This window comes from Bubalus bubalis, chromosome 3 (genome assembly GCF_019923935.1).
Source record: "Bubalus bubalis isolate 160015118507 breed Murrah chromosome 3, NDDB_SH_1, whole genome shotgun sequence".
Lineage (NCBI taxonomy): Eukaryota > Metazoa > Chordata > Mammalia > Artiodactyla > Bovidae > Bubalus > Bubalus bubalis.
This window is the reverse complement of record NC_059159.1, coordinates 69,385,400-69,457,488: the sequence shown is the minus strand read 5'-3', so window position 1 is coordinate 69,457,488 and position 72,089 is coordinate 69,385,400. Positions and strand designations below refer to the sequence as shown.

General features: G+C 39.0%; 1 protein-coding gene across 2 annotated transcripts; it reads left to right on the top strand.

Annotated features, from left to right (window-relative positions):
- Positions 1 to 19,521: 19,521 nt before the first annotated feature.
- HPGD (15-hydroxyprostaglandin dehydrogenase) lies at positions 19,522 to 54,854 on the top strand. Of its 2 annotated transcripts, XM_006056274.4 has the most exons (7): positions 19,535 to 19,817; positions 20,100 to 20,223; positions 22,758 to 22,864; positions 32,788 to 32,884; positions 47,240 to 47,316; positions 50,464 to 50,627; positions 52,597 to 54,854. In XM_006056274.4, exons 1-7 carry the CDS (start codon positions 19,725 to 19,727, stop codon positions 52,733 to 52,735), a joined length of 801 nt encoding a protein of 266 aa, XP_006056336.1. In that variant the 5' UTR covers positions 19,535 to 19,724; the 3' UTR covers positions 52,736 to 54,854. The 2 variants fall into 2 exon arrangements, with proteins under 2 accessions (XP_006056338.1, XP_006056336.1); XM_006056276.4 differs by lacking the exon at positions 50,464 to 50,627 and having other exon boundaries at positions 19,522 to 19,817.
- The last annotated feature ends 17,235 nt before the right edge of the window (positions 54,855 to 72,089 follow it).

Sequence of the window (72,089 nt, the reverse complement as noted above, 5' to 3'; positions counted from 1 at the left end):
AGGGCTCTGTGGTACTATTTTGTGTTCTGGAAGCCATGGTTTTTTGAGGGTCCAGAGGTCACCCTGTGGAGGGGGAAGCTGTGACAGTCTCTAGTGCTTTCAGGAGAAGGATGAATTGATTCTCTTTTCCCCAGGGGATGTCACATAACACCCGGCATACACAGGAGGAGAGCGTTCCTGGGTACTGCAAAGGAGCGTGCACCCTGACGTCCAGAATTTGGTTTGCTAGAATCACTTGTTGTTGACAGGGGCCAGGCTGAAACCATAATTGGTGCAGAGACACTGCGTATGATTAATAGGTCTGGAGCTGACTGCCCTGAACTAGAGAGAAGGTGCCTTTTCTGAAAGTGTATCCACAGATGTCCCAGTGACTAAGTCTATAAGAGATGAATGTGTACACCCCATACTAGGACTCTTTCTGGAACTGAGATCACTGTCAGAGCAAATAAGGGTTTGTTTACTCTCATAGCGTCCAGACTGTTCACCTTAAGGCTATTGCTGCACAGTCAAGAAAATGAAGATAGAGGAGAGAGAAATCCTATAGTCTTTTATCATGCAGCCAGAGTTTTGTTGACTCAGATAGAGATGATTTTTACTGCTTGCCAATGTGGCCAGCTACTAAGGAGGGTTGCTCTTCCCAAGGCATGGAGAGGCAGAAGGTCAAGTAATTATAAGCTTGCCAAAGCCTCTGGTTTCTGGAAAAACTATAGATAGAAACTTATACTGAATCACTTTTTAAAAGTTCTATTGACATCTGACATGCTATAGACTGCACATAATTAAAGTGCACAGTTGGATTTGTATGCTACTGCTAAGTCACTTCAGTCGTGTCCGACTCTGTGCGACCCCATAGACAGCAGCCCACCAGGCTCCCCCATCCCTGGGATTCTCCAGGCAAGAACACTGGAGTGGGTTGCCATTTTCTTCTCCAATGCATGAAAGTGAAAAGTGAAAGTGAAGTCGCTCAGTTGTGCCCGATTCTTAGCGACCCCAAGGACTGCAGCCCACCAGGCTCCTCCGCCCATGGGATTTTCCAGGCAAGAGTACTGGAGTGGGGTGCCATTGCCTTCTCTGGGATTTGTATGAGATACATATAAATCCATGAAACCATTGTAACCATTCTAAAGAGCACATCCGTTGCCCCGATGTTCACCCTGTGCCCTTTTATAATCTCATCCTGCCCTCAACCAGCCCTCTGCGAATCCACTGACTTACTTTCTTTGACAATAAACTCATTTAAACTTTCTAGAATTTTCCATGACTGGAATCATAATGTTTGCTTTAAAAAAATTTTGGTTTTCTTCATGCTTCATAATTATTTTCAGGTTCAAAAACAGTATTTATGTGAATAGTTTCTTATTTCTGTTGTTGAGTAGTATTCTCCTGTTTGGATATACTACTAACTTGTTCATCTACTTAGCTGTTGATGGACATTGGGGCTCCTTCCAGTTTGGGGCTATTACAGAGAAAGCTGCAGATTTTAAATGTATAATTTGATGTTTTGATACATGCTTAAATCTTTGACACCAAAAGTCTCTTTTCAGCCTTTTTAAATCCATCCTTTGTGACTTGTAAGATTATTGGTGCAGGGACACTCAGAGTGGATATTCACTTGCAGTGGATATTGATATGTCCATACAAACGGTGAGGACCCTGTTATGAAGCCCTAGTCCTTCCCTGATGGTCATCTCACAGCCAGTCTTGCATCATCAGTCTCCACCACCTTACAGGGTTATTTTACTTATAAGTCCAGACATCCTGTCACTTAATGCATAACCTCTTCAGAGTGTATTTTTAAAATGTAATTTCATAACCTGAGTAGCTATCACACAAAATAAAAATATTTAAACTATAACCAAAAATGGATAATGTGAAGGAGTTTACAATTCACCAAAAATTAAATTTGACCAATAAACATACAAAAAATACCCAACTACACTAGCAATCAAAATATACACATTCAAATACAACCAACAACCAGCTGTATACATTTTTTTGTTCAAATTTAGCAAAGATTTAAAAGTGTGACAGCATTAGCTAGTAGGAAAATGGTCACTTTTATACTAATTGGTGGGAGTATACATGGGTATCACATTTTTGGAAATTTAGTCTGGTATATCCTAACTCAGAACTTTTACTTTTTGGAATTTAAATTAAGGAAATAATTAGAAAGGGTTTTTTAAAGTAAAAATGCAAATAATTGAAATATCCAATAATAAGATATTTCCTTTCATGGAGTAATGTGTGTCATTAAAATAATGCTGTTAAATAAAGAAGATGGGTACATATATACAATGAAATATTACTCAGCCATTTAAAAGAATGAGATAATGCCATTTGCAGCAACACGGATGGACCTAGAGACTGTCATACTGGGTGAAGTAAGTCACAGAGAAGGAGAAATAGTGTATGACATCCCTTGTATGCAAAATCTAAAAAGAAATGATACAAATGAACTTATTTACAAAACAGAAACAGACTCACAGATTTAGAAAATTAACTTACGGTTGCCAGGGGTAAGGATGGGGGAAGGGTGATTAGGGAGTTTGGGATCGACAGGTACACACTGCTGTATTTAAAATGGATAACTAACAAGTCCTACTGTATAGCAAAGGGAAATCTGCTGAGTGTTATGTGGCAATCGGGATGGGAAGGGAGTTTGGGGGAGAAAGGATACATGTATCTGTATGGCTGAGTCCCTTTGCTGTCCACCTGAAACTATCACAAGTTGGTTAATTGGCTATACTCCAATATAAAATTAGAAGTTTAAACAAATTAGATAATGCTGTTAATAGGATAGCAAATGTATTTCAATTTATGTGCAAAGTCTAAAATATGACTTTCCTTTATGGATCACATTATTATGTAAATATAAGTAACACTGATTTATTTGTGTGTTTAAATGTCGAAATTTTGTTAGCAAAGTCATACATGTGTTGGAAATAGTGTGTCTATTGCAGTATAATTCAAGCAATCAATATTCAGCTAATAAATGCTTTGTAGACCACATGAGTTCAGTACAACAGAAAGACATTTGAAATATATAATGTTCACAAAAATATAATAAAAAAAGAATTACAAATATATATGTACGGAAACATTTATAAAATTATTATTGTTAATAATAACAACAACAATAAAGATGATATAGTATTTGCAGCATGGAGTAACAAGAAAGCATTGTCTGGCATTATTCTGCAACTTACACATTATATCTTTCATCTTAACTTTTAAATATAATGCTTATTCTATACTTATGTAGGATAATGTTCTTGTTTATTGACCCAAAATGTTATGGAGCTATGGGGCAATATGTTGACAATTTATTCTCAGATGGTAGTGGGAAAAAAGTTCCTTTTATTATATTTTGGATATTTTTCCAAGTTTGAGATTATTCCAAAATAAAGACTAATTTAAAAATCTTACCAAGTGAATTCATTCATAAGTCACATGTGTAGCATTACGACTCACTAACACACCAGGCAGACAATACTTCTGTACATAATTTTATTTATCATTGATTGATGTGTATTATTTAACTCCACATCTTGATGGGACACTTTCACTTTCAAAGGATAAATAAACTCAGTGTTTCATAGGGTCATATACTGTTTTACCAGATGTAGATACAGCCACATATTCATTATAAACAGATTTATCCTGTCTTTTAGGCAGATTTGGAATTTGTTAGTTTATTACAAAGCAAAAATGGGTATTTTATTTACTGAAAACACTTTGCCATTTACCTTATGCATTTTATTTGGAATGTAAGTCACTAAAATGAAAAAGAGTGAGAGAGAGATTAATAATGAAATTATATGCTACATTACTACCAGCAAATAAAACTGCCATTTCTAATGTAGCTATGCAATTTTTGAAAATAAAGGAAATTTGAAAATTTTGCAAAATTTTGATATTTGGCAAAACTAATACAATTATGTAAAGTTTAAAAATAAAAAAAAAAGCAAGTTATTAAACCAAACTTTTTCCTCATATGCCTTTCCCAAATCTAGAATTGTTTTGCCTACTGAACTGTTGGGTGGAAATTATATTGGGTTAGTTTGACATGGGGAATTCTTATGGAACCCAGGCTGGCTCCTAGTGTTAACCATCCCAACTCCCTGAGAGCTTAAAAAACATTGATTCATGTTAGAGCATAAAAGTATGCTGGAGATGGATGTCAAAGTCATCCCACTACAACTTCTGGAATGTTCCTATGCTAACTTCTCCCCCCAACTTGCTTCCCTGCCCTCATTTTGACTTGTCCTTTGAAAACATAGCCATTTGTGTGTTTCTGGTCATCTGACACCAGGCACAGTCCCCTCCAAGAATCTTCTCATCAGATCTTCAATCATAAAAGGAACTAGTTAGACGTTGAAGAATTTCATTTGTTTGGATTAACAAGTACATTTTAAAACTAGAACTTTCAGTCTTCTAAAGTTCTTGTGATCTTCAGACCACATTTCTTTTGTTCTATTTATTGTAAATAATGCTCTCAAAGATGGCTGCAAATAAAGAGCATCACCACAGTGTTATGGATATTCAACTATTCATGATCATTTGTTACATCAGCCACTCTAAGTTCCTCTCCATATATTCGTGTATGTGCATGCAGTGTGTTCTCATTCGCTTCAGTTGTGTCCAGCTCTTTACAACTCTATTGACAGTAGCCCGCCAGGCTCCTCTGTCCATAGGATTTCCCAGGCAAGAATACTGGAGTGGGTTGCCATTTCCTCCTCCAGGGGATCTTCTCAATCCAGGAATCAAACCCGCTTCTCTTGTGTTTCCTATAGTGCGCACAGATTCTTTACCACTGGCTGAACCAGGAGCCCATATTTGTGTGTGTGTGTGTGTGTGTGTATATATATATATATATATATATATATATATATACCTCTTGAGAAACCTATATGCAGGTCAAGAAGCAACAGTTAGAACTGGACATGGAACAACAGACTGGTTGCAAGTAGGAAAAGGAGTACGTCAAGGCTGTATATTGTCACCCTGCTTATTTAACTTCTATGCAGAGTACATCATGAGAAATGCTGGGCTGGAAGAAGCACAAGCTGGAATCAAGAATGCCAGGAGAAATATCAATAACCTCAGATATGCAGATGACACCACCCTTATGGCAGAAAGTGAAGAGGAACTAAAAAGCTTCTTGATGAGAGTGAAAGAGGAGAGTGAAAAAGTTGGCCTAAAGCTCAACATTCAGAAAACAAAGATCATGGCATCTGGTCCCATCACTTCATGGGAAATAGATGGGGAAACAGTGGAAACAGTGTCAGACTTTATTTTTCTGGGCTCCAAAATCACTGCAGATGGTGATTGCAGCCATGAAATTAAAAGACACTTACTCCTTGGAAGAAAAGTTATGACCAACCTAGATAGCATATTGAAAAGCAGAGACATTACTTTGCCAACAAAGGTCCGTCTAGTCAAGGCTATGGTTTTTCCTGTGGTCATGTATGGATGTGAGAGTTGCACGGTGAAGAAAGCTGAGTGCCGAAGAATTGATGTTTTGAACTGTGGTGTTGGAGAAGACTCTTGAGAGTCCCTTGGACTGCAAGGAGATCCAACCAGTCCATTCTGAATGAGATCAGCCCTGAGATTTCTTTGGAGGGAATGATGCTAAAGCTGAAACTCCAATACTTTGGCCACCTCATGTGAAAAGTTGACTCATTGGGAAAGACTCTGATGCTGGGAGGGATTGAGGGCAGGAGGAGAAGGGGATGACAGAGGATGAGATGGCTGGATGGCATCACTGACTCGATGGATGTGAGTCTGAGTGAACTCCGGGAGTTGGTGATGGACAGGGAGGCCTGGTGTGCTGTGATTCATGGGGTCGCAAAGAGTCGGACACGACTGAGTGACTGTACACACTGATATGTGCATATTTTTATTTTTATACATTTCACATACATTTATCTATAAATAAACATACACACATATGTGTTACTTTTTTCACATATTTTAAAGAACATTTTGTAACCTATCCACAGTTTAGAAATCTCAGTTCATGAGAGGCTTTGAGTGTTAGTCACTCAGTCTGGTCTGATTCTTTGCCACCCTATGGACTGTAACTTGCAAGGTCCTCTGTCCACGGAATTCTCTAGGCAAGAATACTGGAGTTGGTATTCCCTTCTCCAGGAGATCCTTCCAACACAGGGATCAAACCGAGGTCTCCTACATTGCAGAAAGATTCTTTATTGTCTGAGCTACCAGGGAAGCCTGACCTTCATAAAACTCTTCTTCAGACCTTGGACTTGCTTTTTTCCACCAACCTTCACAAAGCTCCTCTTTCTTGTTTCCTCTCAACTCTTGGGGCACTTCCTCAGATGCCTCCTTTTATGGCTGGATCTCATGAAATCCTTCCACTTCTCCCACCCACATCACTGGAACTCAGTCCTGATTTATTGTTTTTGTACCACTTATTCCTGCTGCAAAGTTGCTTCAGTCATGTCCGACTCTGTGCGACCCCAAAGACGGCAGCCCACTAGGTTCCTCTGTCCCTGGGATTCTCCAGGCAAGAATACTGGAGTGGGTTGCCATTTCCTTCTCCAATGCATAAAAGTGAAAAGTGAAAGTGAAGTCGCTGAGTTGTGCCCGACTCTTAGCGACCCCATGGGCTGGAGCCTACCAGGCTCCTCCGTCCACAGGATTTTCCAGGCAAGAGTACTGGAGTGTTTGCCATTGCCTTCTCCGACCACTTATTCCTACCTGCAGTAATTATTTTTCTGTCTTCTTCAACTAGAAGATGAGCTTCATGAAGGCAGGACAACTACTGACCCCCTAGGGCTTAGTCCTGACACAAGCACACAGTAAATATCCAATAAATATCTGTTGAATACAGTGCTGATGCCCCAAACATTAACTGGTACAGGACAGACACTGGACAATCAGAACAGGGGTGAGAAGTGAACAACTTGGGGTGCCCTCCTGGCCTGAACAGACTGAACATTGGCCTTCCTTAAATGAATGAGAGTTTCAGCTGACGTCATCTGTCTTCTTTCCAGAAATGGAGTACTGCTTTCCTCATTGGCTTCTTAGGAATGCCTCTCAAATTTGTACTTATAAGAGTGGCCACTTGTAGTTATAAAGCAGAATGTTTTTACTGCAAACCTCACAGATATTTCCAGTAATATTTCTTTATATTGACATCTAGTCATGGGATCTTTCTCATACTTTCTCAGAATTTTCCATAATCTGGCTTTTGAAAGACTAATTCTTTTTTAAAAAGTTTATTTATTTGGCTGCCCTGGGTCTCAGTTGCATCATGTGGGATCTAGTTCCCTGACCAACGATGGAACATGGACTCCCTACATTCGGAGTTCTGAGTCTGCCACTGGACCACCAGGGAAGTCTCAAGACTGATTCTAATTCTAGCATTTCTTTCTTTGTCCAATGTGAACACAAGATGCCCAACTTATTACAAAATCTCAGTATAAAAATCAGTTTTTCCTTTTAGATTAGAATGCAACATTGTTGCACTTTTCCTTTTTTTGCTTCATCTCTCTTGAGATTGAGAATGAGTAAAATCAAATATATTTCACATGCCTCGCTCTTTCAGTTGAAAAGAGACACAATCCACTACCCCATCATCCTGTCTTCCTGTCTTCCTTCTGGGCGAGTGTTGCCCACCTGCTTTACTCACGGCTCCCAGGGAGTAAGTTATTTAAAGTCATGACTCATTTATTCATTTTTTCAAATCCTCACCACTAGGCAGCAGAGTCTGACTATAAATGGGAACAGTAGCTTTAGGTGAAATTGAATTGAATATTCTTTTTCCTTCTTTCTTGGCCCAATAATTTCTTATTTACCTTCTTGGAATTTAAATTATGCACATGCTGTCTACTCCCCTGTCCCTGTTCTTAGAGATCTAATACAAGGAAGCTTTTAGCCTGCTGTATTCCAGTCTTGACTGTCATCTCACTGGTTCCCAGTAATAAGGGAGATCTAGTTTACCTCCTTCTGGTTCATTTAAATGTCATTTTATTCATTACTCCAAATCACTCACATTTTCTTATTCCTTTCATTTAAGAGTTACCAGGACCATCCATGTTGCTGCAAATGGCATTACTTCATTCTTTTTAACGGCTGAGTAATATTCCAATGTATATATGTACCACATCTTCTTTATCCATTCATCTGTTGATGGACATTTAGGTTACTTCCATGTCTTGGCTATTGTAAACAGTGCTGCAGTGAGAAGTGGGGTGTGTTTATCCTTTGGAACATGTGTTTCTTCAGATATATACCCCAGGAGTGGGATTTCTAGATCATATGGTAGCTTTATTTTTAGTTTTTTAAGAAACCTCCATACGGTTCTCCATAGCAGTTGAACCAATTTACATTTGTACCAACAGCGTAGGAGGGTTCCCGTCTCTCCACACCCTCTCTAGCATTTGTTATTTGTGAATTTTTTTTTTTTTTTTGATGATAGCCAGTCTGGATGTAAGTGGGGTTTGAGGGAGAACGGATCCATATATACGTATGGCTGGACCTCCCAGGCGGCACTAGTGGTAAAGAACCCGCCTGCCAATGCAATAGACATAAGAGATGCGGGTTCAATCCCTGGGTTGGGAAGATTCCCTAGAGGAGGGTATAGCAACCCACTCCAGTACTCTTGTCTGGAGCGTTCCATGGACAGAAGAACCTGGTGGTCACAGTCCACAGGGTTGCAAAGAGTCCAACACTACTGAAGCGACTCAGGATGCACACAGAGCACATATGTATGGCTGAGTCCCCTCGTTGTTCACCTGAAATTACCACAACATTGTTAATCAGCTATACCCCAAAACAAAATAAAAAGTTTAAAGTTTGGAGAAAAATTTTTAAAATAAATTTATCATTCTGTGGAAAAAAAAAAAAAAAGAAGTTACTGGGAAACCCAGCCAAAGTATTTGGATTTTAATTTTATCTAATTACATCCCCCTTCTTTTGAAGTTTTTTCCTTCCATCCATCTTTTCTCCCTCCTTTCCTCCCTTCCTTCTTCTTTCAGCTTCTGCCTCTGTCCTCTCTCTCTCACTTTCTAAGCCAGACTATTGACCTTAATTCCACAAGATACCCAGGTTATTTGCATAGTTACAGTTAAAACCCATAGTGCCTGTGAGCAGGAATTTTTTCCATTATTAGCTTCCATTGTTATTTAGACAACATAATATAAGGTCTCACCTTATCGGTTCCAAAGTTTGACAGCAATTAAGAAAACTAAATTCCAAAGCAGCAGGAAAGCAAGCTAGCATATTTTCCCAAAGGTTAAAGTCTTGAAAAGACAACCTCAGTATCAGTTTTCAATTAAAGAGCCTGATTGTTTGAGTTATTTAGGTGTGTCCAGATATATTTTAAAACAAAATTAAACAAACTTCAACATTTTAAGGGGTGTCTGGAAAAATACACTTGCCTAACTTCTCCAATTATTTATGGCCTTTTGTGAATCAAAGAGCAAATGAGAATGTAGAAGGCTTCTTTGGTCAGATAGAGCTCCAGAAATTCCACTGTGTTCCCAGATCAATAAGAGAATGTTCCTGAAATGTAACCAATAAATTATACATCACATAACTAGCCTTTATTTTTAGGTCATCTTGAGGAAGTCAGTTCATAAATATTAATGGCTCCGGATCAAAGACAATAACTTTATTATGTTTTTTTTTTTTTCCAAAATTAAAGTTAACCTAGTTGTCCCTATTTGAAATAGATGTGTCTGATCATAGGCCTCTGGTATAGAGATGGCTCGTCCTGATTCCATATCCTAATATATATTATGTGTTAGTGGTATTAGATCCAAGATAACCGAGACATACACTTCGAATTTCATAGTACTTGTAAATGCTATATCTAGTTCAACCTATTTTTTTCATTCAAATGACTCTTTGCTGTTGTCATGTGTCACTGATCTTCACCAATATTTCAAGAACAGAGAGCATGTGATAGGTAGGATGGGTATATGTGAACCCCTGAAACTTGTCTGCCCACTCCCCACGATGGCTTATCCCATCTTCCACCCTAGCCAGGACTCAAGGGACTCTGAGGGACCTGTCCCAAACCCGCACATGCAAAGCCTCCAAACCAAGGAAGAAGTCCACTTGGTACCCAGTTCCCTGTCCTGCTTCCATTCTTCGTTCCCTATTTTCAAGGAATTCTAAGCCTGAATTGGAGTACAGGGCAAAGGCGAGGAAAGAGGCAGAGAAAGAGAGAAGGAAGAAGATAGGGGGATTAGGGAGGAGCTCTCCCTTCTCCCCAAGCCCTAATCTTCAGCACCAGAAAACTGAGGATTCACTTTGAAAATACCCACAAAGCCTACAGAGGGGCAAATTCTCCAGGCTTCCAAGTCATATATCCTAGAAGTTTCTGAATTTGGTTTTCTGTTGCATATTCTAACTCTCAGAACCAAAAATAGCTTCACTGAGGAACATTTTTCAACCTTCATTTATAAAGGCCATTGAATAGATTGCCTTAATGCCCTGCCCCCAAATTTACAAAACATGGAAAATCATGCATTTTAAAAGTCCCTCGCAAGTCTAGGCACTAGATATCTCTGAAAGTTGTCCTCTACCATTACTAGAAGGCTGACCATCGAAGAATTGATGCTTTTGAACTGTGGTGTCAAGGAAAACTCTTGAGAGTCCCTTGGACTGCAGGGAGATCAAGCTAGTCAATCCTAAAGGAAGTCAGTCATGAATATTCATTGGAAGGACTGGTGCTGAAGCTAAAGCTCCAATACTGTGGCCACCTGATGCAAAGAACTGACTCATTGGAAAAGAACCTGATGCTGGGAAGTACTGAAGGCAGGAGGGGAAGGGGACAACAGAGGACAAGATGGTTGTGTAGCATCACAGACTCAATGGACTTGAGTTTGAGCAAGCTCTGGGAGATGGTGAAGGACAGGGAAGCCTGACATGTTGCAGTCTATGGGGTCACAAAGAGTAGGACACGACTGAACGACTCAACAATAACACAAAAACCATTACTAGCTGCTAAAGAGCAGGGCCTTTTTCGACAACCAAAAAAAAAAAAAATCTCAGATCACCAATGGCACATGAGCAACATATACACTTCTGAACTCTTAAATCTTTCCTCCAAAGAAGACTTTGCTTGTGTATTTGAGCATAGTGAGGCACAGGCCAGTTTTGCTAGAACCTTTCATAGTCTCCCTGTCTGGTAAGTCCTCCTACTGGAGAACCTAAAGAATGGGAAAGTGTTTTCTCCACGGTGCATGGGAGGGTCTAAAAATTGCATAGAAAACCTTCAGTGCAGGAAACTTGCATCTCATTTTCCCCATCATACTATGGCACTAGAAAAGGCTAATCTGATTACCCTTCAGTGACTAGAATGGTTAAATTTCCAAATAAAAACATACAAACCACTAGGTATAAAATAAGCTACAGGGTATGTTGTACCATGCAGGGAGTATACAGCCAATATTTTATAATTAATAAATGGAGAACAATCCTGAAAGTTGTGAATCACTATGTTGAACACTGTGGTTTACATATTATACAGCAAATATGCTTCAGTAAAAACAAATAAGAAATTTTAAGGAAAGGGCTAGTCTTAAAGAATTTTCTAGGACACTACCTAAAAATTTAAAAAGAATAAATAACATTCCAAAGATAAAGCAGCTCAGCCAAGTACCAAGAAAATTTCCTTCCCCAAGATTAAAAACCAGATGTATAAGCCCTAACATCCAGCATTATACATACACAACATATTTTTTTTCATTTATCAAGAGTGCTACAAACTCAGAAACAGGAAACAATTCAATGGAAATGTGACTAGGTGGCTGTCCCAGGGGGTTTCACTGACACGCATCCTCCTGATTCTATCTTGCCAGGTGGATTCTTGTGGCCAGTGTCATGAAGGAATCTTTTCTTCTCTTGCTGTCCCCACCAGAACTGTTCCTCCCAAACCCCTAGACTCTGTCAGTGTAAAACAAGATAAATACAGTTGATCTTATTCCCTTGCCCTCAACTTCAACTCATTCTCCAAATGGAATCAAGATAAACTTTTTAAAAAATGCTTAATGAAATTTTTATCTGGACTATATTCCACTACATAAAATCATAAAGCAATGAAAAAGTATTTCAAATTGTTATATTTGTTCAAAATATATATATTCTCTTTAGTAGATAGCGTGGTAAATAAGGAAATAGCAATTATCCCAAATCTCACCACTAAAAAACTGTCACCATTAAAGCACTGATAGATTTTCTAACAGTTCTGTTTTCACAAGCAATACACATAATTTTTAATCAAGATTGGGTGTTGTTGTATTTTGAGTTTAGTATTCCATTCCATTAGGATTCCAGCTTACTGCTATATCAGAAGATTTTCTAATTTTTTAGCATTTGTTGTCTAATAATCTTTATTCATCATACCATTAACTGAAAAGTGGAGATGAATTTAGCTTTCAACAGCTGAGGAATTGCTAGTATATCACTGTACATCCCCTCCATCAAACATTTAACCAACATTAAAAATAATTTTCCTAAAGATAACTTTTAAACACTTAAATCTGAGAGCAATCTCTGGTTTTTAAGGCCATTCAGTGACTTATTAATGTCTGAGAGTGAAATCTGATGTTCATTTTATTACTTACAAGGTTCCTGGGATCTGGTTCTTGGCTTTTTCTCCAGCCTTACCTTCTGCCATTACTTCAACCCCCACCATCATCACCAAGTGAGGAATTTCTTTTTCTGCTCCCTATGCCTTTGATAGCATATTCAAAAGCAGAGACATTATTTTGCCAACAAAGGTCCTTCTAGTCAAGGCTATGGTTTTTCTTGTGGTCATGTACAGATGTGAGAGTTGGACTGTGAAGAAGGCTGAGCACCGAAGAATTGATGCTTTTGAACTGTGGTGTTGGAGAAGACTCTTGAGAGTCCCTTGGACTGCAAGGAGATCCAACCAGTCCATTCTGAAGGAGATCAGCCCTGGGATTTCTTTAGAAGAAATGATGCTAAAGCTGAAACTCCAGTACTTTGGTCACCTCATGCGAAGAGTTGACTCATTGGAGAAGACTCTGATGCTGGGAGGGATTGGGAGCAGGAGGAGAAGGGGACAACAGAGGATGAGATGGCTGGATGGATCACTGACTCGATGGATGTGAGTCTGAGTGAACTCCGGGAGCTGGTGATGGACAGGGAGGCCTGGCGTGCTGCGATTCATGGGGTCGCAGAGGTGGACACGACTGAGCGACTGAACTGAGCTGAACTGATAGCCCATCACAGATCACCACCAACTGGGCATTTAGCAGCTGTCACCTTGACCACTTAACTCTCCTTCTCCCATTTCCTTTGCCTTCCAGGTCTTAACGCCCACAGGAAAATGTGATGCTTTGTCAATTACAAGTCGCAAGACTAACTCAGCCTCAAATGCCATGTAGATTACAAGGTTCCCAAGTTTGGTAGAGTCAATAAATGGAATTCCATTTTCAAACTGGAAAACCTGTTATGGGGTGAACTCTGTCCTCCCACCAACCATAAATTCATCTGTTGGAACCCTAAACCCTAGGACCACAAAACGTGATTGTATTTAGAGATAGGGCTTTTAAAGGAGGGATTAAGTTAAAGTAAAGGCCATAATGATGGGGCCCTAATCTAATTATTATCCGTATAAGAACCAGAGATTGGGACATACAGGGTAACACCAGGTAACGCACAGAGAAAGACGATGTCAGGACACAGGGAGAAGGTGGCCGTCTGCAGGCCCAGGAGAGAGGCCTCAGAAGAAACCACTCCTGCTAACACCTTGATTGATCTTGGACTTCCAGCTTCCAGAGCTGTGAGAAATAAATATCTGTTGTTGAAGCCACAGAGTCTATGGTGATTTATTATGGCAACCCGAGCAGATTCGTACACTATGAAAAGCTAGAAATATTTAACTTGTATTCTGGAGCTGAAAATCTATCCATATCATCATTATTTTTCCATTTTCAACTGTCTTTACCTCTAAATCTAGAAATAAATATGAACATTAAGGAAGAACCTAATAACAAGGATTCATTCATTGGTCAGGCCAATGAATATTGGTCAGGTATACAGGGCAGGCCTTGTAATGGGTGCTTCATGAATGCCAATTTATTCTCCACATAACAGCCCAGGACACTTAGGACCACACAGGTTGAGTAACCAGCCCAAGATCATACCATCAGCACAAAGATAGAGATGACATTTGAAAGTGCATCTCTGTGAGAGCTGAGTTTGGTAGACGGAGCAAAGGCTTGAACCCAGAAATGTTGCTAAATCTCCAAGTCTGATCTTAAGTCAGATTATTTGTCTTCCATGAGCTCAGTTTCTTCATCTGTAAAATGAGGATAGTGTGATATTTACTTTGCAAGATTGGAAAAAGGATTAAATGAGATAATATGCAGAAGAAAAAGAATGCAGTAGATATTCAAAAGTGGTCAACCCCTCTATTGTAGCTTGTCTCAGAGACAAAGCCAAGAAAAGAACCCTTGGTGCCAATATCAGCAGAAATTGGTTTGTTTCAGTAAGGCCCTTCAGTTTCAATAAAGAAAAAGCCTATTTCTCTATTGATTTATATGTGATCATTTATAAATTAAATAGGCTTTTAAGTGACTGATCTGCCTCTGTCTAAGCTGGGGCCTGTGACGAGGTGCTTTTGGGATGTCTGTGCTCACCTCTAGAACAGGACAAAGGAAAATCAAGTGGAGACTGGCCCATCTCGACAAGTCAGAGCTGAGCAAACAAAGTCTCATGCCTGTGTGAAAATATAAAGTGAACAAGGAACTCTGATTTGAACTAAAGTCTATTAGTGTGTCTTAAAGAAATCACTATTCAATCATAGTGACAAGTACTGCTCAGCTACAATACTTTCAAAAAAATAAAAAGTTTAATTGAAAAAAAAAAAAAAAGAAGAAGAAGCACCACTCAGGAGTCAGCCACACTTAGAGTCAAAGTCACCTCCTTCAATTTTCGAGATAAGTGACCTTGGCCAAATTCCCTAACCTCCCCAAACTGGTTTTCCTCATCTGTAAAACAGCCACAATAATAACTGCCTCATGGTTTGGTTGTAAATAATAAATGCAATTATATACATACAGTGCTTCATGATAATAGCATTTACATAACACTTGCTATGTGTCAGTCACTGGCTTAAGCACTTGACTTATATTTATTCAATTTGGTATAGTCTTCATAACAAGTTTTTGAAATAGGTACTATCATCAGCTTCATTTTACTGAGGAGGAAGCTGAGATTCAGAGAAGTTAAGTCACTTGCCCAGGGTCACACAGGAGTAGTTGGTGGAGCTGGATTCCAGAGGCTGTACATTTAGCCTTTATGGAATGCCTGCCTCTGAGTAAATACCTAATACTTCAGTTCAGTTCAGTCACTCAGTCATGTCCAACTCTTTGTGACCCCATGGACTGCAGCACGCCAGGCCTCCCTGTCCATCACCAACTCCCGGAGTTTACTCAAATTTATGTCCATTGAGTCGGTGATGCCATCCAACCATCTCAGCCTCTGTTGTCCCCTTCTCCTTCCGCCTTCAGTCTTTCCCAGCATCAGGGTCTTTTCCAATGAGTCAGTTCTTTGCACCAGGTGGCCAAAGTATTGGAGTTTCAGCTTCAGCATCAGTCCTTCCAATGAATATTCAGGACTGATTTCCTTTAGGATGGACTTCTTGGATCTCCTTGCAGTCCAAGGGACTCTGAAGAGTCTTCTCCAACACCACAGTTCAAAAGCATCAATTCTTCGGCGCTCAGTTTTCTTTATAGTCCAACTCTCACATCCATACATGACCACTGGAGAAAACCATAGCTTTGACTAGATGGACCTTTGTTGGCAAAGTAATGTCTCTGTTTTTTAATATGCTCTCTATGTTGATCATAACCTTATACAATTGCATTAAAGAAAAAATAATCACTTTTGACTCTTAATTTTTGTTTTTTATTTTAAGAGGACTTTGTACAACAAACTAAAGCATAACCTATCAATAGGAATGCTTTCAAAAATCATATGAATATGGTTTGTTTCAGATTTAGCCTAGTTTTAACTAAGAATTATGTTTTTAATTACATAAATTACATTGATGATAGAATCATAGTAAGTTAATGTAAGTGAAATTAAATAATGTTAGGAGCACAGAAGATGAGAAATGTTTATCAAAAAGTTATAGAGGAACGGAGGACTTGTTTACTGAATAAAGAGTACCTTTTTTGATTTTCAAATATACTGTACATAATATCCTATGGATAGTTTTAAGTGAAAATGTACCTTTCATATAAAATATAATAAGATCTCAAAACATTCTTCTCCAAAGATATAACACCCATGAATTTTTTTTCCAATCTTATGTTTAAGTTGTGTAAAAAAGTAATCACAGTATATAGGAATGTTCACCATCTAATTCAAATTTTCTGTCTTTTCTCGAACACATATCTCACATTTATCTCACATATCACACTTATTATTTTTCTTCATATAATCCTGGAGGTAAAGATGGTAAAGAATCTGCCTGCAGTGCAAGAGATCTGGATTCGATCCCTGAGTATGGAAGATTCCCTTTGAGAAGAGAAAGGGAATGGCTATCTACTCCAATATACTTGCATGGAGAACTCCATGGACAGAGGAACCTGGCAGGCTTCAGTCCATGGGGTCCAAAGAGTCAGACATGACTAAGCGATTAACACTAAACTACTAACATTTACTCAGTACTCACTTTGGATGGTCCTGCCCTGAATGCTCAGGACACAGCTGTCCTTGAAGACACTCAGAGACAGGAAGGTAATTATAATAACGTGAGCGGTGTTTCCACTGTAGTTCTTCAGCTCAGTAGGAAGACGAGTGAAGAAGGTAGGAGAGGACTATGCTCGGGTGAGCAGATACTGTACTGGTATGCCAAAGGCCTGAGCCTCGGCAGTGAGGTCAATTTTTTAATGGATGCAGCTTCCCAGGCTGCAAAGAGGAGCTACAAGAAAGATAAGGGGTGTGGAATGCCTCCCATGCCATGCCAAGGATTGAGATATTTTAAGGGTTTTAAACATAAGAATGTCTAAACATAATCAGATTTGTGTTTTAGGATTTTTATTGGAGGAGTGTGGAAACTAATTTTTTTTTTTTTGTAATTGGAGGATAATTGCTTTACAGTGTTGTGTTAATTTCTTCTGTACAACAATGTGAATCAGCTATATGTATACATATATCTCCTCCCTTTGAACCTCCCTCCCACCCTACTCGCCATCCCACCTCTCTAGGTCACCACAGAGCACTGAATTGAGCTCCCTGTGCTATATAGCAGGTTCCCAATAGCTATCTGTTTCACACATGGTAGTGTATATATGTCAATGCTATCTGGAGGCAAAGAAATAATTCAGAAGTCTAACTGCTATTTGTGTCAGAAGAGAAAGTATAAAGGGTCTGAACAAAGACAGTCACCATGGAAACCAAGGGGAAGGAGAGGGGTGGGGGTTACCAACTGTGTTCAAATTCACAGTCTTTCCTTTCTACTAATAAAACTGTTTCTCACATTTTTCTCCATCTCATATGAGCTAAAATTGTTATCAATTTATGCCTGACCTAATTTCATTGTCCCTAAAGTCTGATAGGAACTGCTACTTACCAATAAGGGCTCTGAAACACAGAGTTGAAGCAACTAGCTCAAGGTCACACAATCAGGCAGGAGCAGAGAGACAAGACCCAAACCAGCTTTGTCTGAATCTCCAGCTGATGTACCCACCCACCCACGCACGCACCCACCCCCTTTCTGCTTCTGTTCTCCTGTTTTTCACTCTCACTGACTGGCTTTTAACCTGAATCCATCCCTGTCCTTTCTTAAAAGAATAACTCATCTGCTTACTAGTCTTTCCAACTACCGTGCAATCTATTGCTTTCCATGTCATGTTGGTCTTAAACCTCTGCAATGTTCACCTTGTCATCATTTTTTTCCTTAAATTTCAGCATTTGGTTTCTGTGCCATCTAAATATACTGACTCCGGGACTTCCCTGGGGGTCCAGTGGTTAAGACTTTGTGTTCCCACTGCAGGGGCATGGGTTTGATCCGTGGTTGAGGAACTAAGATCCCACAAGCCACAGGATGTGGCCAAAATATTAGTAAACATAAACATTGATTTAAAAAATCCATGATGAACAAAAATCAAATTTAAAAAGCAAATATACTGACACCAATTATTATCTGGAAAATTTTAAAGTATTTCTTCATCCTTCTTTCCCTGTGCGTATCAGAGTGCTTTGCGTTAGTAATAACTCCTTTATTCCCTGAAACTCTTTTTCCATATGCTTTTCCAACACGTCCCTGTGTTACTCCAGCGGCTCCTTCTCTGGCTCTTATGTTAGTTCTTTCCTGATAAAGAAAAACATTTCCTTTCTGCTATGTTCTGTACGTGCTTCTAGAGGTTTGGGTTTTCCTTTGTTTCCTTTTAATTTTTTTATTAAATCCTCTGCTGTTCTCTTTCAATATAAAGTCTTCTGTTCCAGTGGTGTGCTGACAACATATATTTCACACAACCTCCCCATACGTGCCTGTGTGCCACTTACCTAATCTGCTGCCTCTTGGGAGCAACAAAGAAGTACGCAAAGGATTCATCCCTGTTGTGTAAGCTTTTTGCCTGACTTCTGTCTCCCCAAGTACTTAGATTTCTTTGATCATGAAAATAAATGCCGGGCAGGTATTCAGTTTACAGAACTAGAACTGAAGCCTGCAGATGACAACAGGAAAGAGAGAAAGACAAAGTCAGCGGAATACTCCCAACTGAATGCATCTTAAGGCAACAGCTCAAGCTCAAGTTCCTGGAGGACCAGGAACCTCTGTCTCATACTTAACTGGAAGCCTCCAGAGTATGACTCAACCAGCAAACATTCCATTGAACCTGCGCCTCACCAGGCTGACAGCGAGGCTGGAAGCCCAGTGCAGTCAGTGATGACAGTCTTGCTGGGCACTCTCAGGGTGACCCAGAATTGACACTGATCTGAAACACGAGTGTCAACAAGACTCCTAAAAGTTCCGTCCTTGAAAGACAGGATCCATGGGTTTCTGTTCAGAGCACAGTGCACTTTAAAGCACAATTCAGTAAGGAAAAAAAAAAAAGAAGAAGAAACCTAAAAACGGTGTTAGTCACCTTTGCTCCCTCCATCCCCACTTCGATGTCCATGAGATAAGAATTTAAAAACTTAGATTAAGACAAAAGGGCAGTCCCTAAAATTGTGCTTTACTGTTTTTGTTTTTTGCTTTGTTCCTTCTTTTTCTATTTTTTGGAGGGTGGGGGTGTGGAGGGAGAGTGGGGTGGGGGAGGAAGATCTGGGCACAGAGGAGGAATCCAAGCTCTTCAGCTTCTCCTCTGCCCTCCTTTTATGGGGTGGTCTTCAGCGCACGGAAGGGATCTCTTCTTGGGGAGTAACCTTTCTGCTTGCTTTTTAACCAGCCAGCCTGCGTCCAAATCATCATCTCCCCAGCTAGTTAGGTTACAAGCTCCACAGAGGCAGAGCTGTTTATTTACCGTATGTCTCATGCCCTAGTGCAGGGGGAGGCTCCTAGGCTCGGCTACGAGTCAGGAAGGCAAAGATCGACGGGCCGAGTGCTTAGGGCCAGGTGACACAGTCCTGGGTGCCGGCGCGGCTTGACAGCTTCATCCCCGCCCACTGGCAGGCGAGCGCGGCCGGGCCACACATGCGCGCGCGCAGGGTCCTTAAAAGCCGCGGCCGCGCGGAGACGCTGAGCTCGCCCACCGAGCGCAGGCGGCGACATGCACGTGAACGGCAAAGTGGCGCTGGTGACTGGCGCGGCCCAGGGCATCGGGCGAGCCTTCGCCGAGGCGCTGCTGCTCAAGGGCGCCAAGGTAAGCGCGGCGAGGCGCACGGCCCACCCGAGACCCGCTCTCCAGTCGAGGTCCCGGAGAGTGAGCGACCCAGGCTGCGCCCCCGGTGCTCTCGTTGCCGCCTCCAGAGCTGTCCAGGCTGGCGCACTCCAGCGGACTTTGAATGCGCTGGCAGAGAACCCGATCTGTAAACTGCCCGATCTCAGGTTCAAACGAGGAGCTTCCTGTTGTCTCCGTATTGTCGGTCTGTCTGTCTGTTTTACCGGGCGCGAAGGATCTCGATTCCTCCCCTTTTGTCCGTAGGTAGCTCTGGTCGATTGGAATCTCGAAGCAGGTGTCAAGTGTAAAGCCGCCCTGGATGAGCAGTTTGAACCTCAGAAGACTCTGTTTATTCAGTGCGATGTGGCCGATCAGGAACAACTGAGAGGTAAGCGAGGGGAAAATCAATCCATCAGCGCGGAGCGCGCCTTGAGCAAGTAGCAACCTGAAGGCAGCCTGCGCCAGAGAGCCAGCTTGGGGTGGCGGCAGGCTACCTACTGCAGAGGGGCTACCTCCTGCAGAGCAGCTACCTCCGAGCTGCAAGAGATAGGCGACTGCTACCTGACATCACAATAGACATAAATATAAAACTAAGGAGGAAGGGATATCTGACATCCCAATAGACATAAAAAAACTAAGGAGGAAGAAAAGCCAAGCATGTTTGAGAAATCCTTTTCTTTTAGTCATTTGGCAGCACATAATGTAATCAAAATTCCTTGGTGTATTCCAAGATAGTGCTGCTTCAGTAGTTATTAAATGATTGAGCTTGCAAATGGAACTAAGAAAGATAAAGTAGGCTAGGGGATTACGGCGTACTACTCCCAGAAAGCTGGAAGACGGCAGAATCCAATGGCAATCAAATGTGGCAATGTTTCTCCTTGGAACATGCTAGAATGCAAGGTCAAGGGTTGTCATCACAGCTGTGCTGGATGCTTTTGACCAGATGTTCTCCCTGATTTTTCCCCTATGAAATACTTTAAAAACAGTAATAGTTGTATTGCAGAGTTAGAATTGCAGAAGAAAAGTTTCTATCAGACTTTCCTCAATGCTTTCCTGTTTCTGTCTACTCGATTAAGACAGACGGATCTACTTGACCAATCTAGAGATAGTATTGGTGTAGACAAAAAAACAGATTTGGTCATTTAGAAGTCCAACAGAGCTGTATGAGAAAACACATATATTTCGAGGAAAAATGAGAAAATAGAACATTTGTATTTCACAAAGTTTTTTTTTTTTTTTTTGGAAGACTAAGTGAAAAAATTTGTTAGGCACATCTTTAATTAACGGATCAAAAAACTTTCATGAAAGTCACTTTAGTACTTCTCTTCTTAACATGGATGAGTCTGTGTGTAATTTGTTTTTTTAAATGTTGGAGTGTTCTGTGAAAGAGTGAAAATGGAGTGGTATGTTTGAAGGAAACAAATTGTTCAGGGAAATTGTTTTTAAGGAAATTATGTAATTAAACTCTGAAAATTTTATAAAGACCCATAACATGGATTATAAGTGTGAGCAGAAGAGACCTGTAAACACAGTGCCAGAGGAATGTATTTTGCCAGAGGAAAAAGTTTTGCTGATTGCACAGGGTATTTTTCTTCAAGGGTAAAGTCATGTCAAATCCCAACAGCCATGCTGATAGAATAGGGAACAGTAGAGGTCATCTGACAGCTATTTCTGTCTGAATTTATATAGTTTGGCACATGACATTTAACCTTAATTGTTTTGCTTCCCAGTATTTAAAATTAGTACCTTGGCTGTAAACACGTTCCTTAAGGATAACTGATTGTGGAGGAGGAAACCAGACACATAATGAGTGACCAGGAGAAGGCATGATGGTCAATGAGAAAGCCACATGTTTTCTGGACATCAGTGTTTATTTGCATTTTAGGAAAACTTGGCATTGGCTCTTCCAGTTTCAGGATTTAGTGTGGCCTACAACTTTTAAAACTATGTAGACATGTAGCCCAAGAGATGTCATTGAAATCATAAAAATACAGAGGTGAAAAAGTTCTTGGAGATGACCTACAGATGAAAAAAAAAAGCAACAGGAAGAGTTTAGGCAAAGTATAAAGGGTGCCACAGCATTTAAATGTCAGCAAAACCTAGATTGTAAGTTGCTTGAGCCCAGAAGTGAGAAGCCATTAGTATTTGACAACCTAATTTCCTGTAAGGTGGTTGTGGAGTTCTGAAGAGTGTGTGTGTACCTGCTAAGTCGCTTAAGTCGTGTCCAACTCTTTGTGCCCTGTGGACCGTAGCCCTCCAGGCTCCTCTGTCCATGGGATTCTCCAGGCAAGAATGCTGAAGTGGGCTGCCATGCCCTTCTCCCCATCGAACCCACATCTCTTGTGCCTCCTATATTTGCAGTCAGGTTCTTTACCACTAGCACCACCTGGGAAGCCCACTAGGTACTAGATGCACGGAAATGGTCGTAATGGATCTGAATACACGAGTGTTTAATATGACACTTTCGGGAGATAATATGGCTTATTTTTAAAAGGATGTTTGTCAGAGGCTAAGCCACAGGACTTCAGTAACTTCTCAGGGACAGAGATGCTGGCTACCCAAACTGACTTCCAAGAGCACTTAGCACAGGGTGCTCAGCTCTCTAAAATTTACTCCATTGAGGTACTGCTTACAGAACTTTAATGTGCATACAAATTGTCTATGGATCTTACTAAGGTTAAGATTCTGATTCCGTAGGTCTGTGGTGACTACTGATTCTGCATTTTTGACAGGTTCCCAGGTAATTCTGATTGATGGTGCTGGCTCGCAAACCACACTGAGAAGCATGGCAATAAGCCACAGTCTGAGTATAATTTTCACCAGAAGACTGCATAAGTTAAAACATCATTTCAGGGCATACACTGTGATAAATGTGTCTGGGCAAAGTAAGAATGGATCTATAATGTCTTCTTTTTTTATTAGATACTTTTAGGAAAGTTGTAGACCACTTTGGAAAGCTGGACATCTTGGTCAATAATGCTGGAGTGAATAATGAGAAAAACTGGGAAAAAACTCTGCAGATTAATTTGGTAAGCTGTCTAAACCATGTTCATTCTCTACAATTATTTCATAAAAGGATGTCTTAAAAGGAAAAAAGAGTTTTTTTCATGGAAACAATTTAATGACCTACAATTTAGAAAAAGGGAATTTACAAAAAGCTAGGGGAAAAAAGCACTTCCTTTCACAAATAGTAAGACATTTGAGATTTCCAATTATGAACATAAATCTGTCTTAAAATATTAAAGGAAATAGGAAAAAAAACCATCATTTATCGAATAACTTAATAGTTGTCAAGCTATGATCTCCAGCCAAACTAGCCTGCCACCTGTTTTTGTATGACCTGCAAGCTACAAATGGGCTTTACATGTTTTAATAGTTGAAAAAATAGTAAGAAAAGAAGAAAAAAATGAAATGTATGAATATAAGAAATTCAAATTTCAGTGTCTGTAAGCTTTATTGGCACACAGCCACGGTTGTTTATTTACGTGTTGCCTCTGGCTACTTTTCTGCTCCAACAACAGAGCTGAATAGCTGTGGCAGTGGCCCTGCGGTGCACAATGCCTAAAATGTTTACCATTTGGATTCTTTCAGAAAAAATCTTTCCAATTTCTGCTTTACATTACTTATTTAAAAACTAAATTCAATTCCAGGACTACAAAGGCTAAAGTGACCATTGTACTTTGTAATAATTAAGATTTTTATTATTAATGTCAGTGTATGTGTGTGTGTGTGCATGTATGTGTATCATTTCTACAATGTTTGATGATTATTTAATTCTTTCATGAACTGTGAAAATATAGAATTGGGAAATAAAATTTGTTTTCTGCATTGTATTACAAGCTTACAGACTATCCCATTTTATAAACACATGACATAAACCATTGGGGTTTAGAAATACTGAAACTTTAGCTAAAGCCAGATGTCAGAGCTGGGCTGGGCATGGGGTCACTATGCCCTTGGTAATTTCTTTTATTTGGTAATCTTTTTTATTACTCTTGCAAAGCAGGCATGTGTGAAGTGCAGAGGGGCCATGGTGTGTATATAAACACATAGGGAGTGCTCCCTACTTCACCATATCCAACTTCTTAAAAACAGGTACCACGTGATGTTTTTCTTTGTTCTTCCCTCACTAATCAACATGATATCCTGAAGATAGTGCTTAGTTCATAAATATTTGACTTGAATTGACATTCTCATGAGTAATGACTTAACTGTAATAACTTGATAGAATTGATGAAAATTACTCTAACTCGCGAAAAAAGGTAATCTGTGAACACTGCTTTTTTTAAGGTACAGAGTTGCACCCCAAGCTTGACAGATCCCTAAAATCCTTTGACCCAGATCAAAAGGTACTATTTTAAAATGCAAACACCCTCCTTCTAGTTCTATCTAAAATTTGTCTCAAGCATTCCTGGGTATCATATTTCAAAATAACTTTAAAAGGTGTTTGTTAAGTGTCTCTCAAAATGTTTCTGATGTGTGTACGTTTAGAGACCTCACAACTGCTGTTTCTGAGTTGAGACAACTCTTTGATTTTCTTCTGCTTTACACAAATAGTATAGTTAAGTAAAATGAAATATTTTCATTCTGTGAACCATAGTTACATCTCTTGGCTAAATCTTACTTTATTACAGTGTATCAATGTCTAATACCATTGATTTTTGCTTAGTTAACACCTAATTTAATTTTACATTTGTGTCTCTGTTGTGAATGATAAGATCTTATCATTTTCTGAAAATATTTCTATTTGATTTGGCTGTCAGTTATTCCTGTGCTTACTTTATCTCCTTCATTGGTCTGCTTCTGAATAGAATGTAGTTATATCTCAAATGACAATTGTCAACTCACCTACCTCTTTCAGTCATCCTGTCAGTTCTAATTCTGCATAAATGGCTGGTGATCATTATTTATTGACTGTTGACTTTTTAAAGTTGTAACCCTATTGCAACCTGGGATTTTTTATGTGTTTTCTATTTCCAGATATAAAATTGGCATCCATGTTTTCTTTTGATTCTCATTTACCTAGGCATACTTTTTTCTGTTTCTTAATTTTGAAAATGAAAATAACCTTTTATGTTAATTTTGTCTCTTGCTAACAGTATAATGTAAAATCTTATTTTTCAAATCACATCCTAGAACTTTTTACTTTTTATATTTGTGAATTTAAGCCACTCATATTTATTTTTACTCTTCTGTTAGGATTTATTCCTTTTGCTTTAGTTCACACTTCATGTTCACTAAATTTTCTTTTTGTCTATGTTCTGTTTCCATTCTTATCTTAAATTCCACTGGATAGCCTTAATTTTCTTTGGCTGGTAAGAAAATAGTACATTTTATGTGTACTCTTTGGTGGTTATCCCTGACTGATTGTGAACCATATTTCAGTATATCCTTTGGTTGCCAGACTTAAAAAAAAATTTTTTTTGAACATGCAACCAATTGGAAACTTCAGGAATTTAAAGAAGATATATTTTTATGAACTTATGCCACTCTCTGAAACCACATAAAGTGACCAAATTTTTTAAATTGAGCTATACTAATAAAAAAAAATCACACAACAGTTCTTTCCCTTGTGTATCACTATGATTTTTAGTTTCATCTGTAAAACTCCAGATATTTTATAGATAGAGGTCCCTAGGATGTAAATTTTCCATATTCAGTTCATTCATAATGGGTACCTACTGTGTCTTTTCTCTGAGAAATCAGCTGTCAGAAAACATGTGCAATGATTAGAGTTAATATAAAGAAACATGAAAATAGTGAAGAGATATCACAGGGGGGGATAGGATTGGATTCTAATGATCTGTTTTCATCTAGCAGAGAGGGCATGTTTGCTTTATTATAATAAATACACAGGTGAATAAACATCTGCTCCAAGCTGGGAAGTTCTTGCATTATCTGCAAATAGAGAATTCTGGAAGATGGGAATTTTATTTGTCCCCTTTGGTTATAGCTCACTCTCCAGGATTCTTCCTCATTGAAACTCAACTGGCCTTTACTTTTCTTTGAACTCTGCTGACAGAGGCCACTCCTTAGCTTAACTCCAGAGACTGATGACATTTGTTTAATATTACAGAAAGAGAACAAGCTATAACCTTTGTCACCCATATATAACTTAAAAACAAGTTCCTTCACTGCTACCTACAATACGCATTGCAAGAGTAGATTAGAGTCTGACTAATCATTGTCCTCCTAACTTGATTATCTCTGGTAGTAGAATGCAAATATTTGTGTGTGGTTAGTGTATAATATTTTTTTTTTCAATTCTGCTCTGGATATAATTTGCTTCCTTGAAATTTACAATTCCGTGTGTGGTCTTTTCCATGTTTTTTCATGTTCTTGTCCATGTCAGAGAGTCAGCAGTTAGTTAAAGAACCTCACCACATATCATTCCCTCTTCTGAAAGCTTATACAACATAACTTATCCTCATAGGGCGTATCAGTTTTTGAAATTTTATTAGAATTATTTTGATACATGTACAACGTATGCTAATATGCTGTAAATTCTTTCAAGGCGGAACATTTTTGTTTTGCATGCTTAGTAGATGTTCAATTAAAGTGTATTAGAAAAATAAACTGCTATCCTGTGATATTTTGCAGACTCGGATATTCATTTTTGTGTTCAGTACAATGTTTGGATGGTTTCCTATTACATCAGTGTTGCAAACAGTATCGTCTATCCTTCCACTTTTATTCCTTACCAAATTTATCCCTTCTTCATTCTTCAGACAGTGGTTCTCGCCATGTGTCCCACACAAGAGCTCCAGTAAACCTCTTCTCAGCCTTTTTTTTTCCCATTAGACTTCTCTGTCCTTCCTTTTCAGACTGAAATCAGCCACAGGAGCCTTATTTATAGCTGCTCAGACTCACAAGGAACATTCAGGAAAGAAATAATTTTTACATAACTATTGGTTGGTCTGGCCTTTGAGCAGAGGTAGACTTAACTTTGAATACTGATAAAGTCATTTGGTAATGTATTTATTTCACTATTTGAAACTTTAATAAACCTAAATAACTCATTCACACTCAGGTGGGACTTACGACTTAATTTGGGCATATGACTAACTTGTATTGACTCCATTAGTATATTCAAATAAAAATTAAATAAAATTGATGGCTATCACTGGAGATTCTTTAAAAGGATTTGTTCTGTACCTGAATTTAAAACTCATGAACTTTTGGGACTTCCCTGATGGTCCAATAGGTAAGCATCCATGCTCCCAATGCAGGGGGCCCAGGTTTGATCCCTGGTCAGGGAACTAGAGCCCACATGCCGTAACTAAGACCCAGAACAGCCGAAGAAATAAATAAAAGTAAAATAAATAAAATATTTTTTAAAGTTTATGAATTTTTATTTCACTTTTCTGATTTTGTATTTACAAGATTGGGAAAAGATGAAAATAATCCTTTTACCTCTAAGGTTGGTTAAACTTCAATAAAGCATAGTTTGTATGAAGTCACATTTTCTTCATTCCCACCATCCCATTTCTAAATGAGGTAGACTTTTCTGCTCTACTCTGCCTCTAATGAAGAGTTGAGGAAACAGATCGAAACCCTGTTGTCAAGCATACTCCTTTTTCTTGGCTCCCAAGCATGCTGATTACAACTTAAATTAATAACTACTTTCTGTTATTGCATCTCTATCATATCTAAAGACCCTATAGAACTATTTTAGTTAGTTAGGCAAGGCTTCCTGAATTATAAGTAGCTTCTGCAAGGGGGAACACAATCAGATTTACCCCCTAAATAAGCAGAAATTTTGAAAGATTGAACATGGAAGAAAAAAAGATGAAAATAGATTTCAGAAAAAATGATCATGTGTATTAGTATCCCTTGAAAACTGACTGGAGGAAAAACAAGAACCTAAAAGGTAGAGTTTTATGATTATATGACAGAATTTTTTATAATTGCTTTAGTTACTATGTAGCACAAGAACCATAAATAAACTGAAAGCAACTCCAGAGTGGAGGGAAATGAGATAAAGGAAATAACAGATTAGAAAATTTCAGTAGTAAACACACACACACACAAATATAAATGGAACATATATACATCTGTGTGTGTGTGCGTTGCTCTGTTGTGTCTGACTCTGCGACTCCATGGTTCCTCTGTCCATGGAATTCTCCAGACAAGAATACTGGAGTGGGTAGCCATTTTCTTCTCCAGGGATCTTCCTGACCTGGCAATCAAACCCAGGTCTCCTGCATTGCAGACAGATTCTTCTTTACTGTCTGAGCCACCAGGGAAGCCCATGCTCCCCTCCATGGGATCTTCCCAAACCAGGGATTAAACCCACATCTCCTGGGTCTTCTGCATTGCAGGTGGTTTTTTTTCTGCTGAGCCCCTAGGGAAGCCTATCTATACATATATGTGTGTATAATAGAAGACATGATGCTTAATGAGAGGAGTTAAGTTCATTTATCCATTTATCTTTATTACTAGAGAATTATTTCCAGGATAGGGGAATTTATGAGAGTGATTTTTAAGTTACAGAATGCCTTAATTCATGAAAAAAAGTACTTTAAGATTTGGAATACCAAACAATTGTAATTTCAGTATACATATAAAAATTCTCTCTTCATAACCAAAAATATTGAGTAAGCATGTGCTCATTAGATTATTTTGTCAATAGTCAAGTTTTTACTTACTCTCACTATGTAAAATTAGGGCTTCCCTGGTGGCTCAGTCGGTAAAGAATCCACCTGCAATGCTGGAGACCTGGGTTAGATCCCTGGGTTGGAAAGATACTGTGGAGGGCATGGCAACCCACTCCAGTATTCTTGCCTGGAGAATTTCCATGGACAGAAGAACCTGGCAGGCTGCAGTCCATGGGTTTGCAAAGAGTCGGACACAACTGAGCGACTAACCACACGTAAAATTAGACATTGAATTTTCCTTAATATATGATCTGGGATGTGGAAGAGATTGTCATAGTAAAGGAAAAGAGGTGAAAATATCATATATGTTCAGCTAAAACATTAGGGGTTTTTTTCTTGTAGATATATTTGAAGAATATTTCATTCGAAAAATTACTCAATTCTTAACCTGATAATAGATGGCACGACCATTATTTTTCCTCCTCCATCAAAAACCAGGAAATAAATCTGGCTTTTAAAAAAATTAGAAACATTCCCCAATCTTCTATCTGGCTGCCTCATGTAGATGTTGAAAACCCAAAACAGGTGTCAGCAAAGCTGTAAATACCTGAGAATAAAAGAGTAGTGCCAATACACATAAGCAGAAGTTCTGTTCAGACATGCTAGAGACCTGGACAGAAACACACAGAATCTGACTTCAGTAATTCCAGCCATGTACATTTGTTAATCCTTCTTATATAAACCACTGAAGGTTGTTTTTTTTTTTTTTTTTTTTTGCCTTTTAAAAGGGAATCATGTGCAAGTTTTATGCATTCTCCCTGAGTTTGCTTAATATCACAGTGATGCATGGCTTGAGTGAATAGAATCTTCAGTTTACTTCTTTGTGCTAAAACTACTGTTAGGTATAGAGGCAACTCTGGATGTTTGTCAAGAAAACTCCAAAAGGAATTTTTAAAATAAAAAGAAGGTAACCATCAATATATGCCCTCAGGTTCAGACTCGTTATCCCATTCTCTGTTATATTGTTTTCTTTGCAGTATTGTGAAAAATGAAAGTCATAGGAATTAAGATGTCAAAAGGAAATTTTCTATTAAAAGTCTAAGTTGGAAGGGAAAGGCGTTCTTAAATCTAAAAGGGAATGTAAGGTTTCAAATACGTTGCATGTCACAAGTTGCTTTTGATAGTGGTTAGTTCTTATTTATTTTTGGTTGTGCTGGGTTTTTGTTGCACGCAGGCTTTCTCTAATTGTGGAGAGCAGGGGCTGTCTCTGGTTACAATGCACAGGCTTCTCTTGTGGAGCACAGGCTCAGCAGTTGCGGCACATGGGCTTAGTTGCTCTGTGGTGTGTGGGATCTTTCAGGACCAGGGGTCAAACCAGTGTCTTCTGCACTACAAGGCAGATTCTTAACCACTGGACCACCATGGAAGCGCCAATTAATTCTTAAATGTTAGAATAATACCGAAAAGGTGCCTATATGTGGGTGTCAGTAATAAAACAGAATAAGCTATCAAAAAGGTAGCTGCAAAAGAGATGAACAAAATAAGTGATTTCATTACTGAAGACCATGTGTCCAGGGAACAATAATCCCCCGCTCAGTCTAGGTGAAACAGCTATGTGATCTCACAGGACACTGAGTTCAAGGCTGCTTGATGCTGCAGCTCTGTGAAAGCATCAGGACAGTCCCATCATCTCTCCCATCTGCCATCGTTCATGGTGGTTCCCTCTTAAGGATGCTATCTCTATAACTTCATTCCAGCCATTGTTGTTGTTCAGTCACTCAGTCATGTCCAACTCTTTGCCACCTCATGGACTGCAGCATGGCAGGCTTCCCTGTCCGTCACCAACTCCCAGAGTTTGCTCAAACTCATGTGCATTGAGTCAGTGATGCCATCCAATCATCTCATCCTCTGTCATCCCCTTCTCCTCCTGCCTACAATCTTTCCCAGCATCAGGGTTTTTTCCAATTAGTTGGTTCTTTGCATCAAGTGGCCAAAGTATTGGCACTTCATCTTCAGCATTAGTCCTTCCAATGAATATTCAGAATTGATTTTCATTAGGACTAACTGGTTTGATCTCTTTTCAATCCAAGGGATTCTCAAGAGTCTTCTCCAACACCACAGTTCAAAAGCATCAATTCTTCAGTAGTCAGCCTTCTTTATGTTCCAACTCTCACATCCATACATGACTACTGGAAAAGGTCAGTTTTCATTCTAATCCCAAAGAAAGGCAATGCCAAAGAATGTTCAAACTACCACACAATTGCACTCATTTCACATGCTAGCAAAGTAATGCTCAAAATTATCCAAGCCAGGCTTCAATAGTATGTAAACCATGAACTTCCAGATGTTCAAGCTGGATTTAGAAAAGGCAGAGGAACCAGAGATCAAAGTGCCAACATCTGTTGGATCATAGAAAAAGCAAGAGAGTTCCAGAAAAACATCTACTTCTGCTTTATTGACTATGCCAAAGCCTTTGACTGTGTGGATCACAACAAACTGGAAAATTCTTAAAGAGATGGGAATACGAGACCACCTGACCTGCCTTCTGAGAAATCTGTATGCAGGTCAAGAAGCAACAGTTAGAACCGAACTTGGAACAACAGACTGGTTCAAAATTGAGATAGGAGTATGTCAAGGCTGTATATTGTTACCCTACTTATTTAACTAATATTCAGAGTACATCATGAGAAATGCCAGGCTGGATGAAGCACAAGTTGGAATCAAGGTTGCTGGGAGAAATATCAATAACCTCAGATATGCAGATGACACCACCCTTAAGGCAGAAAGTGAAGAAGAACTAAAGAGCCTCTTGATGAAAGTGAAAGAGGAGAGTGAAAAAGTTGGCTTAAAGCTCAACATTCAGAATACTAAGATCATGGCATCTGGTCCCATTACTTCATGGCAAATAGATGGGGAAACAGTGGAAACTGTGAGAGACTTTCTTTTTGGGGGCTCCAAAACCACTGCAGATGGTGACGGCAACCATAAAATTTAAAGACACTTGCTCCTTGGAAGAAAAGCTATGACCATTCTAGATAACATATTGGAAAGCAGAGACGTTACTTTGCTGACAAAGGTTCATCTAGTCAAAGCTATGGTTTTTCCAGTAGTTATGTATGGATAGAGAGTTGGACTCTAAAGAAAGTTGAGCACTGAAGAATTGATATTTTTGAACTGTGATTTTGGAGAAGACTCTTGAGAGTCCCTTGGACTGCAAGGAGATCCAACCAGTCCATCCTAAAGAAAATCAGGGCTGAATATTCATTGGAAGGACTGATGCTGAAGCTGAAACTTCATTACTTTGGCCACCTGATGTGAAGAACTGACTCATTGGAAAGACCCTGATGCTGGGAAAGGTGGGAGGAGAAGGGGATGACAGAGGTTGAGATGGTTGGATGGCATCACTGACTCAATGGACATGAGATTGAGCAAGCTCTGGGGTATTGGTAATGGACAGGGAAGCCTTCTGTACTGCAGTCCACAAGGTCGCAAAGAGTCGGACATGAGTGAGCAACTGAACTGAGCCTTTGTTGGCAAAATAATATCTCTGCTTTTCAAAGTAATGTCCCTGCCATTCCCTGTGTACAAAGCAATGAAAAAGGAGTAATGCAATCATTTGGTTTTCTTAAGAGCACTGAAAAATTTCTCTGTAGCATCCTCTTTCATCACCCTCCCCAATCTGGACCCCACTTGCAGCTGACTCCTTCTCTGGTCTTATTGGCTGGGAAATGGGTCACTTTCATCTCCTAAACCAGTCACAGGCAAGGTGAATGGGATTTCTGTGACTCAATTAGATTAACTACTGTCTGCACTAAAGCAAGGGAGATCGCCTTCCTTTGTATTACATGAAGAAGTAGATACAAATACAAAAAAGAAGGAAATGAGAACTGTCCAGGCAATCAAGGGTATCCACTATGATATACTCCAAGAGGCAAGAGAATGAAACACAGCAGATGGATGTGCCACAGAATACCTGGGCAAGAGAACTATGGGCTAAACAGGGTGAATAAATTTCGTATCCACTATTTAGAAGAGAAAAAGAATATATAGAATTCTTGAAGATGCTATGAATTAATGAAAGTTAATAAGATACTGTTGCAATATAACATTTATCATAAAATCTCAGAAATTGGGCAACTAAGTGAAGTTTTGCAGAAATGTGATGAGCTCTACAAATTTAGGCAAACAAAAGAGTTAATTACTGGCTTAAAACCAAAACACAGCCATTTCATAACCTTTCATTGATAACTTTTGCAGAATCTCCATCAGTGTCTGAGATAGCAATAGAAACGTTGGGGTGTGACTATATCACAAAATATAATGGTTCTGTTTTCCTATTTCTGCCCCTGGACTAGGTTTCTGTGATCAGTGGAACCTACCTGGGCTTGGATTACATGAGCAAGCAAAATGGAGGTGAAGGTGGCATCATTATTAATATGTCCTCTTTAGCAGGTAAGGACAATTATGATGTTAATAATGATTTCTTATTGGTCATTTGGACCACAGAAATATCTCTTCAAAGTGTATTTATTACCAACTCAGGTTTGAAATGGCAATTTGGTTTACTTTTCTTTTTACTGGTTCTATGGGATTTTCTGTTTCATAATATCAAAAGTTTGAACTCAAAGTTTCTTTCTTTTGTTTTAAATTGTGACTTTAAAGTTACTTAATACAGTACTGTTTTCAAGAAACATGTTGTTGTTTAGTCATTAAGTCGTATCTGACTCTTTCAAACCCAAGGACTGTAGCACACCAGACTCCTCTGACCTCCGCTGTCTTCCAGAATTTGCTCTAATTCATGTCCATCGAGTCAATGATGCTATCTAACCATTTCATTCTCTGCTGCCCCCTTCTCCTTTTGCCTTCAATCTTTTCCAGCATCAAGTTCTTTTCCAATGAGTTGTCTTTGTATCAGGTGGCCAAAGTATTAGAGTTTCAGCTTCAGCAGCAATCCTTGCAATGAAATTTCAGGGTTGATTTCCTTTAGGATCAACTGGATCGGTCTCCTTGCAGTTCAAGGGACTCTCAAAAGTCTTCTCCAGCACAAGGTGGAGAAGATCTTTTTCTCCAGAAAAAGGTGAAAGCATGGGCAATACTTAAAAGACATATTTGATCCTAGAGAGGGCTGAAGTTTAGATTCTCAGAGACTGGAATCCTAATTCAATAGCATCAATTCTTTGGCATTCGGCCTTCTTTATGGTACAGTTCTTACATCCAAACATGGCTACTGACAAAGCCATAGCTTTGACTATACATGTATATTTTCCTAGCGTTGCTATTTGTCAAAGGTTATTGTGAGATTCCTAAACAGTAAAGTTTGTAAAAACACCTTTGATGAACTAAAAAGGACTAAAATGAAGTTAAGGTATCTCTACTCATGTGTGATGGTAGTAAGAGTGTATAATTTTAAAATATGGCATATATAATTAGTTGGGATATACTGTAGGGGAAACCAAACTTTATCTCTTTCTCAGTGCCTCTAGCCCAGTGCAAGAATTAAATTGACATAAGATAGATCAACAGAGGAGCAAAGCATACAGGTTCTCACATGTCCACGAGAGCCCCCATGGGAAAAATGAAGATCCAAAGAAATGGTGAGACCTCAGTGTTTGTAAACTGGGTTGAGTGAAGCGAGGCATTTGCGGGAAAGTAACTAAAATATATGAGGAGACTCAATAAAGATATGAGTTATTTTAACAAGATCTGTATAGATGTCTCTTCTCCTTGACACCAGTCTCTGATGATAAAGTTTCCTTCCTCCTGGGACTGGGACAGCATCTTTTACATGGAAGTTCTGTGTCCTGTTTTCAGGAAGAAAAGAGAGATTAAAGTGTTCCCTTGCATCTGCTGTTTTACAAGTGCCTTTAGCTCAAAAGTCACCCTTATGCCCAGGTGACATATTTTGAGATGCCATACTCCACCTCCCTCCAGTGCTAAACTTCTTTCATAAATAGACCCAAACAGGTAGTGGCTTAAATATAGCACAAACTTATTCCTCACTCCTGGATCAACCTAGGGCAAGATGCTCGCTGCAGGAAACCTTTTCTGTACGCAGCCTTTTGGGAAACCAGGCTGGCTGAAGCTGGGAGTCTGGGAAATGCAGGCGAGTTGTGTGCCTAAGGGTGGACATCAGCAGAGAGCTGATCATTCTTTCCACAATACGCCATTCAAATTGTGTTTTATTCAGGGCTATGTGACTTGTGGTCAGCTGATATCATTTTACTTGGTATAAGCCATAAACCATTAGGGTTTCCCAGGTGGCACAGTGGTAAAGAACCCACTGCCAATGCAGGAAACACTAGAGATGCAGGTTCGATCCCTGGGTCGGGAAGATACCCTGGAGTAAAAAATGGCAACCTGCTCCAATATTATTGCCTGGAGAATGCCATGGACAGAGGAGCCTAGTAGGCTACAGTCCATGGGATTACAAAGAGTCGAGCACAACTAAGCACAGCACAGCAGCAGCTATAATCCTTTTGGCAGGAACTTTTGGAGCAAAAGACTTCACTTTGAAAATTCTAGGAAAATCATCGTGAATAGTTCTTGAATAGTTCAAGTGGAGTCATGAAATTTTAGAAACCTGACCAATATTGACACCAAGTCTAAACTATCTGTGTCCAAAAACGAGACTTTCTTCAGTCATCAGGTTGGTTTCAGTTATTGTGGTAATGGCAGAACCAGTGTGCCCACTGCCTGTTCTCCACCTCTCAGTTCCAGAAGCATTGCAAGCATCAGCATTAGAGGTGCCTGTGATCACATACCTGTCTGAGGCTCTGCGTTTTTCTCATTCCATTGAGAATCATTGTCAGATAGTGCTTAAACCACTGTGAACTTCACCCGAGTAGAAATGTAGACATCTCCTTCTTTAGAGGTTCTCAAAAATAAACTAGCATTTCATTTTCTGGGTTGCTTCAAGACAAAAATGACATCTCTAGAGTTATTATAGATGTAGTTACATAAACTGTTCAGGGTAATCTGGTTAGTTTTCCTAATGTGACATCTACTTACAAATTATAATATTTCAAGTCCAAGAAAAAGGTGAAAGCATGGGAAATACTTAAAAGACATATTTGATCCTAGAGAGGGCTGAAGTTTAGATTCCCAGAGACTGGAATCCTAAAGGGAAATTGTCAAGGCTAAATCTATACACCTTTGAAATAAAATCCTAAGAAAAATATATAAATGATTGGAAAATTAAGAAAAATGTTGAATAGTTTATTAAAATATAAACGTGGAAAAGAACCTATGGTGGCAATCAAAAGGTAATTCCATGAATTCCTTCTTAAAGTTAAGAGGTCTAGTAACACTTGGAGAACCATAAATGCCATATAGTGGGAGACCCTTGACCTTGTATTATTGGAGGCACTGATTTCAGTCTCAAGAGGACTAGAAGCCCTCAGTGTTGAATCAATATAGGATTCTCTGGGAGAGATTCTGTAGCAGAAGAGGCTCAATTTCCCCCAAGAGCATGAATAGAGAAATGCAATGTAGTACTGCCTCTTATCCAATGAAATTATTTAAACATATAACAGCAATTAACTTTAACTGAGCACTCACCATTTACAGGATACTCTTCTAAATACTATGGACACCTTGTGCTGTGCTTAGTCACTCAGTCATGTCCGACTCTTTGTGACTCCATGGATGGTAGCCCACCAGGCTCCTCTGTCCATGGGGATTCTCCAGGCAAGCATACTGGAATGGGTTACCATGCCCTTCTCCAGGGGATCTTCCCAACCCAGGGATCGAACCTAGGTCTCCCACATTGCAGGTGGATTCTCTACCGACTAAGCCACTAGGGAAGTCCTTATCTCATTTAATTCTCTCAACAGCCCTGTGCAGTAGTTTCTATAATCTCCATCTTGAAGATAAAGGAGCCTAGTCTGGAGAGCGTAATAAGTATCTTGCACAATCTTACATGCAAGGAAGCTTAGGAGTTGGAATTCTCATAATAGCAGCCTGATAGGAGATCCCCTATGCCTTAACCGCAAGATTTTCTATCTCTTCTGTCTATAAGTTTGTTAAATCTGTGTCTGTTTCCATGTCTCTCTTAGCCTAACTATAAAGAAAGAGAAACTGAAGTCCTGTAACTTAATTAAGCCAGTGTGATGTCCCAGTATATTCAGGACTCCTGGGCACTATTTTAATCTCAGGACTACTTACTCAACCTTCAGTGAAAGCTTAAGCTTTTGCCCTGTTTGACACACACAGAGTAAAGCCCTGGAACCATGTGGGGAGATTACCAATGTCACAAGTCAAAACATGCCAAACAGAAGAGCAATTTAGATGTCCACTCACCTGAGATGTCCACTTGCCTTTCTTGGCTAAGAGCTTGGTGTGTCACACTTCTCATCCTGAGTGTTAATGAACTCTTATTCATTTTCCCAGAGTTAATATTGGGAAGCATGTGTGAATCTTTTGCTAGTCGTGTAGACAAAGCAATGAATGGATGGAAATTCAGTGAGGATACCATTCTGCCTTTGAGTTACTTTCTGACACTCTTACAATCTAGTGAAAATCAGAGCAATGCTAAATGATTCTCCCTCTGTTATTCTTCCCGATAGGCAAGGCAATTCCACTGATGGTGGTTCATTGGTTCATCTCTGTCCATTACACTTGACTGGGTACCTTCATGATGCCCATCTTCCACACCTGCAACATCTAACACTATTTCCTTGTTGCCTCTGACCCACCTGGGCAACCCCTGCTAGCCTTCCTCTGACCCTTGGCTTTGACACTGAGGTTCTCTCATCTCAGAAAGAATATTAAAATGTACTGTTTTGTGTTTTATCCACTCATTATGAGCCTCTGATCTTCCCTTAATGAAATCAGTTTGATAAAAATACAAGATTTTATAATAGTATAGCAGAGAATAAATTGTGGATGTCTCACATCTTCACACTTTCCTCAGAATTAATATCAAAAATTTTGTGCCCTTGAAGTCAGAGCATGTTGGCAGACGTCAGCTGACCAAAAACGTCTTTGAGAATTACCAGAGTCAAAATTTTGTTTGTTTGTTTTTACTTCTCAGCTTATATGAGATATAACTGACAAATGAAATCATAGGAAAAGTAGTTCTAGTGCTTGCTTCCTGTGTTTTCCAGATGTTCCTTCCCTATAGACCTTTCCTCTTTCCCCTACTGCTCTGTCTGTTGAAGGAATAATGGGTACTATTCAGTCCAACCAGAGTCCATCCCATGATCTCGTGCCCAGATCCAGTGGAATCATTTAGTGTCATAGTAAAACCTCAAGTTGACACACTGGTTTGGGCAGAGGAGTTAATGAGTAATGACCACTGACGCAGACAGAATATCAGATGCAATTAATAAGTTTAACAAACAGAGGAGTAGTTACAGTAGAGAGTGATTCTTTGCTGTGTTGAGGGAAGGGTGTCTCCAGTCTGGAGCCAGGGAAGTTGTTCCAATCTCTGTTAACCACATAGACTCTTCTGTATGAGCTTTTGTCTATAAATCTAATACATAAACCTGCACTCAGTTTGCCACATTCATCCTTAATTATTAAGCAAGAAAAGTTGAACAACAGAGAAGAGCAAAGTCTGGTTTAATGCAGATAATCAAACAGCTCTGCTCCCATAAGACATCCCATATATGTGTGCGTGAGTGCTCAGTTGTGTCTGACTCTTTGTGACCCCGTGGACTGTAGCCCGCCAGGCTCCTCTGTCCATGGGATTCTCCAGGCAAGAATACTGGAGTGGGTTGTCATTTCCTCCTCCAGAGGATCTTCCCAACCCAGGGATCAAACTCATGCCTCCTGCATTGGGAGGTGGGTCTTTACTAATGAGCCATCTGGGAAGCCCAAGACATCCAATAGGAGTCAAGTATGCTTCTTTATACTTAGTTACTCAAATAGTGGGAAAAGAGGAGAAGTCATCATAGGAAAAGGAGTCTGCTCACCAAACCTGCTCCCAGCTGCTCAGCTACTGCGGTCTTGGTGTTTGCTGCAGGTGATCTATGTGCTTCAGAAATAAGGCACTCAGTGGCATTTTGTGAGTGACACTATGAAGGTCATATCACTGAATTGAAAACATTAAGAGTCCTGTGAAAATATTTGGATATCTTAGAATTTTTGTAGCTAAATACTAGCCCAGTGACATACCCATTTGAGCTATGTCATATCTCAGTTCAGTTCAGTTCAGTTCAGTCGCTCAGTCATGTCCAACTCTTTGCGACCCCATGAATCGCAGCATGCCAGGCCTCCTGGTCCATCACCAACTCCCGGAGTTCACTCAGACTCATGTCAGACTGACGTCCATCGAGTCAGTGATGCCATCCAGCCATCTCATCCTCTGTCGTCCCCTTCTCCTGCCCCCAATCCTTCCCAGCATCAGAGTCTTTTCCAATGAGTCAACTTTTCGCATGAGGTGACCAAAGTACTGGAGTTTCAGCTTTAGCATCATTCCTTCCAAAGAAATCCCAGGGCTGATCTCCTTCAGAGTGGACTGGTTGGATCTCCTTGCAGTCCAAGGAACTCTCAAGAGTCTTCTCCAACACCACAGTTCAAAAGCATCAATTCTTTGGCGCTCAGCCTTCTTCACAGTCCAACTCTCACATCCATACATGACCACTGGAAAAACCATAGCCTTGACTAGACGGACCTTTGTTGGCAAAGTAATGTCTCTGCTTTTCAATATGCTATCTAGGTTGGTCATAACTTTTCTTCCATGTCATATCTAGAACAATATAATTTGTAGTGTTACAGTAAAAGTGCTAAGGTTACCACTTTAAATAACACATTCAAGTTAACCAAACATGTTGAACATCTACAGAAAGGTATTGGGGTATGAAAGCAAACTTTATACCCCAGGAGCTATATGTCAGTGTCTCTTGTAAGTATGTAGCACTAAATCTTGGGCTGGCCAAAAAAGTTCATTTGGGTTTTTCTGTTACATCTTATGGAAAAACCCAAATAAACTTTTTTAGCCAACCCATTAGTTATCATGGCATAGACAAAGCAGAAACATAATAAGCAGTGAAAGTCTTTAAGACTCACGTGGCCTGAAGAGAAGCATTTGGGCTGCAATGTCACAACAGACCAGAAATTTCAGGTTATCACATGGCACAACCCTCTGTAACTCTTCTTGCTTTAAAGAAGGGGAACTAACATATTTAGCAAATGCCAAGTTCCAGGCATTGTGATAAACCATTGGCTGTACGATGTCACATTTAACTTTCACAGTTCCCTACAATAGAAGCCTGTTTAATTATCTACAATTTATAGTTGAACAACTCATCTTGAACAAGTTGCATAACTTGGTTAAAGTGGTGAGAATTAGTAAAGAAAGCAATGGACATGAGTTTGAGCAAACTTAGGGAGACAGTGAAGGACAGAGAAGCTTGGCATGCTGCAGTCCTTGGGATTGCAGAATTGGACACAACTTAGAGATTGAACAACAACGATTTTAGTGTATCTTGTACAATGGATGACTCTGCATGATCTGGATCTTCATTGGTCCAAAGAGCCACCTCCCTCCTTTAGTACCAAAGAACGTTTTCATGGTGCCATTTTGCTGTCTTATGACTTAAAATTATTAAGAAGACACACACTAGAATGAGTCAGTAGGAAAGGTCAAATATTTATATATTGGCCTTTGAGAAATGGATAAAAAATTTAGCATTTCCTAGCTGTGTTTGGCGGAGAAGGCAATGGCACCCCACTCCAGTACTCTTGCCTGGAAAATCCCATGGACAGAGGAGCCTGGTAGGCTGCAGTCCATGAGGTCGCGAAGTGTTGGACATGACTGAGAGACTTCACTTTCACTTTTCACTTTCATGCATTGGAGAAGGAAATGGCAACCCACTCCAGTGTTCTTGCCTGGAGAATCCCAGGGACGGTGGAGCCTGGTGGGCTGCCGTCTATGGGGTCGCACAGAGTCGGACATGACTGAAGTGACTTAGAAGCAGCAGCAGCAGCAGCAGCAGCTGTGTTGGGGTGGGGAAGACTGTTAAGGAATAGTCTTTCAGAATTCAGTATGAGAGATATTACCTTTGTTTAGAGATAAATTCTACTCTAGGGCGGGTCCTGCAATTATGATGCCAGTCCTTGGCCCCCAAGTTTGCACAGGGACATTCTTTGAGGAGCAAGCCCCTAAAGTTTGCACAGGGACATTCCTCTAAACCCAGCATAGGCAATAACTGAACTTTTAGGAAGGGGTATTTTGATGGGATATTAGGGGCAACTTTCTGAGCATTAACAGTCCCTGGAAAGTGCTACTGAAGTTACCTTTTGGAAAGATTTTTATTATGAAGATGTCATTTTGTGAAAATTTATGCCACTTTTTATGTCATGGCACATTTCAAAGCATAATTTGTTAATGGCAGGCATGAGACTGAGGGGGAAAGAAATAGCAGCATCAGATAAGGGGTTCTACTGTGTGAAAGATCATGTAATGAAGACATCCACCAGTTACTTCAGTTAGCTTTCTGTGTAAACATAGATAAATGCGTTCTCACTAGTTCTTGCTTCCCCTTCTATTAGAGAAGTGGTGGTCAAACGCAGAGAGATAGGTAGACAACGTGAGATGGGTAGGAAATGTGAAGAGTTAGCTGCTGAGCCCAAAGTTTATCATGCAAAGACATCAGTAAGTTTAGACTCTCAATTTACTTTCCTAAGTTGAATTCCTTTAACACTTCTGTATAGTTTATTTTACATGGTTTCTATCCACATAAAAGCAAGTATGTTCATGGATTCAGTACAATTGCCATCTGAGCATATTTCAGTTTTTTGCACCAGTGAAATGGTGCTTTTGAGCTTTTTACTCTCCGTGAAATGTAGATATTGAAGCTATCTTTTGTAAATATGGGTAGAAAGAATGTTAAAGGTAGAAGAACTAATGTGGAAATGGAAATGATATTTTATCTTTCTGAATGACTTTATTCTGTAATTGCATGTTTAATTTCCAAGTATTTAAACATTTTTTGATAGTTATTCCATCAGTTTGTGTCATTTGGTATTATTATCCTGAGTGGTTGTAGAAAATATTTCTCTGTTTCATGGACAGAATGTGTTGCTCTGTTGATGTTATTTTTCTTAATCTCAGTTATGACAGACATAAACCTGCTACTAATTAGACGTGTTCTATTTTGGAGAGAGCCATTTTGCAATTCTTTAAGTAAACTTGCACAGTGCTGGGCCTAGAATAAATAAGCATTAAAAGTTTCTTCCTAACTTTTTTATAATTTAAGACATCTATTTTTAAGCACAATTGAGGATTCCCCACAACGTCCAACAAAATGACATTTCTTTAGAGACTGTTCTCTCCTGGTCACAATCCTTGTTTTGTTATTCTTAAATCCTTTAACATGAAGACAAAAGAATTTCTCTGTGCATATGAGAATTAATTTGCAAGATTTTAAAATATCTAAATTCATTCCAGCAACTGCGCCTGCAGTCATTATACTGGCAGAACTCCCTGTGAAGTCAGATGGGGTCATCTGGCTGGTTGAATATCAAAGTTCTACCCTACCCCTGCACGAGGGGCCCTCCGGTTTGGTTTACACATTTCAACAGAGCATATTTGAAATACTACTTCATTATCCTTTGTATTTAAAGTTACTGAATACATAGTTCTTAAATGAAGGCACTCTGCAAAGACTTTTGAATTAGGATTAGCAACAGTCCACAGTTGGCCAAGGGTCAGAAACCAAATCGAGTTAGGATGCTGTACCAGATATGTGGCATTTTAGTGTAAAAGATACATTTTCATAAAAAGGTACACTGTGGAGAAACAGGTAAACTGATTAATAAAACAAGACTTTGAGATGTTTCATCTTAAGAAAAATGTTTAATTTGCATTTATAGAAAAATAACAGCAAATGGTAGGTAGAGCTTCTTATGTGGTATGCACAGTTTTAAGTATTTTGTGTAAATTAGCTCATTTAGGACTCACAATGGCTACTATTCCTCCTCAAGTTCACACAAGGAAAACACCACAGTATCCAGAAGTAACCCCTGCAAAGGTAGAGCTCACTGTGGTGGATTCAGGATTTGAGATCAGCTAGTCTGGCACCCCAGATCCAAACTCCTGTAATTCCTCTCAACAAATTCAATTAAAAGGACATTTTTAAACGGTTAAATAATATAAGAGATGACATTCTGGTCAAATGGTGATCCTCCCCTTGGTTTTATACATTTATAACTAACAATTTAAAACATGTTTTCATTCTATTTGGCACCTAATTGGTACCAAACACATATTTCTAAAATGAATTCACTCCTATAAAAGCTTTTGAATTAGCACACACTGTGTTTTAAGGGAAGAAAACTAATGGGAAGTCTCGAGACAGAGGAAGAGATCCTGGCTGGAAATGTGGAATTTAAATTTAAAAATCATGTGTGTTTATGTGAGAGAGAGAGAATGAAAGAGACATTGAGAGAATGAATTTCATCCACAAGAGTGGATAAAGTCACATAGGGGAAAAGTGTGCATAGAAAGAGAGGGACTTCCTTGGTAGCTCAGTGAGTGGTAAAGCATCTTCATGCCAATGCAGGGCACACGGGTTTGACCTCTGGTCTAGGAAGAATCCCACATGCCTTGGAGCAACTAAGCTGTGCACCACAACTTTTGAGCCATGCTCTAGAGCCCAGGAGCTGCAACCATAGAGCTCATGCACCTAGATCCAATGTTCTGCAACAAGAGAAGATACTGCAGTGAGAAGCCTGTACGCTAGATGGTGGCTCCCACTCTCTGAGTCTAGAGAAAGCCCACACAGCAAGGAAGACCCAGGGCAGCCAAAAATAAATAAATAAAATTATTTTAAAAGGCAGAGAGGGCCAAGGTCAGCTCTTGGGTCCTCCAGCCTATTCCTGGGTCTGGTTGAGGAGGAGGAGGTGCTGCTAGCAAGCATGAGGCGGAAGGACACCAGCGAAAGGAGGGAAGTGTTTTGAGGAGAGCTTAATTCACTGTGTTGGTTGCTGCTGAGGAAAGTGTCCAGGAAGATGAAGGGTTAGCCTTAGCAGACATAGGTCACTGGCAACCTCCACAAGATCTGTTTGACTGGATTGGTCAGATGAAAGCCTTATTTGGGTGAACTATGGAGCTATGCAGAGGCAGCTGGAGAGAGGTGAAACCAAGAGGGCTACTATATTTATTTTTTTAAGTTTGATTTTTTTTGTTGTTGTTCATCATGGATTTTTTGGCACCAGTTTTTTATTTTTATTTACTTTTGGGTGACAGCTACAATTTTTAGATGAGAGATTTTGAGACTTGTTAATATCTCAAAGAAAAGTGATTCTCTTTCGATTCTGCACTTGATAAAAGTAACCAATATAGGCTTCTTAAAATATTTCCATCTTTAATTTCTATGACACTTAGCTTAACTTGTTTTCTTCCTACCTCCACTGGTTCATCCTCCTCTACCACAGAGGGCTTCCATGTATGGTTGTGCAGGTTATAAACTGCAGGAACTCTGTGGGGCACAATTTCTACAAACTACCATGTGAGTGGTGATCCCAGAGTCATATTGGACACACCCTGAACAATTTTCTGTGCTGACCCTTATTTCTAGCCTCAGAACAGATTTTTATGTGAAGCATGTGGAAACCATATATGAGTATATGTTAGCACTGTGAGTCTAAGGTCAGTAACAGAGTATGGCTAACCAACACTGAAGTTGACTGCAACAGAAATAATGTTTATACTTGGATTGTGAGGTCCAAGAGAAAATGTTGGATTTCTGAAACATTTCAACCTCAGTTAAAGTCATTGTCAAAAAAACAAAAACACTTTTCTGTCTCCCTTTAGCCTTCCTTTCCAAAGCAGCAAACTGAAGGAGAAAGAGCAAATGTCAACACTGAAAGTCAGTTGGCAAGCTGGGGAAAAAACCCTGTAGGATCTTTAGCTGTTCGAAACGTAAGAAGCAGTAGTTAAAATCTGCAAGTAGTGGGAGATAAAGAAAAACTATTTAACTAAATTAACTACAAGTTGCCTGAATAGAATAATTGAAAAATAGAATTTTCTTTCTTTTATCATCCTCCGAACTGAATATATCTATCAAAAGAGCAAGGTATATGCAATTGATAGGTATACCCTTACAGTATAATACTATTCAGAAAAAGAAAGAAAGAGAAATGAGCTATTGATAGACATTACAAAATGGGATGAATCCCATAAGAATTATCCTGAAAGAATCCAGATAGAAAAGTTTACATTGTGTGCTTATATTTATATAAACTCCTAATCTATAGTGACGCAGAACAGATCAGTGGTTGCTTAGAGGGGAAGGAAAGGCAGAAGGACGGGATGACAGAGTACACACAAGGAAACTTTTGGGGGATGTTTGTGTTCATATCTTGATTGTGGTCATGGTTTCATGGGTGTCGACGTATGTCAAAACTTATCAAACCACACACTTTAAATATGTGCAGTTTATTTTATGCCAGTTATACCACCAAGCTGTAAAAATACCTTAAAAGGATGTTTGGTTTTTGAATGTCTGAAAAGGATTTATGCAGCCTTTGATCTAATACCAGAAAGTGAAAGCAGAGCAAGAGGAAACATTTCACAGGATCACAGTGAAAATATCACTGGAATGCTAGGAGAGTTACAAGACCAAGCGCCACTTCAAAGATGCAGACAAATTCTGATTGCATGTCTAATATACCTTTAAAGGAAAGTGCATTTTGCAGCTTGCTTCTTAGAAGCAACACAACAATATTAGATCTCCTTCACTGCTGTGACACTTAGAACTAGTTTGAGTTCAGAAGATCATTGCTCCCACATATGTAACAGAAATTCACTCCACCTTCATCTTTGACAACATCTGTGAACAGTGTCCTTCTGGGTTTTGTGGCTGTCAACTAGCTCATCTCTGATTCAGATTCACTCTGCATTTCCTGCTGTCTGTGAACACCACCTTCCACCATTGCCTTGGCCTCATAAACACTGAAGGAGACAGTAGAACAGTAACTAACTTACAAGAACAAGAAGCAGCAGTGTCTGACTGTACCTGTTTATTTGCTTTATCTTGATCTCTTAATACACCTGTATACCTAATACATCTGTGAAAGAATCATTAATTCTTTCTTGTTGACTGACACTGAAGACCTTAATTAACTTGCACATGTTACTGAACAAAAACAAAACGAAAAGGAGAACCACATGTTCCATGCTTTGAGATCACTGGGTGGATGCACTCTGTGTGATCTACCATCTCAGGGATTTAAACTGCTCTTGAGCAAACATACTTCATAAATTGAGACCTGGCAGGCACCCAGGAAGTGGTTAAAGTTCGCTGAACTTTGGCATAACCGGCTCATGATCCATCCGTAGCGTTCTGGGACTAGTTAGCTGGGTAGAGGTGAGCACGTCTCAGCAGAATCATTTAGTAGTATTAGCATGATATTTGATAGTAATAACATTATAGTAATCAGGGATTGCTGCTTCCTGATTTGGAGAAGGCACAAATTTTAAAAATGATAGAGCACGTTAGCTCAGGAAGTTAAAAGCCAAGATGGAAAAACGGCTGTAATTAAGTTTCACTGTTGATTGAGATAGAGAATTGACAATTAGGAGAAATAAAAGTGAACTTACTTAGAAAACAGGCTCACAGACATAGAGCACGGACTTAAGTTTGCTCGGGGGAAAGATGGGAGAAGGGATAGTTCAGTTCAGTTCACTTCAGTTCAGTTCAGTTCAGTCGCTCAGTCGTGTCCGACTCTTTGCGACCCCATGAATCACAGCACGCCAGGCCTCCCTGTGTTAGGGAGTTTGTGATGGACATGTACATACTGCTGTATTTGAAATGGATAACCAACAAGGACCTACTGTCTCCCCCCAAATCCCCTCCCATCCAGGGGAGTTTGGGGAAGAATGGATACATGTATATGTATGCCTGAGACCCTTCACTGTTCTCCTGAAACTATCACAACATTGTTAATTGGCTATACTCCCATAAAACAGAAAAAAAAATTTCAAAACAAACGTTTGATAGTACAAATATCTACAGTAAAGTTTGTTTTTCTTGTTTCATTTCTTTGGGTAGGAGGTGCTGTTGGGCTGGGAGGTAGGTGAGAAAAGATACTATATATGCTACAATACTATCTTTTCCTGGACTGTGAATTTAATCATATATTTGAACAGTTACTATTGCATGTCTATGGAAAATTATCCAATTGTAAAATTGCTTGAATTCTGTTGTTGAGCATGTAATTATGAAAGGAAATAAAATAGGATCAAACATGTTTGTTTCTGGTTTTCTTTTCCTAAGTCATGGAATGAGATCTAGGCATCTGCTACCTCAGAATCAAAAGAAGTTAATTTTTAATTTTCTTCAACACTTAGAGGCATCTTTCAGGGCAGTTCAGGGCAGAGAAATGCTGACCAACTTAAAATGAAGACAAATAAAACCCTCCAAATCCTGCTTAAGCTATCTAAATTCCTTCAGCCTTAAAAAATGTAGAATATACACTTTTTAAAGTCCAGGCTTAAAAACTGAAAATTAGATAATAACTTACTGGATTTCAAGATGATTCTTTTGGTGTTTTAGATAAGGTCAACTTTTCTTGACTTTGTCAAGGAGGCAGATAAACTTTTATATCACCCTTGCCTGTATCTCTAGGCTGTAACTTACCAACTGTAAATTCAGAACAATAGAGCAGAGGTCATGCTAGAAGTATACGATGCTAGAACTAGTGAGTTTTACAAAGTTGTCCAGTGATGACCTTAGAGTATTCTCTAAGATTAATCTTAAAATGGAACAGGCACAGATTATTTATTTTCACAGCAATTGTTGGGGTTTGTCTGCTTTTTTTAAATAAAAATTGTTTTTGGTTTTTATTTGTCTGTTTCAGGGCTCATGCCTGTTGCACAGCAGCCTGTTTATTGTGCTTCAAAACATGGCATAGTTGGATTCACACGCTCGGCAGCGGTGAGAACACAGCCACAATATCTCTCTTTCTCTTTCTGGGCAAATGTGACAGATGAGCTCTATAAAGTAGAGGGGAACAGAGTTAAAATTCAGTACATTTAGGGACTTCCCTGGTGGTCCAGTTGTTGAGATTCCTCGCTTTCAATGCAGGGGGCATGGGTGCAATCTTTGGTCAAGGAACTAAGATCACACATGCTGCATGGTATGATCAAAAAAATAAAAAAAAAGGCAGAAAAAGTAAACAGTGCAGGTAGTGTGTTGTATGTTTACATTTTTATGAAAAAAAAAAAAAGCCAAAATTTGCTTAAAATTTTTTTTTGATACATTTAAAGATAGAAAAATAAATTATACTTCAGAGTTGTTGTTCAGTCACTAAGCCTCTTCTGACTGTCTGTGATCCCATGGACTGCAGCACGCCAGACTTCCTTGGCCTTTCACAATTTCCCAGAGTTTGCTGAAATTAATGTCCTTTGAGTTGGTGATACTAGCTAACCATCTCATCCTTATTTATTATTAAAAATAGTTTCCAGGTAACATAAAGGACCAACTATAGAGTAGATTATTTTAACATGAAGTAGATTCTAAACACAGGTTACTGAAAAAATCCTTAAGGATTAAAAAAACAAAAAGATAGCCTTTATTTTTGAAATTGACTCCGAATTAAAAAATCCTTAACTGTAAGACTTCCTTAAATGCTCAAGGCATTACTTATCCTGACAATATGGTAAAAATGAGTCAGAGCCTGGAGGATGGAGGAAGGGGTGAGGCTAGCTTTTACCTGGTAGCATTGTCAAGGATTCTGTCCCCATAGAGATATAGGGTAAATGTGTGCGGAGCTTAGAAAAATATTTTAGCCGTAACTGACCATATGCGTTGATAGTATGATGTACCTTTTTATAATAATTGAAAAAAAATGTACAGCTTAAGTGGAGCCTGATGAACAAGGGTAAAGTAGAAGGATGATTGATCGGAGGTGTAAGCAAGAACCAGACCAAAGGCGACTTACGGATCAAAGTCATGAACTTGGACTTTATTCTAAGTATGGCCGTCATTGGGTCTTTTCTGCACAGGAGAGACAAGATTATATTTCCATGTGAAGAGGACCATTCTTGCTACTATTTAGAGAATGTATAGGAATTCTCTGGTGATCCAGTGGTTATGACTCTGCACTCTCACTGCCAGGGGTGAGGGTTCAATCCCTGGTCAGGGAACTAAGATCCCTCAAGCCATGTGGTGCTGCCAAAAGACAAAACAAAGAAAATGTATGAGAGAGGACAAAAGAAGAAGACGAAAGAGCAGTTGAGAGACCTCTGCAGTGGTTAGTCTAGTTGAGACAGAGAGAGGGGCTTGATGACGAGGAAATCATTAATAGCAAGAAATGATAGGCCTAGAGAAAGCAGATGGTGAATGGTAAATGCTCAGTCAAAAAGGAAGATGAGCAGCTGCCACACTGCTAATTGAAACTGATTGGAAATTTTAACTTGCAAAGTCTTAATCTTTAAATCAACTTTTAATGAACACATAACACTATTACAAAGCAAAGTACATTCATGCATGCACGCTAAGTTGCTTCACTGGTGTCAGACTCTTTGCAACCCCATGGACTGTAGCCCGCCAGGCTGCCCTGTCCATGGGATTCTCCAGACAGGAATAACTGGCGTGGATTGCCATGCCCTCCTGCAGGGGATCTTCCTGACACAGGGATCAAACCCATGTCTCCTGCAGCTCCTGCATTGCAGGTGGATCCTTTACTGCTGAGCCACCAGGGAAGCAGAGTAAATCAAAGCAAAGACCAGAAATGTTGCGTTTACAGTTGCAAGACTGGAACTTGTACAGTTGATACTCATTATTCATTAGTTATGTTCTGTAAAATCACTTGCAAACACTGAATTAGAGGATACTGAACTATTGCTTTTAAGGGAAATTTGGGGTTAAGTTCCTGCAAGGAACTTGTCACAATGTCTTGGTCAACCAATCTACACATAGCATAGTATTAAGTATATTTCCATTTAAAGACACCTTATTTAATATGTATTGTGTGTAATATGTATTGTATTATTAATAGCATGGCCAATAGCATTTATACCTCACACCTGAAGGAAGCTCCGCTAATGTATGTATTTTCTCCCATAAGGCACATTACAGCCTTCTTGCACTTAGAAATACTAGACAGCACTTCAGCACTATGCCTTGAGGGCATTTCAAATAGTAAAATCACCAACAAAAAGCATAAAGATGAGAAAAACCTGGGCAAGTACCCTGAAAAGGATGCGTGTTTATGGTAGAGGAGCTGAAACAAGAAAGCAGAGCATCATTTTGTTTGACCTTAGTCCACATCAGGCAACTCAAATTTCTTAGTACTCTGTGTTTGTCCACAGATAAACTTGAAAGTGCTATGAGTATTGATTTGAGGTCTTATGAGTAAATTTTAACAAGGAAGCAAAAAGGAATCTACAAACAACTGACTTAAATTTTGTTTTAAAAATAGTTCAGATAAAATGTATAGGTTGAAAATTAAGCCAAAATATGTTAGTCTGAAAATACTTGAAAATTGTCTTCCAGATAGTGCCAATTACTAAATGTCTTTAGAATAATCAAAGTCCTAAAATTTTCCACTAAAAGTATTTTTAAGCAAGTAAGAATACTTTAATACAACCCATTTCAAAGAAAACTTGGGATATCACTTCTAAAGCCTTAGCTTTTTTTATTTTATTTTAAGCTTTTTATGTGTGTGGTGGGGTATGGCTGATTAGCAATGTTGTGGTACTTTCAGGTGGACAGTGGAGGGGCTCAGGCATACAGATACATCTTTCCACCTAAGCCTTAGCTCCTTACTTTCAGCTTCCTGCAGTGTTCAGTAGGTAAGAGTACTTTAGATAATCAAGTATCTTCAGAAGTGCCCAATACTGAATTTTTTAGAAAGTAATCAAGTGAGGCTTTTGGGAATCAGTTTACCACTTTAGTTTTGTATTCCTTTACTTTCTGCCATCAATCAGCCTTACCAGAGCCATCTTTATAGAGCTAGAAGGATAGCTGTTTAGTGGTTTTCACATCAGAGTCTTTTAACTAGCTTTACTTATCAGTTTATCCTACGTGATACATTTACGAAACTCCTGAAACCTGCAACCTTCTACTTCCAATTAACAGATGGCTGCTAATCTCATGAACAGTGGTGTGAGACTGAACGCAATTTGCCCAGGCTTTGTTGATACACCCATCCTCAAATCCATTGAAAAAGAAGAAAACATGGGGAAATATATAGAATACATGGGTCCTATCAAGGATATGATGAAATACTATGGAATTTTGGAGTAAGTAAAGCTATACCTATCTTCCTTTAATATGACAAAGCAAAGGGCTATATAGACATAAGCAATCAAAAGGGAAAAAATTAACTTTTACATCTGAAAAACTCATGCAAGCTTCTCTGCAAAAAAACTTTTTTCTGGGTTTCTGAATAAACTCTAGTTATATATCATGAATTTTGTTTTTAGATGTAGAGAATGCATTATTAATACCTTCAGCCATAAGGAAGTATTTTTTTTAAAGGTGATGTTTAATTGTCTTTCGAAGAAGTGATACCTTATCTGCCTAAATTCCAAGCAATGTTTAAATATACCCTTCATGACATTTCATGTGGCCCTCTAACTTCAACCACTTTCCTAACCATGTCTGAGTTAGAGCAGTTGACATTTCACAGGATGGAGTCATCGGTATCAAATCCTGACTCCACCACCGACCATAAACTTATCCGTCAACCTCTGGGTATCTCAGTTTTCCCACATGTAGAATGGGAGTGATCGTAAAACAAGCTTACAGGACTTTGAAAAGTCTACAAACAAGTTGATAAATGGAAGTTACTTAAAACAGCCGCAGATAAATAATAGACATTCAACAAATGTTGGCTACAATTCTTTCTCCTTCTAAAATTCTTTCTCCTTCTACAATTCTACCTCCTGAGAAATCAGTACGCAGGTCAAGAAGCAACAGTTAGTACTGGACATGGAACAACAGACTGGTTCCAAATCAGGAAATGAGTATGCTAAGGCTGTATATTGTCACCCTGCTTATTTAACTTATATGCAGAGTACATCATGAGAAATGCCAGGCTGGATGAAGCACAAATTGGAATGAAGATTGCTGGTAGAAACATCAATAACCTCAGATATGTGATGACACTAACCTTATGGCAGAAAGTGAAGAAGAACTAAAAAGCCTCTTGATGAAAGTGAAAGTGGAGAGTGAAAAAGTTGGCTTAAAGCTCAACATTCAGAAAACGAAGATCATGCCATCCAGTATCATCGCTTCATGGCAAATAGATGGAGAAACAATGGAAACAGTGAGTGACTTTATTTTTTTGGGCTCCAAAATCACTGCAGATGGTGACTTCAGCCATGAAATTAAAAGACTCTTGCTCCTTGGAAGAAGAACTCTGACCAACCTAGACAGTATATTAAAAAGCAGAGACATTACTTTGCCAACAAAGGTCCGTCTAGTCAAGGCTATGGTTTTTCCAGTCTTCATATATGGATGTGAGACTTGGACTATAAAGAAAGCTGAGCACCAAAGAAATTGATGCTTTTGAACTGTGATGTTGGAGAAGACTCTTGAGAGTCCCTTGGACTGCAAGGAGATCCAAGCAGTCCATCCTAAAGGAAATCAGTCCTGAATAGTCATTGGAAGGACTGATGCTGAAGCTGAAACTCCAATACTTTGGCCACCTGATGCGAAGAACTGACTTATTAGAAAAGACCCTGATGCCGGGGAAGATTGAAGGCAGGAGGAGAAAGGGATGACAGAGGATGAGATGGTTGGATGGCATCACCGACTCGATGAACATGAGTTTGAGTAGGCTCTGGGAGTTGGTGATGGACAGGGAGGCCTGGCATTCTGCAGTCCATGGGACAGCAAAGAGTCAGATATGACTGAGTAACTAAACTGACAATTCTTTAAATTTCTACTCTAAGAATATTTCTGATAGGCCTAAATTCTTCTGTTAGGCTAAAGTTGGGAAAATAATCATTTACTCAATGTAAATAATAAGGATAAATTTATGAATCCTTCCTATCAAAATAACAGAAGTTTAGGTGTGGACATCTACAGAAATTTATAATTCAGTGAATATCTCATTGAATTAAAAACTCAGGTAGCAGTGCTGCATAACATACATTTCCCAATTATTTGTTAAAGGTAATAGATACTTCAAAAATAACTCAAAATGATGTGACAATTATGGCTTATTCTTTAATTTTAAATTATTGATTTTCCCTTTATATTTAGCCCTTCAATGATTGCCAATGGATTAATAACACTCATTGAGGATGATGCTTTGAATGGTGCTATTATGAAGATCACAACTTCTAAGGGAATTCATTTTCAAGATTACGACACAACCCCATTTCACACGAAAATGCAGTGAACATCTTATATGTCAGCTTTAACTGAAAAGAAGCACAAATGACATACTCCATCTTCTATTGAATATAGCTTTTTAAGTGAAATGTTACTGTTTTAAGCCTTCCTTTCACGCATGTGATGTTCATTTTCTCTAAATGATTAGTTAAGTATATAGACTTTAAAAAATGAGGAACTATCAAAAATATGACATGAACCAAAGCTAGGTTTTGATCTTTATAGTCTAAACAAGGGATATTCCAGGAATATTCTGCCTTTCAGAAGATGTATTTAAATTTGTGATTCATAAATGTTAATTTCTTCAGAACTTCATTTTAAAAGAGATACTTGAATTGTTATTTAAGTCAAAGCAGATGTAAAAAGCTCATTTTGTCTCTATGTTCACACTTTAAAAGAAGGAAGCTACCTACAATGGCAAAATTTAGTAACAATAACTTCTACTTATGCACCATCTTTCAGCTGACTGTTTCAGCTCTTTGAGAACATGGCATATGTAGGGCCCAGTAGGTAAGGAGTAAATTACTGTATGAATATATCCCAAATGAAAAAGCTAATGTATGGAAAAATGACAAAAAATAACTGGCTGGGGTGTTGATCTACAGTTCACCCTTCCATCTGGTGAAAACATCTTTTCCTCTGTGCTTGCTTTAAAAATTTTGACTCCAAAAATCTCAGGAATGAAACTTTTAATAGCTATAGCAAAAAAAGCATAGTTAGTACTCCTAAAATGTTGTATTTAAGACACACTTGTTAAGAAAGAAATACAAATGTAATTTTTTTCAGATTCCTTCTTTATTTGTGCCAATTTCAAAAATGCCTGCTTTTCAGTAAAACTTTTTTTTTCTTCTAATCTTCATGAGTTACTCAGTGTTCTATGTATAGATGTAGAGAAGAAACCAATTTTGTGACAGCCTCAACTGAAGATGTTTTTGTGTTTTCAAAGTCATAATAAGAAATAAAAATAGCTGTGGTATTTTGCCATTTTCCCTGTCAGGTATTTTAAGACAGGATCATTAAATGCACCTGCTTCGGGTAATACTATTTGCAAGCAATAATTAATGCTAATAATAATGACATGCAAGATTTCCAAATCAATCATTTACTTGTAGAAATATTGAAAAGTACCTCATTCTGCCTGCTAGCTCCTAAGCTCCCATGTGGAGCAAAATCCATCCATGCGAGATTAGTATGGATTCCTTAGAGATATTGGTGAGTTGTCAGATTATGACTCTGTTTTAATTCTGCCATAGAGATCTATTACCTTCACTTTTAAGGAGTGGATTGAATATGAGGAACTGTTGTCTAGATGTCCACATACTTGAAAAACACCAAGAAGTGAACATCAGTGAAAATCTAAGAAAAGTTAAGTTGTATAATTAGGCACAATCGTGTTCATAACTTGTGGCGGTAACAAACCAGTTAGTGATATAGATATGAGGAATATCATTTATCTTACTCTGTCTTCCACTGTAATGCTCAAAGCTGTAGCTTAAGCTTTTAATTTATGGAGAAGTGTTTGTACTGGTGGCCTTCACTATACATTGTGCTTTGAATTATTGTTTTTAAATCAATAAACTATGCAGACATTTAAACCCAAATACTGAGTAAAACTGAAAAGAATGTGTTCTATTTTTTAAGATTATTTTTACATTAAAATGTTTATTCTATAAACAACTTTAAATAAATCATAATGTTATATGGTGCTGTATATACTGGTTAAGAAAAATAAATATTAAATTTCCAGGGAAGGGAGTGGTGAAATCTTAAATGGAATTTTTCAGTGAAAACCCTAATGTAAATAATTTTTTTGAACAAATTTTTCTTAGTAAGTGAAGTAGGGCTCCCAAGGTAGCAAAACTAAAAATGTATGGGTACTGAAAAAAGATTAAGAGATTGGATAATGACTCTGAAATGTCTCACACACTTAGTTGTCCCATATGAACATAATTTTATATACTTGTAGTAACATTTAAAATAGAAGTGATTATGTGATAATTTCTAATTTTGCCCTGTGTATAAATTTAGGACACTGAAGAGGTCTGACAGTGTACATATTTAATAAAAATTTAAGGCATTTCACAAATTAAGTATAATTTATGAATAGCTTTTTCTTGCATGTTGCAGGGTCAGTCCGTGGTGATACAGAACTGAGCAGTGTAGTGGAAAGGAATGGATTTGAGAATAAATAGACAAATGATAGGCATGACATACATTTGATATTTCCCCTGCTATAGACTTGAGCTTGTCACTTAGCAACAACTAAAAGTTGTTTTTAAGAGCCATGAATAAAGTGAAAGTGTTAGTCGCTCAGTTGTGTCTGACTCTTTGCAACCCCATATACTGTAGCCCACCAGGCTCCTCTGGCCGTGGAATTCTCCAGGCAAGAATACTGGAGCAGTTTGCCGTGCCCTCCTCCAGGGGATCGTCTGAACCAGGGACAGAACCTGGGTCTCCTGAATTTCAGACAGATTCTTTATCATCTGAGCCACTAGGGAAGCCCAAAGATATCACTAACTCTATAATACTATAATGATGTGATGTTCTGGGGTCTGATCCAATCAGATCAGTTGCTCAGTCGTGTCTGACTCTTTGCGACCCCATGAATCGCAGCACGCCAGGCCTCCCTGTCCATCACCAACTCCCGGAGTTCACGGAGACTCACGTCCATCGAGTCAGTGATGCCATCCAGCCATCTCATCCTCTGTCGTCCCCTTCTCCTCCTGCCCCCAATCCCTCCCAGCATCAGAGTCTTTTCCAATGAGTCAACTCTTCGCATGAGGTGGCCAAAGTACTGGAGTTTCAGCTTTAGCATCATTCCTTCCAAAGAAATCCCAGGGCTGATCTCCTTCAGAATGGACTGGTTGGATCTCCTTGCAGTCCAAGGGACTCTCAAGAGTCTTCTCCAACACCACAGTTCAAAAGCATCAATTCTTCGGCGCTCAGTCTTCTTCACAGTCCAACTCTTACATCAATACATGACCACAGGAAAAACCATAGCCTTGACTAGACGGACATTTGTTGGCAAAGTAATGTCCCTGCTTTTGAATATGCTGTCTAGGTTGATCATAAGTTTCTTTCCAAGGAGTAAGCGTCTTTTAATTTCATGGCTGCAGTTACCATCTGTAGTGATTTTGGAGCCCAGAAAAATAAAGTCTGACACTGTTTCCACTGTTTCCCCATCTATTTCCCATGAAGTGGTGGGACCGGATGCCATGATCCTCGTTTTCTGAATGTTGAGCTTTAAGCCAACTTTTTCACTCTCCACTTTCACTGGGGTCTAGCTCCACAATATCTAGTGACCCTGCAGTCATCTTGCATGATGTATGGATTTACTACTAATTCCTATCACCAATCCATAAAAGCATTTGTCTTCTTTATCTTATACTCAGAAAATACTGTCTCTCCATCACTGTATAGATGCTGTGAAGGATGTGCTATGCTGTGCTTAATTTCTCAGTCATGTCAGACTCTTTGTGACCCCATGGACTGCAGCCTGCCAGGCTCCTTTGTCTGTGGGGATTCTCCAGGGAAGAATATTGGAGTGGGTTGCCATGCCCTCTTCCAGGGGATCTTCCCAACCCAGGAATTGACCCCAGGTCTCCTGCATTGCAGGTGGATTCTTACCATCTGAGCCACCAGGGAAGCCCCCAAGGATACAATGATATTAAAACACATTGCCTGCCTTATTAAATCCTATCACATTTTTTGTGTTTAACCTCTTGGGTTTAAATTAAAAGGATAAACTGGTAAATTCCTAGATTTAGGTTGCCCTGAAGTAATTGCATGCTAGTCAGCCACCATTTACTAAAATCTAAATGTATAAAATTAAGTAAATTTTTATTTCTTTGTCCTTAAATTCATATGTGTATGAAATATACAGAGAGAGACATATAAATATATATTTGCTCCTATAGCCACAAAATAATTTTTAGAACTATGTGTCCATTGTAATTATCTAGTATGAGTAGTAGAGGATTCAGATAAACCTTGAAACTCATGATTTAACATAATAGAATTGTTTCCCTTTGGTCACACAAGAGTCCAATGCTGATATTCAGTAAGCACATTTCCATGAGGTGGTTTAGACTGCTTCTGCCTTGTAGCCCCACCGTGTAGGACTCTGGAGTCATTCAAATCCAGCCAGTGGACTGGAAAAGAAAAAATGAAGAAGGTATCCCTGCTTCTTAAACATTTCAACCCGGAAATAAGAGTCATTATTTTTACTCATAGCCCATTGATGAGAACTAATGGAAAAGCCCTACCTGAAAGCAAAAGATGCTGGGAGATGCAGACACAAACATGCCTCCCAGAAACAACTCTACACCATAGAAAGGGAGCATGAATTTTTAAGAGACAAATACATCTTTTGTCTTTGCCACATCTGCTATGTCTGTAAATCCCTTGTTCCTCACATTGAATACACTCACTCCCATTCCAGAGAAACATCCTAAAATTCTATGCAGTTACTGTACCCAACTCGAATCCAGATCTCCAGTAGCTGCACTGACGTTTCCATTAAGATTCTGTGGCTTCTCATGATCCTGGGACAGTTTATCTGGCCTGTGCACACACTCTATAGTCATGAGCAGAGAGAAAATCTACAGTCAAATCTCTCATTTAGAAAAGGGAAGAATGGGATCACTGGTCAATAGGCATGGTAAACCCTGCAAGCAGGCACTGTGAAATCTTTGCCCCAAAGTGAGGAACTTTCTTGACTTTACTGCAGTCTTCAATTTGAGAATAACGATTTTTTTAAAAATTTTTTATTTTTGTATTTGGGTACAGCTGATTAACAATGTGATAGGATCGAAGGGACTCAGCCGTACATATGCATGTATCCATTCTTTCCCAAACTCCCCTCCCATCCAGGCTTCCACATAACATTGAGTAGAGTTCCATGTGCTGTACAATAGGTCCTTGTTGGTTATCCATTTTAAATATAGCAGTGTGTACATGACCATCTCAAACTCCCTAATTATCCATTCCCCCCATCCTCCCCCTACCCCAAAACCACAAGTCAATTCGTAATTAAATGATTTTATCATTGTGCTGGAAAAGGGGGAAAGTGAGGTGGACTCTGGCTTTGCCCTAAGGGGAATTCTTTTTCCTGTATTATCATCCATGGTTTGTTTGTTTTTTGGCTTCTTGGTTTTTCTTTTTTTGGTACCAGATCTTCTAGGAAGTGGTATAGTTTTCACTCATGCTATCCTGTCAATGCAAGTTTCAAAACCTGAGGGTTTTTTTTCAGTTTTAAACAGTTAAAGGTTGAAAAAGTCTGGCTTGTGATTTCTTTAGCTGAGCAATTTGTAGGCTTCTGATTATTTGCTTCCAGTTGATTTCAGTTGCATGAAAAATGCCCAAATATATTGAATATTCATAGTTAATAATCATAATTCTCCAGTCTGATGAATTTTTTTTCTCCCCATTCCTTCTCTTCTATCAATATAAGTGCAGCTACATTGAGGTAAGCCAGCTTGGAGGGAACTCAACACTTATATTTTGTGGCAGAACTCGGCATTAATGGATCTTTAATGCAGAAAACATTTCTGAATCGGGCCTTTTCATTTTCGGAGTCTAAAACTAGTTGAGTTTTCAACCCAAAAGGCTCCACATTTCTGGATTCTCTCTTCTCCTTTTATTTTCATTTTTACCACAAACTAGCCTAAACCAGCCTGAACCTACCTCCTAGTTCTATTCCTTGCTAAGTGTAACCAGAAAGCACCAAAAGATATCACTAGCATTCCATCTTCCAACCTCTTCACCTAGAAATTGGCCTGAGGAGTCAGGGAAGACAAAATACTTGTCAGATGCTTCATCTTTGCTTCACAGGATTTTTCAGTTTTGTGATCTTAAGTATCCACCTACTAGGGGCTTCCCAGGTAGTACAGTGGTAATGAATCTGCTTGCCAGTGCAGGAGACACAGGAGGCACAGGTTCAATCCCTGGGACAGAGGAGCCTGGCAGGCTACAGTCCATGGGGTCGCAAAGAGTGGGATACAGCTGAGCGCAACTGAGCAGCAGCACCATCTACCTGCTAAGTCAATGACACATGTTTCAGGTTTGTTTGATTAGTGTTGTTGTTGTGTTTGGCAGCTCTACTTCTGCTTCCGAGTGAATTAGCTAAGGTAGTGTTCAGAGCTGGAGAAGGCAACGGCACCCCACTCCAGTACTCTTGCCTGGAAAATCCCATGGATGGAGGAGCCTGGTGGGCTGCAGTCCATGGGGTCGCTAAGAGTCGGACACGACTGAGAGCCTTCACTTTCACTTTTCACTTTCGTGCATTGCAGAAGGAAATGGCAACCCACTCCAGTGTCCTTGCTTGGAGAATCCCAGGGACGTCAGGGCCTGGTGGGCTGCCGTCTATGGGGTCGCACAGAGTCGGACACAACTGAAGCGACTTAGCAGCAGCAGCAGTGTTCAGAGCTATAAGGGATAAATCCCAAAACTGGGGGGGCTTGATAAGATAGAGTTCCTCTCAGAAAGATTTAATACAAGTGTGGAGTGGGCAGCCTTCCAAGGGGCTGAGTCAAGGATTCAGCTTCCTCCCATCCTCCATCTCCAGCATCTTTCGGAGCCTCAGAGTCTACTCATGGAGTAGCCAGATGCACCTGCTTCTTATGCACTCCAAGCCACAAACCATTTGAAGACTCGCTCAGACACCCCCCTCCAGATGCAAGAGGTCAGGGTGCAACTGAGAAGTGTAACCCTGGCCAGAGACACTTTCCAGCAAAACACTACTCCCTGGAAAGAGGGGTATAAATCTTTGGTAAAGAGCTAGCCATCTCTGCCATATTGCTCTCAGTTTTAAGTTAAAATATATGATGTATGGCTTCCAGGTTGGTGAACACATGGAAATGTGAAGAGAGAAGGCTGGAGAGGTCACAACAGCTGTGCACCATTTTCTCTTTCCTTGTCCTGTGCATTGTTCCATCTGGCTGTTCCTGAGTTATATCTTTTTATAATAAACCAATTCTCTTAAGTGAATAAATATACAAGTTTAAATCACTACAAAATATGTACTTTTGCATATTTTAAATATTGGCATTTAAAAATATCCAATGGGAAAAATAAGCACCATGACCACTTTATGCATATCATCTGCTCTAAAATTCAAGAATAAATATTTTTGGAAATGTCATAATTTTTATGTTTTTTTTAAATTGTTTAGCTTATACTCATATCTTCTATAGCATTTTATCCTAAAGAATTCTTTCCTGGGAATTATTATATGATCATAACTCTTTGCAACAAGTGTAAATACACACACACAAATTAAAAATTAATTTTTGTTTTGCATATAAGGCTCTAGATGGTAAAAAATTTCCTTTGGATTTGGTAACATTAAAATTATTAATAACAAGTATATTAAATTTTTATAAGTAATAATTATTCTTAAAAGCACAATGCATCATTATTAATATATATAATCTTTTAAAAATATTAAAAATCCAAGTCCACTTTCAAAAAATACAATACATTAGAAATGTATATGGAAACAGATTTTCCCCAAAATTATTCATGTATGCAAGAATAGATATAAAGAGTACTTGTAGATAAAATAAGCATCAGTATCAAATCTATTCCTATTATAACTTCAAGATTTAAGAAACTTTGTAAATAAATAGCTGGGAATAAAAGGAGTTTTGTTGTCTTTGAATTCTCTCTGAATTTTATTCCAAAAGCATGCAATAATCTCTCCTCAAAAAGTGTTGTTTTGAAATCTATTAACTGACAACTCAGTTATTTCCTCCTTCAATTTGTATTGAAAGTAAAGAAAGGTCAGTTTTCCTGCCAAAGGATTTGTTATCCTTTGCTTGGAGTCTGTGAGTGTCCCAATTGCTGAGAAGTGTAACAGAATGGCTATCCAAAATGTGTTGAATATCTTGTTGGCCATCCTAGGTTGCTGATATATATAAAGACTAACAACCCTTTGCCTGTCAGCACCTGATTTGGTCCAGTCAACAGGAGGCTCTCAAAACAGGTTGGAAGACGGAAGAAACTGAGGTTAGGCTACTTTTCCTTGGCTTCATTCCTGAGCTGTTGGTATCAGCATCTGTCAGAGAGTCCTTCCCCAGCACCCCACCACCCCCAGCTCCTCACAACGCATCAGTCCTGGTGATCATTCTCTTCTTTCTCCTCCAGGTCCAAGGCTGGTAACAAACCACTGCAGTTCGCACCCCTTGTGGTTTCCCTGAACACCACAGATAACTTTATAAATAATTGTTTTACTAAACTCACTTCAAATTGCGCAGTTTGAGAGAATGCCATTTCTTTCCTGCCAGAACTATTACTAATAAACTGAAACTTATCAAAAGACTGTTAGCTATAGCTGTTACTCTTTCACTCAATAGCACTCTGTCAATGAAGTTTAAATTAGGTGAAACGGGGGTAAAACACTTCACACTGTTAAAAATAAAATGAAAATTCTCAAATAAAACTTTAGGAATAAAAACAGGTTCTTTAGAAAATGAAAAGATAGTACAAGGATATTATTAACAAATTACAATAGTAAATTGGAATATTTACATTAAATGGGAAAACACCTAGAAATATACAACTTATTCAAATGGACACAAGAAGGGAAAGAAAATTGGATTAGTCAGATAACTACTAAAGGGATCGCAAACTAGCCAATTTATTTATCTATAATTAAATACTTCCCATAAAAAAAGTCTTTACCCAGATGGCTTCACTGGTTAATTCTCTCAAATATTTAAGGAGGAAGCAATTCCAACATTACACTGGTTCTTCCAGAGGTCAATTCTAACTTATAATCTTGATTTCAAAATATTGATCTTAAAAATGAAATAGCTGATTATTTTACCAGCAAAATTGGGTTTATTCAGGAATATCAGAGAAACAGCAATTTGGGAAAAACAAGCTATGGCAAAAGCTGTTGGCGAGTCCAACACAATGAAAAGGAAAGTTGAAAAGGGCAAGTTGAAAGGGATTGTTTTGAACAAAAGTCTATTGGAGAAAAGTGAAAGTTTAGGGTGATGACGGTTTCTCACTGACTGAGTTACTGGGGTTGTCAGTTTCCTATAGGAGACACACATCTTTCCCTGTTGGGGCCTGTGATTGATGGTTCTTACCTGTTGGTGATTCTTCTGTTGGGATGTGTGATTAATGATTCTTCCTGTAATTGACATCAGGTGGTACTGCCTGAGAGGTTTCCCCCCTCCCCGTCTGGCTTCCTGACTCTGACTTAGTGAGGTTTTTCCTTATGTTTTAATTTAACTTTTTTTTTAAATAGGAGGTTTTGATATTGTTTTATTTATTTATTGGTCATACTACATAGCATGTGGGATCTTAGTTCCCCAACCAGGGATTGAACCCTTGCCCCCTGCATTCCTGCATTGGAAGCATGGAGTCTAATCCACTGGACCACCAAAGAAGTCCCTGAGGTTTTTCTTTATTAATTTTCACCAAAACCTGCCAAAGATATCTTAAAAAGCATAGACCAATAACACTTTTTCTGTAATAAACATAAACACAAAAATTCTCAATGAGTTAGCAAAAAAATTCTTCCACATCAAAACAATAACAGAAATCAACAAGTTGGTTAGTATAATAATTAAATCTGGTCTAATATTTAAATTAAATCAGTGAAATTATCATATTAAAATTGTAATGAAAATATATGAAAGCACAAATGTTAAAGAGTACATAGATTTAAGGTATTTATATTTTCTAAAATTTGCTAAAACCACTAATATTAGATATCAATAAATCAAGCATGCCTAGGATAAAATATGATAAATCATATATAACTGGTAAGCTAACTGAGAAGAAATTTTAATAATAATTATTTGATAAGTCCAAACAAAAGAAGAAAAAAACAGTACATATAATGGTGAACCCTATAGAACAATATTAGGTGTTTGTGCAAATCCTAATATGTCATCCTACACTTCTCTTTACAACCTCCATTGGTTCCCCTCTGAGGTTAAGACAAAATTCTCACTAGAGTTATTGTCAGGAGGATAGAATAGACAAAGTTTTCTCCAGGGAACAGAACTGTAAATAAGTGGAAGTCTAAGGGATGCGATTTAAGGTACCATCAGAATTAGGATACTGGAAAAAGTCAGTTTTCATTCCAATCCAAACAAAGGCAATGCCAAAGAATGTTCAAACTACCATACAATTGTGCTCATGTCACATGCTAGCAAGGTTATGCTCAAAATCCTTCAAGCTAGGCTTCAGCAGTATGTGAACCGAGAACTTCCAGAGGTACAAGCTGGGTTTAGAAAAGGCAGAGGAACCAGAGATCAAATTGCCAACACTCATTGGATCATAGAGAAAGCAAGGGAATTCCAGGAAAACACCTACTTCTGCTTCATTGACTATGCTAAAGCCTTTGACTATGTGGATCACAACAAATTGGAAAATTCTTAAAGAGATGGAAATACCAGACCACCTCACCTGTCTCCTGAAAAACCTGTATGTGGGTCAAGAAATAACAGAACCAGACATAGAACCAGTTTGAACCTGACTGGTTCAAAATTGGGAAAGATTGAAGGCAAAAGGAGAAGGGGATGGTAGAAGATGGTTAGATAGCATCACTGACTCAATGAACATGAATTTGAGCAAACCTTGAGCGATAGCAAAGGACAGAGGAGTCTGCCTTGCTGACGTCTTTGGGGTCGTAAAGAATCAGACACGACTTAGCGACTGAACAACAACAATAGCAAATCGAATGCATTTGCCCTGGAAGCAGACAGTTCATTCCTCAGTGAGATGGTTGAAGCTGATGCCCACTAGCCCCCCATTAGAAATCTCGTGCACAGCATTTCTACCTAAGTGAGAAATTGAATCAAAAGAGCTTTATATCTCTTTTAAACTTTATTTCTATTCTGTGCACTATGCAATGGTCTTTGCAGTAAAGTGTATACAAAGTAAATATGATCCATGGTAATACTTTTCTTAATCACAAAAGATTGTTATGAGATTCCTGCACTAGTTTGCTTCCTTTCTAACTTTTTTTAAATGTCTGGTTTCCCCTATTTCACATATGGAGGCTTTCCAAAACTCTGTGGCACTACACCCAGGCTGCTTCTGTGGCTTCTACCCCCATCATACAGCCAAGTATCTACTTCCAGCCTCTGGCAGGACGTTCTTAAATGAACATCATAATGGCCACCTGACTGGATAAATACAAAGACTATTTTATTCAGATTTTGTGGCAAAAGGCTCACAAAATGTTAGTTGATGAATGGCCTGCTCCCTTCTTCCTGCCCATGGGAATGGGAGGGTTCCTTGGAAAGAAGGATGTTTTGAGCATCGGTTTTCTTAAGGAAATTTTATCATCCTTATCGGATGGCTGCTCAAATATTATGGCAAAATGATCTTTTTTGGTTGCTTCCTCTTCCTGTGTCTTATCAATGAGGGAATGTTGTAAGTTTGTAGGAATAGCACAGACACCTAGGGTTTTATATCTTTTTTTATCTTTCTAGTCTATGATCTTTTGTTTCTCTCATCCCTCTGATTCACTTCAACTGCCCCAAATCAAGTTCTCATAATATCTTACATGTGCTAATTTACTTTTATTTTGCTCATTAACTGCTCTCAAGTCTCCAAAGTCCTTCCTAGTCTATTAATCCTAAATACTGAGTGTGTAACGTAACACATGCTCCCTTTGGGTCACTTCCCAGCTCAGACTCTTCTGCCTCCTGTTTCCAGAGGCAGAAAATCCAGATCTCCAGCTGAACATTCCAGACTTTTCTCAATCAAACCATTACTAATCAGTCCTGCTTTATCTGGGCTCATCCTTATCAAATTATAGGCTTCCTCAAATCCACCCCGACCCCACCCTGGCTTTTGCTTCTTCTCTTTCCTTTTTATCCTCATCTATAAATCTCTTTCATATTGAAGAGAGTAAAAGAATATGCCAGGGGTATGCTTCAGATAGAATTCCTGCAAGTGAAAGAATTTTAAAATTGGGAAAAGAGGGAGGGAATAATGGAAGTCTTAAGGTAATTTGGGGAAAATTTTTGGATACGTTTCAGAAAAATATGGTTTCCATATTTAGCCTAGTATAAAAACATAAGGAATAGATTTCTGAATCTAATTGTCTGCCTACAGATGTTTGCCATCATTGTGAATTCAGATTCAACTGAACAATGAATAAGATTTTCTTATAATCACAGCATTGAATACCTTTCTGTGGTTCCCAATACCTCACTGGTTAAATGATTATCACATAAAGTGCTTATTGTTAATATTGCTGGTTTACCTGAACTGTTTAGTGACGAGGGCTTATCAGTCATAATCCAATATGTTCCATCCAACATAGGACTTGATCCCTGACTATTCCTTCTTCTTGTGCCTAAAACATCTAAAACAAGTCAGGCGCCAGCGTTGCGGGGTTGCTCTGTCACTCAGCATCATTTCACACACAGACGACAGAGCCCTGTATGATCTCTGCTTCCCATTACGTTTTTCTTCTTATTATAAGTTGTGGTGAGTGACTAACAACAATTACCAAATTCCAAACAGTCCTTTTTTTTTTTTGTCATTGCTGTAAAATATTTAAAACTTAAAAAAAATAAACTAAGAACAGTAACACTATTTGTCAAGCTCTTCATGAACAGACACGCAAATGCATGGCTTGATTGGGCAGAAAGCCAGAATGAAGAGAAATGGCAGACTTCCAATTCTTTTCAAAAATAATTTTTATTGGAGTGTAGTTGATTTACAATATTGTGTTAGTTTCAGATGTACAGCAAAGCGAATCAGTTTGCATATATTCACTCTTTTTAAGAGTCTTTTCTAATATAGGTCCTTAGATTCTTGAAAAGAGTTTCCTGTGCTATGCAGTAGGTCTTCCTTAGTTATCTATTTTACATGTGTTAGTGTATATATGTTCATCCTAATCTGTCACTTTATCACTCCCACCCCCTTGGGAACCATAAGTTTGTTCTCTACATCTGTAACTAGTTCTAAAATTTTCTCTTTTAGAAGGCTACTCATTTGTAGAGGTTTCTAAGGCAAATGCTAGTATCTTTGTTTCATTGACCTTCTCTTGGTTCCTCAAGCATTTTATAGAAGAGAAGAGGCTGAGTCAGCCCCAGAGGAATTCTTAAAGCTTCCCTAAGTCCATCCCTATTGATGTTCTCCCATTTTGTTGTTTTAGTCACTAAGTAGTGTCCGACTCTTTGTGACCCCATGACCTGTAGCCCGCTAGGCTCTTCTGTCCATGGGATTTTCCAGGAAAGAATACTGGAGTGGGTTACCATTTTCTTCTCCAGGAGATCTTTCCAGTCCAAGAATCCAACCTGCATCTTATGCATTGGCAGGCAGATTATTTACCGCTGAGCCACCAGGGAAGCCCTCTCTCCCCTTCTACAACAAAACCGAATGTCAATAAAGTGGAAAACTAATCTTTCTTTAACTCTCTCCTGTTTAACTTATAGTCAATCAACCCTGTTGTGTTTCAGCTTGTGACAAATCTTACTTTAAAGATGTTTCAACCTGCATGTTAAACATTAAAGCAGTAAAGGACTTTTCTATTCTTCCCTGTCCTTCTATCTCAAGAAAGAGACAAACTTGTTTTACTTTGATATAATGCTCTGTTAAAGAGAAATTTGCAAGGAAAACTAAATAATTTTCTCAGGACTCTGAAACAGGATATCCACTGAGTGAATTTTTAAATTTAAATTACATTTAATATAGTAAATGCCAAGAATATGAATAGATCTATTCTCAGTTACATATATTTATTGGAAAACTTCCTTGTTTCAAGCACAGCCCTAAAAACCAAGCCAGCAAGGATGAATAAATTGTGTGCTTGCCTTAAAGGAGCTCACAATCATGTTTGGAAAATAAGCATGCAGAGGAAAAAAAATTACAATTCCAGATTATAAAGGCTGTAACAGATTTATGTACCAGATAGATAAGGAAGTTATAATGGAAACTGTTTAAAGGAGAGACTTTGTAAAAAAGAAGACTCTTGAGCCCAACTTTAACAGATTTTCAAGAATTTGGCAGATGTTCCAAGGAGAGGGAAAGTGCATAGTTGGTTCAACAAACTGTAAGCAGTTCCTTATGAGTTCAGGATGAAACGTAGGGTTGAAAGCTGGTGTGAAGCATCCTGTGTTTCATTCTAAGTGATCTGCAATTTATTTTGGCAGTAGGGGACCTTTCATGGATGTTTAGTCAGTCTTAATGAGGTGGATGAATCTAGAGCTTATTATACAGTGAAGTAAGTCAGAAAGAGAAAGACAAATATTATATATTAACACATGTGTATGGAATCTAGAAAGATGGTACTGATAATTCTATTTGCAGGCCAGCAATGGAGATGCAAACAGAAAACAGGTTTGGGGACACAGTGCCAGAAGGAGAGGTTGGGACACAGAGATAGTATCATTGAAACATAAGCATTCAGTCAGTTCAGCCACTCAGTCATGTTCGACTCCTTGCAACTCCATAACTGCGTGAGGCTAGGCTTCCCTGTCCATCACCACCTCCTGGAGCTTGCTCAAACTCATGTCTATCCAGTCAGTAATGTCATCCAACCATCATATCCTCTGTTGTCCCTTTCTCCTCCTGCCTTCAATCTTTCCCAGCAACAGGGTCTTTTCCAATGAGTCAGTTCTTCACAGCAGGTGGCCAAAGTATTGGAGTTTCAGCTTCAGCATCAGTCCTTCCAAAGAATATTCAGGATTTATTTCCTTTAGATAGACTGGTTTGATCTCCTTGCAGTCCAAGGAACTCTCAAGAGTTTATCCAACACCACAGTTCAAAAGCATCAATTCTTCAGTGCTCAACTTTCTTTATGGTCCAACTCTCACATCCATACATGACTACTAGAAAAACCACAGCATTGACCAGATGGACCTTTGTTGGCAAAATAATGTCTCCGCTTTTTAATATGCTGTTTAGGTTTGTCAAGCTTTTCTTCCAAGGAGCAAGTGTCTTTTCATTTCATGGCTGCAGTCACCATCTGTAGTTGGAACCCGAGAAAATAAAGTTGTCACTGTTTCCACCGTTTCCCCATCTATTTGCCATGAAGTAAACTAACGCTGAAGAAGCTGAAGTTGAACGGTTCTAAGAAGACATACAAGACCTTTTAGAACTAATACCCAAAAAAGATGTCCTTTTCATTATAGGGGACTGGAATGCAAAAGTAGGAAGTCAAGAAACACCTGGAGTAACAGGCAAATTTGGCCTTGGAATATGGAATGAAGCAGGGCAAAGACTAATAGAGTTTTGCCAAGAAAATGCACTGGGCATAGCAAACACCCTCTTCCAACAACACAAGAGAAGACTCTACACATGGACATCACCAGATGGTCAACACCAAAATCAGATTGATTATATTCTTTGCAGCCAAAGATGGAGAAGCTCTATACAGTCAACAAAAACAAGACCAGGAGCTGACTGTGGCTCAGATCATGAACTCCTTATTGCCAAATTCAGACTTAAATTGAAGAAAGTAGGGAAAACCACTAGACCATTCAGGTATGACCTAAATCAAATCCCTTATGATTATACAGTGGAAATGAGAAATAGATTTAAGGGCCTAGATCTGATAGAGTGCCTGATGAACTATGGACGGAGGTTCATGACATTGTGCAGGAGACAGGGATCAAGACCATCCCCATGGAAAAGAAATGCAAAAACGCAAAATGGCTGTCTGGGGAGGCCTTACAAATAGCTGTGAAAAGAAGAGAAGCAAAAAGCAAAGGAGAAAAGGAAAGATATAAGCATCTGAATGCAGAGTTCCAAAGAATAGCAAGGAGAGATAAGAAAGCCTTCCTCAGCAATCAATGCAAAGAAATAGAGGAAAACAGCAGAATGGGAAAGACTAGAGATCTCTTCAAGAAAATCAGAGATACCAAAGTAACATTTCATGCAAAGATGGGCTCAATAAAGGACAGAAATGATATGGACCTAATAGAAGCAGAAGATATCAAGAAGCGGTGGCAAGAATACACAGAAAAACTGTACAAAAAAGATCTGTACAACCTAGATAATCACGTTGGTGTGATCTCTGACCTAGAGCCAGACATCCTGGAATGTGAAGTCAAGTGGGCCTTAGAAAGCATCACTACGAACAATGCTAGTGGAGGTGATGGAATTCCAGTTGAACTCTTTCAAATCTTAAAAGATGATGCCGTGAAAGTGCTGCACTCAATATACCTGCACCTCATACGAAGAGTTGACTCATTGGAAAAGACTCTGATGCTGGGAGGGACTGTGGGCAGGAGGAGAAGGGGACAACAGAGGATGAGATGGCTGGATGGCATCACTGACTCGATGGACATGAGTCTGAGTGAACTCCAGGAGTTGGTGATGGACAGGGAGGCCTGGCATGCTGCGATTCATGGGGTCACAAAAAGTAGGACATAACTGAGCGACTGAACTGAACTGAACTAAATGGGACCAGATGCTATGATCTTCGTTTTTTGAATGTTGAGTTTTAAGCCAGTTTTTTCACTCTCCTCTTTCACTTTCATCAAGAGGCTCTTCAGTTCCTCTTTGCTTTCGGCCATTAGGATGGTGTCATCTGGATATCTGAGGTTATTGCTATTTCTCCTTGCAGTCTTGATTGTGCTTGTGCTTCATCACCTGGCATTTCACATGATGTACTCTGCATATAAATAAACAGGGTGACAATATACAGCCTTGACATAATCCTTTCCCAATTTCCCAACTATCAGTCTGTTGTTCTGGTTCTAAGTGTTGCTTCTTGAGTCACATACAGGTTTCTTAGGAAGCAGGTAAGGTGGTCTGGTATTCCCATCTCTTTCAGAGTTTTCCACAGTTTATTGTGATTCACACAGTCAAAGGCTTTAGCTTAGTCAGTGGAGCAGAAGTAGATGTTTTTCTGGAATTCTCTTGCCTTTTCTATGATCCAACAAATGCTGGCAATTTGATCTCTGGTTCCTCTGCCTTTCTAAATCTAGCTTGAACATCTGGAAGTTCTCAGTTCACGTACTGTTGAAGCCTGGCTTGGAGAATTTTGAGCATTACTTTGCTAGCATGTGATAGGTGTGCAATGGTACAGAAGTTTGAAAATTCCTTGACATTCCATTTTTTGGGGATTGGAATGAAAGCTGACCTTTTCCAGTCCTATGGCCACTTCAGAGTTTTCCAAATTTGTTGGTATATTAAGTGCAGAACATCATCATCTTTTAAGATTTGAAATAGCTCAACTGGAGTTCCATCACCTCCACTAGCTTTGTTCATAGTAATGCTTCCTAAGGCCCACTTGACTTTGCATTCCAGGATGTCTCACAAGTGGCAACTTGCTGTGTGACACAGGGAGCTCAACCCAGTGCTCTGTGACAACGAAGAGAGATGGGATGGCATGGGAGATGGGAGAGGGCTTCAGGAGGGAGGGGAAGTATGTACCTGTGTGGCTGATTCATGTTGCTATATGGCAGAAAGCAACACAATATTGTAAAGCAACTATTCTTCAATAAAAAAATTTTTTAAAGAAATAGTACAGGTGTTTTTGCATTTGAGAAGATGATATTGAGATGACTTCAGAATGGAATAGATAAAAGTTGACCTGAAAGCCTGGGTAACTAAGTAGGAAAACTCCATAGGATAGATGATAGCAAACGCAGTACATCCAGTAACCATGGAGATGAAGATATAAACACAGACAGGGCACACTTAGGAATCAGAATAGTGGTGTCATGTGGGAAGTGAGCTGTGACAAGGAGGACAACTCAAAATTTTAAAAAACCACTAAGTTTAAGAAAGCATCAACAGCATCATTAAAATGCAACAGTATTATTAGCAACCTTGAACCAGAATCACCTTTTTTCAACACATTTTGAAGTTATTTCCTTCACAGCCACCTGAGGCAGGGCTCAAATATCAAATCTATTTGTTTTTAATAAACAGAGAAATTGACACATCTGTGATAAAAGCATGGCAGGTCAGAAATAAAACTCTGAATCTCATCATTCCCATCCTGGAGAGTTTTTCTAACTCTCCTGTGTGTATGTGTGTGTGTGCATGTGTGTGCACCAGGGCATGCCCAGTTGTGTTCAACTCTTTTGCCATTCCATGGACTGTAGCCTGCCAGGCTTCTCTGTCCATGGGATTTTACAGGCAAGAAAAGTGGAGTGGGTTGCCATTTCCTCCTGCAGGGGATCTCCCTGACCCAAAGATCAAAACCTCATCTCCAGTTTTGCAGCAGATTCTTTACTACTGAGCCATCGGGGAAGTCCTTTGTCTCTCGTAGTTAGTATTGTTAGAGATGATAGTGTCTCTAGTCTGTATTTCACAAATTATATTTCTGCAGAAGAGCTTCTAGGGACAAACATGAGTTCAGCCTCTTGGTTTCAAGAGAAAAAAATTATAAGGACACTAAGATGTATTTCATAACTCATGGGCAGCTGATGGCAGGAGCACCTGGGATGGAGACCTCAAAGTATCAGCACTGCCCCTTTCTTCTCATCTATTTGAATCTTCTTTCTCTCTCTCTCTCTCTCTCTGAAGATTTGCTTTTATGAATGTCCGACTTCATTTTCTCTGAGAGCATTATTTTTTTTTTAAAGAAAGAACAGATAGTAACTACTGGGATTCTCTTAAATTGATATTTAATTTATTAAAGTAAAAAATCCTAGGGAACTTCCCTGGCAGTCCAGTGGTTAAGACTCTGTGCTTCTAATGCAGATAGTGTGGGCTTGATCCCTGATTGGGGAACTAAGATCCTACAAGCTTGTGGTGCTGCCAAAAAAAAGTAAATATTCTAAAATTTAGTTTCCCTTAGGCTCTTAATCTTATTGTTTATAGATAGGCATTAAATAGATAGCTAGACATAGATATATAGATATACAGATATACATCACAAATCTGTATTTATACCTTCAGAAGTTAACAATGACTTTCAAACTAGCCTTTGATTGCTGTTTGGGTCACTCAAGTTACATAACTCACTAAACAACAAGGTTTCTTACAAATTCAGTTCAGTTCAGTTCAGTCGCTCAGTCGTGTCCGACTCTTTGTGACCCCGTGGACTGCAGCACGCCAGACCTCCCTGTCCATCACCAATTCCCAGAATTTGCTCAAACTCATGTCCATTGAGTCGGTGATGCCATCCAACCATCTCATCCTCTGTCATTCCCTTCTCCTCCTGCCTTCAATCTTTCCCAGCATCAGGATCTTTTCCAATGAGTCCATTCTTTGCATCAGGTGGCCAAAGTATTGGAGCTTCAGCTTCAGCATTGGTCCCTCCAATGAATATTCAGGAATGATTTCCTTTAGGATGGACTGGTTGGATCTCCTTTCCGTCCAAGGAACTCTCAAGAAACTTCTCCAATACCACAGTTCAAAAGCATCAATTCTTCAGTGCTCGGCTTTCTTTATAGTCCAACTCTCAAATCCATACATGACTA

Bases quoted from the DNA above. Each gene is read 5' to 3' on its own strand.
- HPGD (XM_006056274.4), top strand. From the start codon at position 19,725: ATGCACGTGAACGGCAAAGTGGCGCTGGTGACTGGCGCGGCCCAGGGC. The intron at 20,224-22,757 runs GTAAGCGAGGGG...TTTTTTTATTAG, and splicing joins CGATCAGGAACAACTGAGAG to ATACTTTTAGGAAAGTTGTA. The intron at 32,885-47,239 runs GTAAGGACAATT...TGTCTGTTTCAG, and splicing joins TAATATGTCCTCTTTAGCAG to GGCTCATGCCTGTTGCACAG.